The sequence below is a fragment of the Vigna angularis genome, chromosome 1, assembly GCF_016808095.1.
Source record: "Vigna angularis cultivar LongXiaoDou No.4 chromosome 1, ASM1680809v1, whole genome shotgun sequence".
Taxonomy (NCBI): Eukaryota; Viridiplantae; Streptophyta; class Magnoliopsida; order Fabales; family Fabaceae; genus Vigna; species Vigna angularis.
Genome location: NC_068970.1, coordinates 4,473,914 through 4,536,911, shown reverse-complemented (window position 1 = coordinate 4,536,911; position 62,998 = coordinate 4,473,914). Strand labels below are relative to the sequence as shown.

Sequence of the window (62,998 nt, the reverse complement as noted above, 5' to 3'; positions counted from 1 at the left end):
TCTCTTCAAAATTCTCAAAACCACATACTCAATGCAAACCATTTTTCATCCAAAATAATACAACATCGCAACTTCCTTAATATTTTTAACACCGACACCAGGCCACACAACAATATTAGTGCAATTGTTTTGCTTTCTTTCCTAGTAAACCAAACCGATGCCATTATTGACCTTCACGTGGATTTGTGATGATTGGTGTGCTGTGTGCTTAGTTTTTAAAATGCCATTATCTCCATTCTATATATTGTACGCTTTGCCTTCCCTCACATGTTGTTGCCAGACATCATTAGATCACCATTTCTTACTTTAATTAGCATGTTTTCCATTACATCAAACATGTAATACAATGTTGTTGCAAGGAGTGGCATCTTCGGTGCTTTACTCAAGTAATGAGAGTTGCAGTGTGCGTAATCATCAGACTGTGATTGCAACCATATGCAGAAAAAGCAATTATCACAAAGGCTTTTCAAAAAACACTGCCATTGTTATACCTTGTCATATTCAAAGCTGCATTATTATTACGATTACTTTCTCGTAGCTGCCAAAACTACAGTAATGTGAATACAGTCATTAGCCACAACTAATTATTACTTATGTATATGTCTTTTGCTCAACTTTCCCTTTTGTTCGATCAAATCTAAATTTAACTCAACCGTTGCATTGGGGTTTTCACTAGAGATTAGTTTTTCATAATTCCTAGGTATTTACGTGATTAACTTTTCACCGTTAGATACAAGACGTTGACTAATTAGGTTGCAATCGTACTTCAATAATAGCATCGTCATGTGTCTCTCTCTCTCTATCCCCTCCTCCATCATGCCTTCACCTTCAACTACAATTACAATTACAACTGTTGCATAAAGTTTTCAAGAATACTATTGAAAAAACAGTGGCCAAGAAACCAACAACTCATAATGAAATATGCATAATTATTGATTCGGATAACCAGATTACTCCACTCTGTGCTACTTACCATTGTTATTGACAGTGATAACACCTCTCTGTCTGTTACAACTTACACCTCATTTATGACACTTTTTTCTGGGCCATGATGAGGTCCTTGTTTTTGCTTTGAAATCCCTTTCAGCTCAATCCTTTCCGTCCATTAATTATAATCTCCATCAAGACATTTAATACTGTTAATTAGCATTCCTGTCTCCTCCTTAACTATGTTTTTGTTATTTATATCTTTTCTACTTCCCTTCCAAAACAGCCTAAATCATTACCAATTATGAGAAACATCATCGATGAACATCAGTTATCCTGGGAACTTTATTCAGTGACAAACCCCTCCATCCACAAACACCGTGTTGTGCCCACATGAAACTATTACATCATTTTACTCATCATAATGAATGCTAAACAAATAAATTTATAACATTTAGTATTACATTCTTAACATATGGTTTAGTAAAACTGAAACTACTATTATAACATATGTTGTTTAAATTACAGTGATAATGATCTATCAGTATAGCTAACACAAGAATGTGTGGACACAGTAAGGTAAACCTACTGCTTTAACATCATCGAGACTGAGAAAGCTTTAATAATTTGAAGCTTTTTTTCAAAGAAAGGTGGTTGGTTTTGTTAGCTAATGCGAAACTTTAGGTGATGTTTCGGTGTCTCTTCCCTAAGAAAAATAAAAGAGTTAGATATGAGAAAGCCAAGTCTCCATCCAAAGGAAAAAAGTGGGACAGAAATGGAAGGATGGGATCTTCAGATAGAACGCCAAGTGGACCCTTTAATGGGCCTAAGATTCGGTCCGGAACCGGGCCCGTTTGAGAACACTAATGTGACGTGATAAATCCACCTGACGTGAACGTTGGCATGGACACCTCATTACATTAACGTGTTTATGGTAATTTTAGTTTAAATTAATATAAATTAAATATGGTGATTCTTAGCCATAGATTGTACGTGTTATTTTTACGAGATTTTGCTAATGAATTAATCGATAATATCAATCACATCTGTCACATCCGTATTTTCAATCATCGACCATGTATTGATACATTAAAATAAATTAATTTAAGTAGACAAATAACTCGAGCGTATTTATTAATAAGCAAGGACGTACCTCATGCTTCGTTGTGCTGTCGCAGGAGCAAAATTATTTATGTTTATATTTAAATTTATTATTTATAATAAAATGTGGATTAGAAATACCGAAAGCACCACATATTTTTATGTTTAGAGATTTCCTTCAATAATGTATATTCTTCTTAAACCAGAAGCAAGATGGAACGAGAGAAAACACTATGGAACACACCAAAATCTATATTTTTAAGTCCACCTTTTGTAAAGAAAAATGATAATTATCGAATAAGAATAATTTCTCTTCATTTCTTGAATTTTTTTTTTCTTAACTTCGATAATTGTTGTGTTGGTCAAATAATGCAACGTGTCTAGCAATTTCCTCCTTTTTTTCACATATCCTTTTCAAGAAAGCCATGGAGAAGAATTTGGAAAGGGGTTCTACAAGGTTCGTCTCTTAACAAGCTTATAAATATAAGTGAAATTAATGCATGATAAACAGACTACTTTGTTAATTAGTGGTAGGTTAACAAAAGGTATATTGAGACGAAGGAGAAAAATCAAGGATAAAAAAACTTATTAATGTTTCATGAGTGGGTCTTTGTATTATTTATTTAGTTAATTTAATAATTCCCACATATGATAATAGACGAAGTGGAAATTTGTTTGGAAAGTAGAAAAAAAAGGAAAGGAATTGGTGGTGAAGAAAGAATTATGAAATGAATGGTTAATGATTGGGAACAAAAGCATGTGGTTTTAGGTTGAGCATTGTCTGATCTGAATATAGAACTACAAGAATAAACGTAGATATAACCTTTTTAAGTGCAACTTCAATAATCAATATCACTCTTTCGATTCACATGCATGCTCTCTCAATCTCGATATCTCTAATGTTGGTTTCGTGTACGACTATCCAACAAATCAATGAATCACACATACAACACATCAAACTTTTATCAGGAATAAGGTTATCACAGTTAAAAATAAATAATATATTGTTTTCTAAGATTTTTAGATAAAAATAATGTTGGAATAAATTCAAATTTGTATTCACTTGTATACAAATAAAATTATATTATTCAAAATTTATTTTATCTTTAATTAATATATGATTTTTTATCATTATTTTAATTATAAAAATTAGTTTAAGAGATTATGAATTTAACGCTCTTGATTCGTCAATAAAAAAAGAAAGACATCATAAGTTTGTGACTCTACCTTACTCCGAATATTACTTATATTACTCTTAAAATATTAGGTGAGTGGAAATTTTGTTATTATATTTAAATTAATTCGAGTAAAACTTAATTTCAAATTATCATAAATAATAGTATTAAGTTTAATCTTCATTTTATCGAAACTAAACGTTATGTATTTAATTTAATTTAAATGTAAGTTTAAACTAGATTAGGAATATAAATCTGATTCGGTTAAATTGATGTAGATTTCAGATACAAGATATTTTTATTGCATTAAAAATTCAACCTTGTCATCCCTTAGATGTTACGGAAATAATTTTTAGATTCGAAAATACATTAATAAAAAAAATAAATAAATTTTTGCTATTGTTTTTGTCTTGTTCCTTAAGAATGTTATATGATTTATTAGACAGAAGCATTAGAATTAATATGATTTAGTGCAGAGATGGTTGCTCTCGAATGTATACTGTTCCCATACGAGAAGGACAATGTAAGCTTGCCACTGTGTAAGATGGCGGTGCCATCAATGGCAGAATGCGACGCAAGGGAAGGTGAAAGGGAAAGTAATTTAGGGTTTTTACTGAGGGGTAAAGGGGGGAGAATTTTAAAATTTAAGGGATGCAACGAAGAAAGAAAAAACCCAACAATAATATTTTTTTTTTATGAAGAAGGTTTGAAGTTTGAGAACATAAAAATGGCTTTATTCGTTACACCTCCTATTTCACGTACCTAACCCCTTTTTCTTTTTTGGTTATTTAAACTTTCGTATAATTTGTTTTCACACTTAAAAAAATAATATACATAATCATTCTAACTGAATTGTGTTGAATATTTTTACATATTAAACAATATTTTAGATGTATGTTTGAATTATTTATATCATTTAATATATTTTAACTCAGTTTAAATTAATAATAATAAATTAAAAAAATTATATTCATTTATTTTTAAAACTTAAAATTAAAATATATCAAAATTTGAAATTCTAATTCTGCGTATATATATATTTAACGACTAAAAATATATATAATTATGTTTTTTTTAATGAAATCCCTTAAACACCCTCCTAATTTTAAAATAAATATCATGCGTTCCTGAAAACAGTGCCTACCTCGTGCATTCTACCTTGAGATTCCCTTAAAAAATGTTTTAAAATTACGCAAAAATGTTTTTTTTCAAATATATTTAACATCACAGCAAATAATTTCTTTTTTTTACACTTTTAGAATATTAATTTTTCTAAAACATTTCGGAAAATAATTTTCAGTGTTAAAAAAAGTTTAAAACTTACGGAAACAATTTTCAGGGATTTTAACTTTTTAAAATGTTTTGGAAATTAATTTTCATAATATTTTACAGAAATTGAATATTCCGAAAAACTAGTTTAAATAGAGGTAGACTTTTAAAACAGGGAGGTGTAAATAATATCTGCCTCCGATAATTCGGATATCTTAAAAGAAAACAGGCCGACCCAGCCCAATAAGCTTTGACAGGGCCACGCAGTGTGAAGCAGTTTACATGGTCTTACTGTCTAACTAGCAAACCCACATATAAAATGGAGTTTTTCATTAAGAAATTATGTTTGGAACAAGCACATGATGTGAAAATATTCCATCAGATGATGTTACATGACGTTTCTGATTTTAATATAAAAACATATTTCTAATAAACATGTTTTACTGTTATTTTCTTATCACACGTCGTTTTTATGTATTGTATTAATAAAGACAACAAAGTTTGAATTTATAATTCCATTAAACTAATGAAAATCTGTATGAATAAGCCAAATTTATGAGTGTATGATACTTTTTTTAAATTAACACTTTAATTCTTGTAATAGTTTTTAGCAAGATAGAGCATGCCATAAAAATTGAATCACTTGTTCATGTTTGGATTTAATTATCTTTAGTATCTGGTTTTAATTTGTAACAGCATTAATAAGTACAACCTTACTTATTGTTCCTAATTAAATAGATTATAGATATTGAAGTTGGTTAAGATTAAGCTTAAACTAATTATTTTGGTTAGGTGAGTTAGGTCCAAATAAATGAGAAGTGTTTCCCATAGTCTCAGTAGTTAAGCAATTTTCTCTAATTGTACTATGTATAAACTTGTTTTCAAAATAACTTATGCTTTTAAGGAAAATGACTTCTACCCAAATTGCTCCTAAATGATGTGACAGATAATTTTTTTACAAGTATTTTAAATTCTAAAAATTAATCTTGATAAAATTAACTTACAGATAAATTGAAAATTATTTTTTTATAAATTGCGGATTTATATGAAAGAGAAAAAAATGTAATTGTAATATTCATTTATTTCTACTGTTTTTGTATTGTTCTACGTGTCGTGCGTGAGATAATAGTTTTAAGGTTTAAAATATAATCAAGAATATAGTAGAAGTATGAAATGCGTTCGTAAAATAAATATCCATGGTTGTATATGAAAAATATATAAGAAAATAATTTTATTAATTTATAGATTTAATTATAAATTAGAATAAGATTTAGAAATTGTGCTAAATTTAATCATATATTTAACAACAATTGGTTCCTGATTAAATAATAATGAAAATTCTTAGAGTACTTGATAAATATTTAAAAGGAATATGGAGTTGATGTTTTGAAGCATTAGTTGTGTGTTTAATTAAAAATAAATAATTACTATTTTTTTCGTGTTTCCGATATAGTAAGTGTTTTATTAAAAAGGTTCTTTAACCATGTATTAGTAATTACAGAAATAGATAGGATAAAATAATTAAAAATATTTCAGATATTTCTTTGTATGGATTGGATGTTACATTTTTTTTTGTTTCGTTTTACTTTCTAACCAAAACCAAACATGCAAAAATTAGTTTCTTTTAATTCTCTTTACTTATTTACTACCCATTATCTATCTATCGAAAATAAAAATTTAGATAACTATGAGAATATTTCCTTAAATTAAATAATATAGACGTTCATTTTAATTTTAAAAAGTTAATTTTAATCTTTCTTCTTTGTTTTTATAAATGATTATAATGAAGTTCACTCAAACATGTTTAATGTTTGAGAAAATATTATATTAAACTAGCTTTAAATTATTTTAAAAATTATTATTTCATATAGCCTTACCATAAACATTAGTTTAGAAACATATTATATGACAAGATAAAATGAGTTTTTGTTTTAAATTATTCTTTAGATAATATCATTTTAAAGTATATAAGTGAGTACGAATATTTTATAAGTCGATTTGGTAAAGTTTAGTTAATTTTAAAGTCCACTATTATCGAATATTTAATCTTATACTTGAGATATACATAAATAGATGTGAAAGAGTATGTTCGAAGTTAAATTTAAACCTCACATCTTCAAAAAAAAATATATATATATATATATATATATATATATATATATATATATATATATATATATATATATAATCATCCATTCAATTAAATACAAATGCTATGGTCCTAATTGGTTTAGTAATACAATATATTAAACATGTGCAAATTAAAATATAACCTAAGAGTTATATTTTTAGAAGTATTATGAAAAAAATTTAAATCAATGAAAAATGAAATTATATTCTAATTGAGTTTGAAAAAGTATTAAAATGAAAAATTAAATAGTTAATTATTCTTTTCTTATAAATAATTATTTATGTAAATATTCACTTATATTGCATATTTTTAATTTTCATTATTATTTTTATCTAATTTCACTATGGAGATGGGAGTAAACATGTCTATGATGTCTTTCTATATTCGTCCTAATATCATCTAGTTCCCATTTAAATTAGTACCTAAAGTTTATTAGAACAAATTTATTTATTTATATATATATATATATATATATATATATATATATATATATTAATCTTTAGTTTTATAATATATTTTTCTTTCACTGTACAATTTTTTCTCATTAGTTTGATTTGTTCTATATTCATGAAATTTACTTACATATTTTAAGTGTTTTTCCTCCATTGTGATATTTATGTTTTTATATCCAAGTGTATTATTAATTAGTTAATCAAATAGTTGTTTATTGTTTTTATTTATTATTTAATTTTAATATGAGAATGTTTGATTCTCGATTTCAAGGGATCAATCGTATAAATTCTTTATTTATTTTAACAAAATATTTTTATCATCCCTCAACAGTTTAACTAGTTTGATTTCTATAAAGTTCTAAAAAAATTATTGGATCTCAAAAGTTGTTTTATATTTTATCACATTCTTAATTATACATTTTTTTTTTCATTAATGTGATTCTGTTCAATAGTGTATAAAATTGTTTCTTAGACACACATTTTTAATATTTTTATTTGTTGTTTATTTTTATCGTGTAGATGTAGATTATTGATAAGTTTTTATATGCTTATTTTTACTTTTTAACTCATCATAAATGTAATTTTTTCAGTCTAATTGTATAAAGAGATTTCATTTACTATACAATATTATTTATTATGAATATTGTTTATCACCTTCTAACATAAATTGAAGTTCAAAAGATAAAATATTTATGAGTTTAATATTTTGTTTTTTTGTACATTTTTGTTTAAATGGTGTAATATAATTTTTATTAGTGTGAAAAAATTCATTATAATTTAGAAAAAGAAAGTAAAAAGACATTTAAAATATTTTTAAACTTGAATATTTTTTTATCTTTTTAAAATTTATTTTTCAATTGTATCAACTTTGTTTCATTAGTATTTATAAAATTGATGAATATTTTGATTGTCATAAAAAATATTATTCAGTACTCTAGTTTAAAATTTATACAATTATAATTCTTTTAAAATATTTGATAGTGAAGAAACATGAATATGTCCTTATAATATCATGCATGTTTTCTTATATAAAAATGATTAATTAATATTGAAAGGAGTGGAAACACACGTAAATATATATTCGTTATTTAGGATGAAAATGTAACAAAAATTTTATACTTAGTGAATATAAATACGAGAATGAAAATGTTTTTTTTCTTTGAGATGGATATAAGATAACGAAAATTGTTTTATTCTGATTATCATTTATCCTTTATTTTTGTTATTTATTTTTTAATAAAAATATATTTGTCATATGTATACATAAATAACTTTCTCATATATTAAGTAAGGATTATGATATATTAACAATTTTTTAACAATAGGATACGTGTCACCACTTTGTTGGTTTGTTTAAATTTATTTTAAAATATTATTTGAAACAGACCAATCACAAATCATCAAATATGCGTTGTAAAAATACTGTCAAAAGAAAAGTTGTTAAAAAAACTTTTTTTCATTAGTAGTTATTTATGATAATACATGTTGCATTTTCATGTTTACCGTGAAACTGCTTAAAATAATAATGTGACATTTGAAGACAAGAATCATCACTTATAACACTTTATCATGATTCAACTAAAGCATCTCTATCATATTCTGTTATTGTTGTGCTAACAACTACTCATATTAACTCGTTGTATAATACCTTACACATGTGTGTAATTTCAAGTATAAAATAATATTACGGTAAGTACTGTATTTCATTTGTCAATATGTTAATGTGAATTGTGATATATTGAGTTAAAAGAGCTTAAGGAAGAGATATTCATATTTTTATACGACTAAAAGAATATGGTTGATAATTGTATTAAAAAATTTGTAATATTTTTTATGGATTTATTAATTCGTCCTTTTTTTATTATTATTAATTTTTAACTTCTATGATATTGTTTTAGCATTGAAGTCCTTGAGTAAAGGATCTTTACAAGGTGAAATATAAAAATAATATAGATAATGATGTAAAAAGTTTAAATATTTAATAAGATGCATTAAATATACATCAATTTAAGATAATGTTATTATTAAGATTTTAGATATTTTTAATTATAATTTATTAATTTGGTATTAAATAGAAGAAAAGTTATTAAATAATAATGTTAGAATTTGTATTATTAGTTGTAAAGATGGAAGTTGAGGGTTGGTTTTCCAGCACAGAGAAAAAAGCAGCATAAAGATTTAGGAGCAAGGAGTTTGTAACAACCTTAAAATTTTAGTGATAAAGTTGTGTGGGTAGTTGCATTTCATGTTGTCTTTCATAGACAATGGGGATGTTTGTTGGTTGCAGTTTAAGGTGGAATTACGAGGCCGCGTTGTTCGTGTGATATGGGAAATAACGGGATTCACTTCACTCATATTCCCGTTTGGCTTACCTGTTCTGACTTCTCTTTTTCAACCTCTCCACCAACCCCTTTCTTCTTATTATTACATTATTATATTATATTCAGTGCATAACAAAAAATAAAGGTTTAATTGCTTCCTTTGTCCCCAGTTTGGTTGAATTGTGTCAAATTCATCCTCATTTTTAAAAAAGTTTCATTGTCGTCCTCACGTGGTGTAAAAGTTTAATTGTCGTCCTCACGTGGTGTAAAAGTGTCAATTGAATCCAAACATAGAAAAAATTTGTGTCAAAGTAGTCATTTTTCCTATATCTCTGTGTCTTCCTTTCATACAATCAAGTACAGATATTCATTTTACCTTATCCAATTTAAGGCTTTTCATAGCTCCAGAGAAGTGACATATGAAAGGAAGACACAGAGATATAGGAAAAATGACTACTTTGACACAAATTTTTTCTATGTTTGGATTCAATTGACACTTTTATACCACGTGAGGACAACAATGGAACTTTTTTAAAAATGAGGATGAATTTGACACAATTCAACCAAACTGGGGACAAAGGAAGCAATTAAACAAAAAATAAACGTAGCAAGTAGTAAATGCTTTTTTACACCCTCCTTTTCTCCTATACACAATCCTTTTTTTTTTCTTTTAACATTTTATTATAATAATTACCGTTATATGTAAGGTATCAAAGCTATTATTTAAATTCTACTTTCCTTGTTTTTTAAAAACCATTATAATTCATTTCTATTGTAAGACCATGAAAAATATTTACTAGTAACAATTTTATTACTAGTAATAATAAATTTTTTTGTGAATGAAAAATATAATAAGTTTATAAAATGTAGAAAGCTAAATAAGAAATTTTGGTAGGTTAAATGGTAGAAATTTGTGGGAATTTCAAGATCATAGGTTCAAACTCTTTTCTACATTTTTCTTTAAAAAAAATAAAAAATTAAAAAAAAAATTAAAATATTGATATTGGATCAAGCACTCAGATTTTAAGACATTATTGAGGGATCCAATATGTCAAGTGGTGATTAAAATATTAATATAATAAATAATATTAAAATAATAAATAATATTAAAAAATTGGTGAATAGTAAAATTTTTGGACTATAAATAGTCATGAGAGGGGAGACTATTCTGCACAAAGAGAGCAATAGTCAAGTGAGAAAGCTTGAGAAATGGAGAAGAAATAGTTAGGAAGAAATTTTTAGTTGCAAGAAGAGTAGAGGTTTTGGAGGGTTTTCGGGGAAACAAATTATGAGCAAGAGATTAAGTCTGGAATAGAGGTAGGGGAGCTAACCTTTCTAAGCTTTTATATTATGATTTAGTATTGTTTTATTACTATTCATGTCTTGAAATTCTGTGTGAATACTGTTAATGAAAAAATAGGTGCTTACTGTATATCTATCTATAGTGAATTTCTGTGCTAATATTATATGTTGTTGTTTTAAATCTGTAAATAAGAAATTTGTTAAAACTGGTTGAGGAACACTTTGGCTAAGGAAAGACTTGGTACTTAAGTTGTCCATTGTGACGCACCTCTCTTTCCTGGAAGTCTACTCGACGAGTTTTTAACTTAAATATTGTTGAACAGATCATGTACTGTTAAATTATTGTGCAATATATCTTGTTGGAATGAAAATTTCTGATGAATTCATGTTATTGTGGTAGATATGGAATTATGAATTATAATTGTGATGGTAGGATAGACGAATCTTAAAAACCGGAGTTGGTACATCCCTGATCATAGAGCAGCCTTGGTCAAATCCAGTAAGTTGTGACTAGTCATATGTACTGGCGTTTATGGTGAGTTTGATTCGTCAAACATTTGATTCTTCTCCGGTGACTATTTATGGTGATATTTTAGTATTGTTAATTTATTGTGATATATTCATTTTGTATGATTTTTGCGATGATTGGATTTTATTATATTGGATTTGAATTTATGCATCTGAACATGATATGAGTATTATGGAGAGATTTTGTAAGGGTATAACGTGAGTTGAGGAATATGAGCATGGTATGAGTCTCGTGGAGAGATTAAGTAATGATATGGTATTTGTGTATATGTTGATGTTGAGGGTCCTGTAGTTGGAGGTTATCCTGATACTCTAATAATCATCCAGTCTCAAGTAGAGAAGGATGAATTATGTGGTGAGAGGGCAGGAGGTCCTGGTCTATGTGCCGATTTTGGACATAGCGTTGAGGACTAACCTTGTGGATGGTATGAAGTATTTTGGAAATGTATTTGGGTGTATGATGGTATTAGGACATAATTATTATATGAGGTTTGTTGAGTGTATCAAAGTAATGGATGAGTATCTATGATACGATTGTTGTATGATGGTATGAGGGGTGTCTGACATAATTATTATATGAGGTTTGTTGAGTGTATCAAAGTAATTATGCATGTTTTATAAATGATTGGTTGCATGTTAGCTCACCCTACTTGTTTGTGTTTGTGTATGTGCGATGATCGTATAATTTGTTATACGGGAGCAAATGGAGGAATGTCGTCTCATTCAGTACCAATGAAGAAAGAGATAGAAGAATAAATTAGAAGAATTCGAGTTATATTTATGAATTTATAGTTGAAATACGAGTTTAAAACACACATATATATATATATATATATATATATATATATATATATATATATATATATATATATATATATATATATATATATATCAACTATGAATTATCAAGTGTCAGATTAAGGGATGTTACCTTAAATGTAATGTTACAATATATCAATTATGAATTATCAAGTGTGAGATTAGGGGATGTTACATCTCTCATTTATTTGTTTTGTTAAAAGATTTAACGTTTTTTTTTTTTCGCATTTCGTAATTTGTTTTCTTAACCTTCGAGAATATATTCTCCAAATTATGAAATGAAAAGGACTGTTTCGGAATATTAAGAAAAAGTATACATTTTCTTTTCTAAGTATTAAAAAAAACTTCATGAAACATGAAAATTTTAAGATAGTTTTTCTAAACAAAATTTTGTTTCAAAAAAACATTTTGAGATGTAAAAGAGAAAATAAAAATTATCTTTTAAAAAGATACTTCCAATTGAATATCTGAAGAGGAAATTAATGAAGTTAACAGACTGAAACTATTTTAATTTATTTCACTACAAAAACATGATTTTAATTGAATATTTATTATTATAAAAAAATTAAAGATTTTTTCGAATAAATTAAAATTATTGAGAAATATATTCTTTTATCGAGGGGCAAAGTCTCCATAACTTTAAAGTATTGAACAATAAAAATATGTTTTGAGTTTAAAAGACAAGGACTCCATGATTTTTAAATCTTAAAAAATAAATAAAAATACTTTAGTTTAACAAAATGCAAAAAAATTAATGTGATTATACACATTTGTTCATGTATAATGTGTAACTACAGTTGAAAGTGATATTGTGAGTCATTTTAGTCTACCAATCTAGCTTCATAAGTCAAACAAATTCATTACACAAACAAAAATAAAATTGATATAATAATTGATCAATTTTACGAGAATGTCAAGTTAAGCATTTAATTGGTCCATTGATAGATATAAGTAAAACTTAAATAAAATTACACATTTTGTATTAACATCGCTCAATCTTTTTGCAATTATATTAAAAATAAAACTCAGCTCCTGTTTATTTTAATATATATATATATATATATATATATATATATATATATATATATATATATATATATATATATATATATATATATATATATATATATATATATATATATATATATATATATATATTAAACTTTAATCTCTTTCGCGCTTTATTCCAAACTCATCAAAACTAATTTTATACCTCTAAGAATTGTTAGTAAAAAAAGTTGAAGTCAGGCTTCTCTTACATTTCCTTTCCTAATTTACTAGTAAGTTAACCTTATATTTAGTATTTAAACATATTTTTTTGAAAAACCTGTTCATACTTTCTGTTAATTTGCATTTTTATTATTATTTTCTCCGCACACGTATTAAAAAGAATGTGGTTAAAAGCTCACATGTCATGAAAAAAATGGTAGTAATTAAGTTAATGGAAACTTACATTTAGTTTTCCGCGGTATATGACACTTTTTTTTAAGGGTTAAATATATTTTTGGTCCCTTAACTTTGAGCGAAAATTGGAATTAGTCATTTTTCAAAACTTTAGCCTAATTTAGTTCTCAAACTTTAGAAATGTGTGAATTTAGTTTTTTTAACTAAATTTTGTTAGGTTTATTTGATGTTTCAAATGGGTTTCATGATAGCATTTAAGTTGTTTATACCGTTTGACATATTTTTGCTTCAATGTTTACTGACAAATGCGTTTGAAACATCAAATAATGTTAACAAAATTTGGTTAAAAGGACTAGATTCACATATTTCTAAAGTTTGAGGACTAAATTAGTCCAAAGTTTTGAGGAGGGACTAATTCTAATTTTCACTAAGTTAAGGGACCAAAAACATATTTAACCCTTTTTTTAAACAAGAGAAATTATTTTCTTATAACGTGACATTTATAATTATTGGTTTTATTTAATAATTAGTATGTTATAAAAAAATTGCTTAAATCTATAATCACTAATTCCAATGACAAGTTGAAGCCTTTAGGAACTAATAAAGTTGAGCTTAATTTCCTGGAAGTTAATAATTAAAAATCAAGTGATTTTTTCAAATATTTAAATCGCACGTGTAACTCGATATGTGTCACGTGTTGAGTCTGTTTATTTTTTGGGAGAAAGAAAGGAAAGGGACAAATGGAGATGTGGAAGCCAACCAGAAAGCATTTATAATTTAATGATATCATTATTGACGAATTAATAGCAACTTGTGAATCATTTTCGCAACATGTGTTTTGTATCTTCTCAACTACAAAAATAAATTATTCTGCGTTTATATAGTTTCTCACCTTTCATATCTTTTTTTCAACTAAATATTAATTAAATTTGACTCTAGGATTGCACGAGGCTTTATGTTGTTGTCAATATTTGGAAACAATTATCATGTATTAAGGTTTTTTTTCACTGTTCTTTAATTTAACTTTAAAGATACATTAATATTAATATATTTAAATTTTATAATATATTTTGTTTCGGTATAATTGTTGGGACCGAGACGCGAACCTGATCAATGACGTCTTCACCTTCTCGCAATGCATTTAGTTATCCTTATATCTTTCACTTGCAGAGGACTCTTGAAAGAGATATCTTTCACTTACACATGACTCTTCAAAGAGAATGGAGTGGGTACCTCCAAAAGTATTCCGACGCTCAAGTTAGAAAAAAGAATGAGAGATCTTTTTGGTTCAATAATCCAATTAATATTTTCTCACTCTTTTCTCAATTATCAAATTCACTATTAATTAATGTATTGTGAGAGCTCAACAGAAACACTCTCTAAATTCAAGAATGATATCCTAATCAAATGAAATCATTGAATACCTATTTTAATTTTGTTAAATACTAATTCATGTCTAATAAAGATTTAGAATTTAATTGTGAATTCGATTTCAATCCAATCAATTAAAATAAATTTAATGTGAAGTTGACTTCAACCTAATTAACTAAAATGAATTTAAAGTGGTTTAAATTAGTATGATAACGATCTTACTTTAAATATTTTTTTTTCGTATCTCTTAATCTAAATCGTGATGCATTTAGTGTCTTTACTCAAATTTTGGTTTATGTGTTGTTTTTTCAGGAAACAAAAAATTAATAAACTAATAAAATATAATGACCCATGAATAAATTAAAAAAAAAGTTATATTTTCATATTTAATATGAAATTAACAAAAAATAAATAACAATAATATCAAACAAACTAGACAATCATAAGTGATGAAGCAAAATAGAAATAAAGAAAATAATAAACTAATATTATTTTATAAAACTATAGTCTGATAAAAAAACATATATTAATATTTATACCTGATCTCGTGCTCATAAAAATAAAAATTATAATTGAAATTGCACGCACTTAAATATAATGTTAATTTTAATTGTAATAAAGGAAAACGAATAGTAAGAATACATATAAACAAAAAAATATCAATTCAATCCTCCAAAATTTTAAACAAATTTTTTAGAGAAAGTAAAATAAGAAACCTATCAAACTTGACTAATTATGCGTCGTTGTGACAAGTAAAATATAAGATTTATGTTTGAATTAAATAAGGTACTTTAATATGAAGTTTAATCATTTCAGAGTTTTTTTTTTCAAATCTTAAATTAGTTTTTTGGTTTTTTCTTTCTTAGATTCTTAATTTTGAAAATTTAGAGCAATAAAATTTCTATCGTTAAATTGATTAAACGATATTAAAAAACATTGACGGAACATGCTAATATAATTTTTTCAAATGATGTGACTAATTAAATAAGTTAATGACATGAAATTTCGTTTTTTTAAATAAAAAATTTATTAAAAATTTTAAGAAAATTTTGCTTTAATCTTAATTAACGTTTTCTACGTTGCATCAATTGATTTTTAAAAAATTTAGTCATGTTGTTCTATTTTATCATTAAGTTATATAGATTAAGGAAGACTGAGGAAGAACCAATAACACCATTATAAGACAACCAATATTAACATCTAAAAATATATATATATCTTTCATAAAAAATGGGATTTCACATAAAGAAATTGGAGATTTTTTATTTTAGAGTGTTGCATTGAGATTTTTCAATTGTTTGGCCATGTTAGAAACTCATGATACACATGTGAAGAACGAAGAACGAAGAACAACCAGTATTAACATCTACAAATCTATATATCTTTTAGTATAACGTAAGATGTTTGAATTTTGCACCAGACTAACATTATCAAACATTGAGCTCTATATCACTATCATCTTTTCTAACTCAGATGTTTTAGTTAAGTACTTTGAATGATTAAGATTGAGAAACGAAGTTGAAGGGAAACGAAGATGGAAGAAGAAAACAACAAATTAAGACTTCAATGAAATTACCATTGACTATAAGACAACTTAAAGAGTATCAAATCTCCTTTAAACCAGCAGAATGCTATATCTATACCTAGAACAACACAAACACGACCAAGATACACCATTTGTGGAGACCTTGTAAAAAATTCAAAGGCTTCATGCAAACCAGTATAACTCACATGCATGAAAAAGAATTAACTTACTTTATTAGAAAAATTGATCGGACAAAAATGAAGAGTTCACCACAAAAATTACTCTAGCGATTTTCGATCTTCAAACAGATAAATATAGAGTGAGAAAACCTAAAAAACGAAAAAACCTTGGTTTAAAAAGAGATTTATAAAAAATAGTATATTTTTAAATAATGAAACTCATTTATAAAACTTTTACTTCTATTTTAAATTTTTAATATTAAAATAATCAAAGTTTCACAATTTTAAACATAATATCACCTGTAAAAATACAATTTTCTAAACTTTTATATAAATACATTGAGATATATTTTCTTTATCTTCAAATATAAAGGATGGATTCAACTTATTCAAAATATCGCACATAAAAGTTGGGGTGCAGGATAACAATAAAATTTCCTTCTATTAGTGGACAAGAATGAATAATTTACCACATAAAATTATTAAGTTTTATTGGAGATATTGAGTTTTCATATTTTTTTTTTTACTTTGATTGATGTAAAAAGTAAATTTGTTTCACAATCCACAACTCTCCACAACTCAGTTGAAGTTACTGTGTAGATATTCTATAGATTCTCTTCTAATTCACAATATGTTTTTTAATTAAGTTATGAGAAATGTCAATATTAATAATGTGTATTGTTGATATTAATAACATTTCATAGAGAAGGGACATTATAAAATAGATTTTCAATTTCATTAATAGATATTTAATTATATTATTAACTAGATTGATTCTATTAAAATTTCAATTTTGAAATAAGTTATTAAATAATTAGAAATTTTGGTTTCAAATATTATTTTGATTTAATGTTTTCTTATGTTTACTGTAGGCAAAAGTGTCAAGTAATATTATAACACAGTATTTACAATATTACTTTATTGCATGATACAATACTGCGTATAAATTAAAATACTATAAAAATACAAAAGATACAATTTAACTAGAAAAATAAATCTTTCTAGTCTCTCAAACCGATTGAATATGTATATTTTTTTAAATTCAAAATAAATAATTTTTCTTTTATATCTTATTGAATTGGGTTTATTTAAATTAATTATATTGTCCTATAATATTTATAGAGATTATGAAACTTATATAAAATTGTGACCACACATTTAAAATAATATATGTGAATTGTTGTTTAATTTATGTATTAAGTATTGATATCTATGATATAACAAATATCTCATTACATTGTTAATTTAAGTAACATAAATTATTAGTGATGAGAAATTGAAATGAGAGTTTTTACATAGTAGGGATGACAAAAAATCTGAAACGGATAGTTACTACCTATTATCCAACGGGTATTTTAATACTCACTTCTAATGAGTTGGGATATTAAATTATCCGTTCCATGGATATTAATTTTTTTTTAAAATTAAAATTTGTAACATCCCAAAAATTCTCCCTTTAAAATTCAGAATTTTAAATATTGTAATAATACAATTACATTAACACCATGTAACCTCAAACTTAAATCTATACATAAGTTTTAAGCTCATAGTTGACTGCAAAGATATCATTGAATCCCTCTAATCTGTTCTTCCAAATCTTCCTTTATCTACACCAGATCATGCGACAATCTTTCCTCTGCTCCCGTATAACAAATACGTTATACGATCATCGCAAAAATATAATTTTCCGGCACAAACAAACAAGTAAGGGTGAGCTAACATGCAACACCGCAATTATAAAACATGCATAAATGCTTTGATATAAACATCATATAAAATTTATGTCAGACATCCTCATATACCATCATACCACAGTTCCTACTCGACACTCATCCGGATGATACGTTGATGAGCGGTCACGGGAGGTTATGCACTTGTGATGACTTCTACTTTTTCTTACAAATACACTTCCAAAATAATTCATACCACTCACAAGGTTAGTCCCCTCACTATGTCCAAAACCGACACATAGACCAGGACCTTCTGCTCCTCTCACCACATAATTCATCCTTCTCTACTTGAGACTGGATGAATTATTAGAGTATCAGGATAACCTCCAACTACGGGACCCTCAACATCAACATACACACTAATAACATAACATCTCAGAATCTCTCCATGAGATTCATACCATACTCATATTCCTCAACTCACATTACACTAATACAAAATCTTCCCATAATAGTCATTTCATGATCAGATGCAAAATTTCATGTCAACATCATAAAATACATTCATCACAGTAATTTTATCATATCTCATGCATTCACATAAATCACATCAGAGTATATATATATATATATATATATATATATATATATATATATATATATATATATATATATATATATATATATATATATCAAACATTGTGCACAATTAATTCAACCCAAACAACAGCAAAGTGAACTTAGAACCCATTACCATTTGTAGACCACTATTTGGTCGAACACCATTCACCAAAACACAACTGCCGAACACTACTATACTAATTGGACGGACACTATGAGATTCAATAGGTCGAACGCTAAACCGAGTACCCACAATTCGGCCGAACGCTACTACCGAACGTCTCACTTGATCAAACTCTAATCAGTCGAACGCTATAATCGAGTACTTAGACCGAACGCTAAACCATCGAACACCACATTACATACTATATTCCAAACAATTATACGCATAATTTCATTCAACTTAGAATCCAACACTAATTGTAAAATACATTTGAACGAGCACTATTCACTGAACACCATTGGACGAACTTAAATTAACAAACACCAGGGCGAACACTGTTTGGACGAACGTAATCAAATCCTACACTATCAGGCCGAACGCTAAAATTGATACTTAGGACGAACGCTATTTCACCGAACACACTATTAGGCCGAACGCTAAGACCGAATAAAATATTGGATCGATCACTGTTTGGACGAACGCTCAGCGATTGAAACCTAAGAACACTAATTCACGGCCGAACGCTCATACTCACAACAATACCAAGTAAGAACGCTCCCCTCACAACCCTACCAAGGCCGAACGTTTAATATCACACTATGGACGAACGCTCACTATAACACTTATGGACGAACGCTCACTATAACACTTATGGACGAACGCTCACTATATCACTTATGGACGAACGCTCACTATAACACTTATGGACGAACGCTCACTATAACACTTATGGACGAACGCTCACTATAACACTTATGGACGAACGCTCACTATAATATTTATGGACGAACGCTCACTATAACACTTATGGACGAACGCTCACTATAACACTTATGGACGAACGCTCACTATATCACTTATGGACGAACGCTCGCTATAATATTTATGGACGAACGCTCACTATATCACTTATGGGCGAACGCTCACTACAACACTTATGGACGAACGCTCACTATAACACTTATGGACGAACGCTCACTATATCACTTATGGACGAACGCTCACTATAATATTTATGGACGAACGCTCACTATATCACTTATGGACGAACGCTCACTATAACACTTATGGACGAACGTCTAAATTACAAACAAGGTCCTAAGCCAAAGCATGATTAAGACTGAACGCTACTACCAAGAACGAACGTTGATTGCCGAACGCTCCAGATTACTATCCAAGAATACCAATTGAGGACGAACGTTTATAACCACTATTACACCAGCACCGAACGCTATTATCACTTATACATGATCAAAATCGAACGCTAATATTACTAGAGCAGGACGAACGTTAACGCTCGCTATCATAGAGTACAAGACCGAACGCTGAAAATTGGTCGAGCACTGTTGGGACGAACGTCCAATTTTGATTCACAAAATTGGACGTACGCGCGTTCTGCAGAAATTCTGCACAAACGCACCAGAGTTCAGAAACCCAGAAAAACCTCCCCCTTCATCTCCTTCCCAATTTTTTTACCCAGATTTACAGCAACCACAACATATCTCAAAAATTAAGGAAATAAATCAAACTCCCCTTACCTCTTGAAGACTTCCTTTGTAAAATTAGTGATTTAACTCCTCCCAGCAGTGCAGATCAAAATCTCCTTGCAACCTCAACAGTTCTTCACTTCTTCTCCTAGATCTTGCTGCAACAACTCCACCCTCACAAGAAGCCCAACCCAGATCCCCCTCTCCGCACCTCTGAAGTGGGTACAGCTTCCCATGGGTGCCCTTTGGACGGCTGGAAACGGGAGAAGGGTTCCCTCCCTCTGCTGCTCTCTTTTCTCTCCCTCTCACATGCCAATAATGAGAGCCCTCTTTTTGCCAGCCTCCCCCGTAAAATGCCCCCTCTCCTTTTCTCCCTTCCCCCAATAATTCACCTCCAATCATGCAAATGGGTGTCCCCACCACTAAGAAAAAGAGGCCCTTACAAATTTAATTAGAAATAAAATTAATTTATATTTTATTAGGTTAAATTTAATTAAAATTAAATTTTAATTTATATTTAATTTACTTTATATTATATTATATATTTATTTTGTAATTTTATTTAAAAAATGTATAAAATATATATTTTTTAATTTTTTGTGGGTATCTGAGGGTTTTAAAATACCCGTAAATATTTTTTCTAAACGGATACCCGTACGGGTAACGAACGGGTTGTGAGTCGGATTTTGGATAACACTATTCGTGTCCGACCCGTTGTCATCCCTATTTTTACGTTTGTAGATATACATGAATTATAATGATAGTCATTATTATTTAGTTTGTTTATAAACTCACATATTGGATTTGATTAAATATTAATTTATACTAAAACATACTTTATGTGAATATTTAGAAAAATATGAATTGATATTTCGCTTGAAGATGTAAATTTATATGTAATCCAGTTGTTGTATGTTAAAATTTGAATGAGCTAAAATGATTGTAGCTTGATTAAAAATACTCTTTTATTGTGTAGTGTTATTATGAATATCGTATAAGTCTTTAATTGAATTATATATAGTATAATTGGTAATTTAAGTTTTAGAATGTCACAGATTTAAATTAATTTTAATAGTTTGTTTTAAATATTAAAAAATAAAATAAACGTGTTTATGATTCAATAAATGGAAATATGTTGTAATTTTATGATATTTTTATTATATTATGTTTCCACTTTTTACTATATTTTTTTTCTGTTTGTTATTTATTATATACTATTAGTAGAATAGTATTCAATATCATAATTTTTTTTATACGATTGTTGTTGTGAGAACCTGAATAATTAAGCACTTAAATCCACACTCTGATCACCATTTATTACACCTTGCCACGTCAAAACCCACTCACTTCCACTCTGCATGCACCTGCCATGTGTCACTGAGGGAACGTTCTAAAAATGTTAGTGGAAAACAAGTGTCATGCAGAGAACGGACGTTCGTCCTGTGTGGGAAGGGAAAACACCCTCTGCATGCGCTGCGCCATCTGTCACGTCAGAAGCTTCTAAAAGCTGTAGTGGAAACCAGGTGGCGGTACGTGAATGCATGGCCGTTTGACGTGGGAGAGAAATGATTTCTCTGAAAAACACTTTCCATCAATTCTGCATTTCACCTTCTTCCTCACGGAACTCTTGCTCTTCTTTCCTCCAACATCTCTCTAAACCTTCTTCATCTTCTCTCTAAGATAACTCACCATCAACACCTCTGTTCTCGTTTCAGAAACCGTAGGATCGTTCACGGTGTCGTGAGCTTTCATTTGAACCGAACACATTAGGATTTTGGTGACTGGTAAGTTCTCGTCCCTGAACGTTCTCCCCTTTTGTTTCTGCGAACCAATTTCTGGTTGCCTGAATGAGTTATAGGTCTTAACTGTATATGATTTTGGTATCTTAGATTAAGTGAAGATTGTGGAGTGATTCTGTGAGTAGAAAGCTGTGAGAGAACGAGTAAAACCCTAGAAACTGGAAGTGCACTGCTAGACCAGGTAAGGGAAGCTTTAGTAATTTAATTTAATACTTGTTTGATGTGTATGAAAGCAATGAAGTGTACTGGATGTCTGAAATGCATGAAATATTTGATGTTTAGTTATACATGAACGAGCATGGTTGCACTGGATGTATGTGATGAATATTGTTTGAATTGTATGCTGAGAATGAAATGTATGATTTGGAATATGATTAAGTTTTTGTATGGTTTGGGATGATAATATGAATTTTGTAATGTATGAGATTTATGGTGGAGAGAGATTTTAAGTTATGAATCGTATGAAAACTGTAAAATTATTGTAAAATGAAAAATCTGGAAAATATCATATTCTCTGCTTGATAAAATACGCTCGTCCTTGTACGGTCATATACCGTTCGGTTTCTCTAAAATTGATTTAGAATGAAATTCTTTCATTTGGAAAGGATTCTGTCTTATAACGAGCGTCCCTATTTGAAATGCTAATTGAGCGTTCGTCTTAAGTAGCGCTCGGTCTTATGTCGAGCGTTCGCCTTAATAGTGTTCAGTCATTAACTGAGCGTTCGTCCAAATGGATTCTCGGTCTTGTATCGAGCGTTCGTCCTAAGTGGCGCTCGGTCTTAGACCGAACGCTCGTCCAAAAGGTGTAAATAATAAGTAGCGCTCGGTCCTATACCGAACGCTCGTTCTTTCCGTACATCTTAACGAGCGAGAAATAGCGTTCGTCCTGATCTTAAATAGCGTTCGTCCTGATCTTAAATAGCGTTCGTCCTGATTTTAAATAGCGTTCGTCCAAATTCTTAGTTGACGTTCAGTCATTGACTGGCGGTATTCCCTTTTGAAATTTAATCACGCTTGGTTTATTTATCTAAAGGAGTTGTATTGTATCTATCCTTTGGATTCAATCTAAAATCTTTATACTTAAATTATTCTAAGTATTATTCCGAACTTCTAGAGTCAATTCCTTTTAATTGAGTCAAGTATTTATAACGTCCGTCAGAGGACTGAGGTTCGTTTCTTTTGTTCAGAAACGATTATTTCTCTGTACTGAAATAACGTTCGTCCTTATTTTGAAAAGGATGAACGTTCGTTAATTTATGGAAGTGGAACACAGAATGAAAATGTGAATAATAGAAATGGTTAAGGTGTGTGAACGTTATTTTAAGTGAAATATTGAAAGTGGATTCATAACGAACGTTCCAAAGAGGAACGTCTATATGATCTGAATGTGATGAGTTGTATAATATGACCATGGTAAAATCGCTGATGGCTGTTCATCCTGATATTCCGTGAGTGCTCGTCCTCACTTAGAGGGGAGTAGGTCATGTGTGGGAATGGCAGGAGGCCCTAGCCCTATTGAGTACTTTGAGGCTGATAGGGTTAACCTCGGTTGGCAGCTGATGAGTGTTCCAGTTACTACACCAACCGAGTGAACGAACGCCTGCGGTTACATAGATTCATACAGTCCGGACGATCGTCATTTATGAGAGTTGGATAATTTATTCTATTCTGATTCATTGATGTATGTCTTGTGTGCTAATTTCTTATGATAAATTGTATGTGACCTGTATGAATTAAATTACCTAAGCTTACCCTTGCAATTCCTTGTGTTGTCTACTGGTTATGTACGTCCGTCTTGTCAATGCAATGATCATCCGTTGTGGATGTGAGCAGATGGAGAGGCGCCACTAGAAGAAATGCTGGAAGAAGAAAATTTGGAAGACGCCAACCTTGTTGAAGCTGAGGTTAAAGCCGAGCCCTAGAGCGCTCGTCCAGTAGTAGCTGTTAGGGTTTCAGGATTGTATTTTGGGACGTTCGGTTATTTAGTTTTGAAAAGCCGTTCGTTCAGAGCTTAGTATGTTGTATATATATTCCGAACCTGGTATCCGTTTAGCATTCGGCTTTTAATAGCTAATTTTAGTTAAGACTGCACTGTTTAACTCTGTAAATGTGATTAGTTCTAATTAATGGTAATTACTATTTATTGGGATGTTACAGTTGTGATGACAAAATGTAATATGTAGAAATGTAATTGTGTTATACAATCAGAAAAAACCATAGAAGTTGAGTTTAGGACATATAACAAGGAACGTGGAAAGTCGAATATGGGAACTATGTGATGCGACATTTAGGTGTAAAGTATTAATGTATAACTAGAAAGCAATTAATTTCCTTCTTGCATATTTTTGGAAGTAAAGTATATTATAAGTAAAAGAATTATACTTGTTTGTGAGTTTTACATGGCAAATGCATGCCCATTTCTTTAAGTTATTTAAATACGACGTAAGGAACTCCAATGAAGGAGACAACAATTTGGTATTATCACTTATTTAAATATGATAAAATAAAAATATTTTAGTAGTTAAGTTAAAAAGTTAATGAATCGGAAAATTTAGCTATTTAAATTTATTTTACACAAATTATTATTTCTTTGAAGTTAAATTTTCTTTATTTTTTTATGTTTTTGGATTTTATTTTAAGATTTAGTTTCAAGAGAAAATAAAAGACAAGTTATTAATTATAATTCATTTAGAATAAGTTCCCTTTTATTTTTTTTAGATGATTTTTAATTAAGTTGTTTGCATGTCTATGTATAAATATTTGCATGTAAAGATTGATGAGTCAAAAATTTATTATAACATTTTTAGTCTCTTAATGTAATCGCGATAATTCATCACAAGTCTAATGTTAGCTTTTTGTTATATGATATTTCAATCTGCATAATTTAAAATAATAATAAAGTTAACATATTTTTTTATCATTGATGAATTAAGGTTATCATAGCATAGCATTCTACGATCAATTATATTTAATAAAAAATAAACATCACGTGTGAGTGACATGATTTCTAATTAAGACGTGGGTGAAAGTTTAATGACGAAGATGTTAAATTGTTTCTCTTGCTAATGATGTGCGTGTTTAGAAACATTATTTGTTCTAGTGTATTGAATTGATTATATTGGCAATAGTTTGGGTGCTTAAACATTAGTTTGAATGTTTAAGCAAAAATACGGTTAATTTTGATATTATTTAATACTTTTTATCATATAAATTAAGATATAAAGTCACAATAAAGCGATAAATTATTGGAGTAAATTTTGCAATACTATTCTACCTACATTTAGTTATTGAAGTCAAATAATATATTTTTATCCGAATCAAATAATATTTTTTGGTGAGACTTATTTAATATTTATCTTTTACAAAATATTTTATGTAATCCCTTATTCTTTAAAATTAATAAACCATAGGTGTAAATGTTGTTTTCATCCAATATATTGTGAAAATAAAGGTATTTATTAATGTATGTGGAAATATAGAATTATTTTATTATGTACGATGTATACATACAAGTAATTGCATGTATTTTGTATAAAGTAATTACATATTAATAGATTTTTATAACGTGCATAAAAAATAGAATAATTACATTGACATTTTTTATGAGTTTTTGAGATTACACACAAATTTATGTTTTTTTTATAAATTATATAATAATTTTTATTAAATTATATAGAGTAATATTTGAAACAATTAGAAAATGAATATAGTGTATAAAAGTGTTGATGTAATATGGTTCACATATTTAAAGGAATATAGAGGGGATAGAAAATGAAAAGTTTGATTGATTTAAATGTGAGTGTAATATATAGTCAAAGAATTATTGGGCGGTGACAGAAGTGCATTAGCAAAGAATGAGACATGCGGAAGTAGGAAATAGTTGAAGAAAAATAATGATAAAATTAATGGAATTTAGAAAATTGAGTTTATTTTGTTTATATTTTATTTCTAAAACGATGTAAGATTCTACGGAAACCCCTCACTAGGGACGGTAAGGACGTGCCTAAGCCTCAAACCCTTCTCTCTGTCCATACAGTTTTTAGGTCATCTATTCCACTCCACCATGCTCCACACATAATAATATTAATTATATCATTAATTAAACTAATATTAATTATTTAAAATAAAAATTATTGAAGATAATTTTAAAAATAAAACCTTTAAATAAAAAAGCAGATTTCGTTTTCGTTTGGCGAAACAACCTAAATAACGCCACTTCATTCCTCTCTCCAGCATATTCCAGAGCAAATACGAATCCAATCACAGCTTAACCAGCACCAATCACAAAGAAGTAAAATATTACGCAATTTTATTTTAAATTCACCAAATATAATAATAACATTATTTTTCTATTACTTAAAATAGATTGAAAACTATCAATTTTGGTAAGATTCCCTTCTCATTTAATAATTCCCTATTCGAAAAATTGAAATTAAAAAAAGAAAAGAAAAAGAAAAAGAATGTTATTATTAGGGTTTATGAAAGTATATTATGGACGGAAGCTCTAAAATTTAAGAAGGTTATTTGAATATAGAGAAGGAAAAATAGTGAGAGGAATAAAGTAAAATAGAAGCACTTAAAAAAAGTGATTATTAATATTTTGATTTGTGAGTGACATTAGAGAGAGAAGGAGTATTAGAGGAGGGAGAGGGCGCATTCGAGCAGAAAGAACTGAGATTGCAGAAACTCAGTATCCCGTTGAAGAGAGAGAGAGAGACGGAAATGCATTTTGTGAACACTGGAGCTTCTCCTCAGTCTCAGTCTCAGTCTCAGTCTCAATCTCAATCTCAATAATAACAATAATATAAACAGTAATAAATCCCTTTGAAATCAAAACGACGCGTCACTTGAGTTTGATGTGTATGCGTGTTTCGTCGTTTCCACTTGCTGCTATTGTTGTTATTGTTGTTGATTAGCCTCACTTGTTCGTTTGTTCGTTCGTTCTTTCGCGACCACACGTAACCGTTGGATTTCGTTGATGGCTTCGACCACCACCTCCTCCCTCTGCACGTGGCTCGTCGCGGCTTGCATGTCAGTCACGTGCGACGCCGACCGCAGCAGAACCCCTAACGCAATGTTCCGCTCCTCCAAGAAGTCCCGCACTTCCCAATTCAACGTTTCCTCTCTTTCTGGATCCGCTCATTCTGGTATTTCATTTTTATTCAAATCTTGCCTTTGGATTTTATCGCGATTTCTCAGATTCTTGATTCTTTCCTCAATCTTTAACGTTGAATCTGACTCTGCTTTCTTCAACTCAACCCTGTGTTGATAATTTTTTTTTATTGTTTGTTTGAGTTTGTGTTTTCGTTTTGGATCTTTGTTTTTGTTTTTTAATTAAGTGGGGCTGTTGGCTTATTTGATTCGGTTTAATTTTCGAAGGGTGTTTGGTACCTGCTTTTGTTGCTTCGTTGGTTGAGGGAAATTATTTTGTTAGGTTAGCACTGGATACTCGCGCGTCACTTCACTAATTTGCCTCTAGTATTTTTCGTACGGGCACGCGTGAAAACCATTCCCCATTTTTCTTTACTTATTGATTAATTAATCAATCTCGCAATTATGGTTTTTATTGTCATTGCAATTTCGTGGAGATTGTTCATCGTGTGTGTTTGTTTGTATGACAAAGTATTACTTTAAATATGACTAGGCAGTTATGGGTTTTTCGTTTTCTTTTTTCTTTTTTCTTTTTCCTGAAATGCCAGTTGCGGTGAAGTGTTCATGTGCCGAAAGTTGAAAGTATCGCCCCATGTATGGGCACCTCTTTGGCTATGTTTTTCTTTGGGCTCTTTTCATGCTTCTGAGTGAAACATTATGACGTGTTTTTAACTAATGCCTTTATAATATTGGTTTTGGTATGTTAAAATACAAGGGGACAAAGATCGAGTCTTTCTTATTATGGTATGAATGGAAAATAAATGAATTTTTGGGACAAACTGCATGGCAAATGGTTTGGTTACTTGTTCTTTTGTATTTTTAACCCTCTCGAGTTTGGACATGTTTATGTCTATGCTGATTCATATAGGGATGGGCTGGTTCAGGATCTCTTTTATTGTTATTCTTATTTAAAAGTTCTAAACAGCGGATGGAAATTTAGGCCTGCTTCTATGTGATGATTTTTAATAACATTTTTATATCACAGTTCCCTTAAAACCTAACGAGTATTTATTCTTTGCTGGTAGTTGTATTTCCTGCCAAACATTCATATGCACCTTTAGGGTTTAAGGTTTCTTGACAATTAGAAGATACATATTTTCAAGTGGTAGACATCTACTTTCTTGAATGGTAGGCATTTACTGGTGATTTTGAACTCCAAAGTTATGGTGATGTAGATAGAAGGGATCCAAATTTTGAACATTAGTTTATGTCTCATGATTCATATGTCATCTTATAATTGTTGAGCGGTGACCTATGCCATTGCAATTGTGAATTTCAAGGTAAAACAATGGCTGTAGCTTTGCAACCTGCCCAAGAGGTCACAACAATAAAAAAACCTCATACGAAGCAAAGGCGAGTAGTTGTGACAGGATTGGGAGTGGTTACACCACTTGGGCATGATCCAGATATCTTCTACAATAATTTGCTCGATGGTGTTAGTGGCATAAGCGAGATTGAAACATTTGATTGTGCAGAATATCCCACAGTAGGTTGCATTTTACTCAAATTGTATTGCTGTTGCTTCCTGTAGATCTTGTTCTCAAATAAAATCTGTTTGCAGAGGATTGCTGGTGAAATCAAATCTTTCTCAACTGATGGCTGGGTAGCACCAAAGCTTTCAAAGAGAATGGATAAATTCATGCTCTATATGCTGACAGCTGGTAAAAAAGCCTTGGTTGATGCTGGAATTACTGAAGACTTAATGGATCAGTTAAATAAAGAAAAGTGTGGAGTTCTGATTGGCTCGGCAATGGGTGGCATGAAGGTTGAGATTCAATACTGGATAATAATTTACTTTTGTAAATTCGATAGTATGATTTTTATGTAGAAGCATCATAGCATCTTTAAGACATTGTGACCCCTGCTGGTGTTGTGCATTAACAGGTTTTCAATGATGCCATTGAAGCTTTACGAATCTCATATAAGAAGATGAATCCTTTTTGCGTACCTTTTGCAACAACAAATATGGGTTCTGCCATGCTTGCTATGGATCTGGTCTGTTTAAAAGATCTTTGGGCGCATTGGCTTGACTTTTTTTTTGTCATAGACTTGCTCTTTTTTACGTCCACATTATCCAAAGCTTTCAAGGAATGATTTCTTTTATGGATTGCAGGGATGGATGGGCCCTAATTATTCTATTTCTACTGCTTGTGCTACAAGTAACTTTTGTATATTGAATGCAGCAAACCATATCATTAGGGGTGAAGCTGTAAGTATTTTGCTATTTGAGATTTCCCATATTTTCCCTTACTTTTTTTTTTCGACAAAAAAAGTTGGTTTAATGATGCTCTCATTATGTCAAAAGGTGTTAACAAATTTAGTAAACATGAAATTTGTCTGCAGGATGTGATGCTCTGTGGTGGCTCAGATGCTGCTATTATACCAATTGGTACTATTTTGTTACACTTTCTTTCATGGCTTGTGTGAAATTGTCTTGCCATGAATGCAATATTAATCCAGCAATATTGGTGCAGGTTTGGGAGGCTTTGTGGCCTGCAGGGCACTCTCACAGAGGAATACCGATCCTACCAAAGCTTCACGCCCTTGGGACATTGTAATACTCTAACTTTACTAAAACTGTTGTAACATTGCAACGGTTCATGAGTTCATCAATGGAACCTTGGATTGCAAAATAAAATAAAATGAAATTGATTGCATTGTGTTTGGCTGCTAAGAAGTACTAAAACTTCTAAACAATAGCTGAGCTGTGCTGAAGCTTTGTCAGAAACAGCATGGACACTTTAATTTTGTTTTTTAGTTTTGTTTTTTTTCTTTTATTTTTAAACTTTTATTACAATGCAATTGAAATATCATAATAATTTGATGGAGTTTAACATTATACTATTGTCTATAATGATTTTTTAATTTGAAAACAACAGCCATCTTTTGTAATTTAATATTTCTAATTTATGTTGATTTTATAGCTGTGTTGTGTCTGATTTTTATTAATTGTCTCATTTATGCTTCCTAGTTCAGCACACGGTTTATTTAAGGGAATCAACTCTTTCAAACATGCAAAAATGATGAGATCAGACAGCCTTTATAACCAATGAGGATTCATTGCCTGTATAGTTTTTACCAGACTACTTTTTTCCAATTATGATATATAGAGAATTGGTTGAATATCCTTTTCTTTTTAATAAAAATGTGTTCTTGGAGTTTGTGTATGAGTGCTTATGCTTTTCTTGTTGCGCACTTTTGTTACTGACCATCCGCATGTGGTTATGATTTCACAGAACCGTGATGGATTTGTCATGGGAGAAGGGGCGGGAGTTTTGCTCTTAGAAGAACTGGAGCATGCTAAGGTAGTACTAATTGGTGATAATAGTTTGACTACAAAACAAGCTATTCTTTGTATTAGGATTTACCTTTTGTTAGGAATGTTCTTTAAACTTGTCAGTACCAATCCTACTACTAATTCTCTATCAATCTTTATTTGACGTGCATATTAATAGAAATTAAACGCATCTATCACCTTTTTGCGTATAATTTTTTTTTTTTTTTACATTGCAGAAAAGAGGTGCAAACATATATGCTGAATTCCTTGGTGGAAGTTTCACCTGTGATGCATATCATGTGACTGAGCCTCGTCCTGATGGTAAAACGTTAAATGCTTAAAGATCTCTGTATTCATGTAATCTTTATGATAAAACTTGCTCACACGTGTTTTCATAAAGAGTTCACACACAACTTAAATTTTTGTAGATGTTTCCCTCTTAGTTGAAATACTCTTGCTTAACTGATGCGAGTTATTTTATGATAATAATAGTATAAAAGCTTGAAGCTCTGTATATGCATATATCCTTAGGCTAGCTTTTATGAATTCATTCTATGTTTTGGCACTTTCACTCGTATGGATGGCCAAACTGCTAATTCTGAAGCATTTCAGTTTGAATTATTTAAAATTAATGCTTTAAATGTGAATATGGTGCTGTTCTGTTTTTTCATGCGTTGCACTAAAAAAAGGAGGGAGTGGAAGTGAAAGTGGAAATGAATATGGTTTGGTGCCCATAGATGCAGTTTACCTTCGTTTCTGCTGCTTGTATTTTTAGTCTGTGAGCTGCATTACTGAAGTTTGTAGATAGTTGATCGAAAGTAACTATCATTTGTCATTTGGTGTCTAATCGCAGTCCGCAGTGACCACTGTATCTAAATTCTTGTAACTCATGTTTTGAAGAAAATAAGTGTATGTATGATTTTCTGTATTAAGATTTATCTTTTATAAACTATGCTATTCATTTCTATTGTTACAAATTCTCAGCACTATTGAAACGGTCATTAATCTGTCTTCGTATCATCTCCAAACTTTGGAATGTAATTACTCACTTTTATCATGACAATTCCAGAATTGTGAAAGATTACATGTATCCTGCCTCATTTTCTTTATGGTTCCGGAGTTAGGTTTAGCTTTTTAGGGTCATGTTGATATACCTTCTAAATAATTATGATTTTTTCTTAGAATAAATGATCCTAGTTGTGTCCCTGCAGATTATTGGAGACTTATGATTGCACTTATGTTTTATTTGTTCGATCTTAAACAGGGGCCGGTGTTATACTTTGCATTGAAAAGGCATTAGCTCAGTCTGGAGTATCAAAAGAGGATGTGAATTACATAAATGCACATGCCACGTCCACACCAGCTGGAGATCTTAAAGAGTACCAAGCTCTAATACATTGTTTTGGTCAAAACCCCGAGGTAAGTTGCGTTTTGGTAATTACTCATGTAGTTCTTATAACTTTTTAATCTAAACTTAAAACTTTAATCTGTTTTAGTCCCGATGATTTTGTACTATAGGGACTAAAATGAATTGGGTAGGGACTACATCATGTAAGTTTCAAGTGAAGGAATGAAAATGTAAAGATTGAGCAAATATACGGACCAAATTAGTAATTAAACATTTCACTTTACATGATATTATTGCTATCGTTCTCATTCTAGCCAATTGAAAGGTAGTAATGATTTCCATTCTTTATTAATGCTGTTATTTATCATAATACAGTTAAAAGTGAATTCTACAAAATCCATGATTGGTCATCTACTAGGGGCAGCTGGCGGTGTGGAAGCTGTAGCCACAGTACAGGTTAAAACTAGTAATCACTAGTGTAGTAGCTCAGTTTTCAACACTAAGTATATTAAAAGCTTTATTTTTCCTCAATGCAGGCAATTAGGACAGGGTGGGTTCATCCCAATATCAACCTAGAAAACCCAGATACAGGAGTGGTATGTGTTACCTATTGCAACAAGCTTTTTGCTTAAAATTGTGTTGTCACATTGTTTATAATACAATTATCTGATTTGGTGAAATGAAAAAAGGATGCCAAAGTGCTTGTTGGGTCAAAGAAAGAGAGACTGGATATCAAGGCAGCCTTATCAAACTCATTTGGTTTTGGGGGTCACAATTCTTCAATCATATTTGCACCCTTCAAGTGAAACAGAATTTATAGGGAAGTACTTTGTCATTTATCATAAGGTAAGGTTTATATCTGAGTTAAAAAGAGGTTATGTTTTTTGGTGCTATGACTATGGTCGACAGTTAAGTTTGTTTTTTGTGTGGTTGCAGTTGGTGAGTACCGAGAGAGTTATTGCATACTAACTGGAGCGTTTGGTTGGGTGAGAAAATATGCGGTGTGGATTACTTGGTTGGAGAGAAAAAATGTTTGTTGGGAAAAGAATGAGAGAGAGTTGATAGATATTATCTATCTGAAGCTCCTGGTTTTAGAGAGAGTGAGTGAGTCACTATCTATCCACTCCTATAAAATCCTATCTTTACCATGCATGGCTACAGTAGGAGTTGACCCACTTTTGATGTAACCGTTTAACAACCATTTTTATGGGATACACTTTCTTTTCTTTCATTCCCATGTACAAACAAATAGACCCAATTTCACTGCCTGGGCATTCGCCAATAACCAATTTCACTCATTTTTTACTACACTTTTTAACCATTTTTTCTATGCTTCACGTAAAAATAATTGTTTTATTGATTCTTTTTTTTTTAATATTGCTCAAGTTAATATTTTATTCAAATATATTTTTAGATTTTGAAAGAAAAATATCAAAGATTAAAAGATTTAATGGTTATAAAGTTCCACAAAAAAAATTATATAAATTATTTTAGACGTTACAAAACTTTCAGAAAGTTCGTCACGCACTCTTTATCGTCTTTCTTTTTACAGTCTTTCGTTGTTTGATTTTATCATTCGTCTGTTATTTAATTTTTATAATTTCAATAATTGAGTTATATAATTCGAACGAAAATATTAAAGATACTATTGTATATATTTTGTAGAAACTGGAAACAAACACCTGTTTCATACAATTCACAACATTGAGTTGACGTGAAGAAGGAAAAGTCAACGTACTGTCCCAAAGCCGTTGAACGGAGTGCAGAGAGCATCACTTGGGGATTTATTAGATTAGGTTAGATTGAAGAAACTATTTCTACAACAAAAACAACCACCACCAAACAAAACAGAGGAAAACAACAGCCAATAAACAAAATCACAAACTAGCAAATCGAGTATTAATAAGATGATGCAAAAACTCAAATGCACTGATTGAGAGAAAAAAAAAAGGGTTTGCAGAAATATCTCCAGAATCTTACTCGTATGAAATGCTCCCATTAGAATAGTTTATTGAAAGAAATTTGATCATCAACAATATTGAAAGTATCTATAAACAACAATAATTTCATCATCAACTTTATATTCTAATTTAAAATACACGAATAGTTTATGCATACCTTAGAATTATTTTTAATGTAAAAACCATATATACAGCATCTTTAGAAATAATAAATAGATGAGTAATTTCTGTAATGAGCAGAGTTTAGGAATAATTGTACTTAATTACAGACAAATTCTCTAACGATTCGTTTCCCCTTTTTTTTAACTCCACAACATCAATAGAATGAGAAGCACGTTTAGTACTACCAGATACAGCAATGACGTATTGGAACCAAAAAGATTAATAGTGTTGTTGTAAAACTTTATTGATTATTTTGACGAAATTTAATTTAATTTTGCAACTGACACTATTTAATCTTTTTATCAAATACCTTTTTCTTAAATTTTTAAATTTTCATTTTCCATTATTTTCTGTAAATTACTAAAATATTAAACTTTACGAAAATAATAATTAGTTCCTTTTCATTAAGTTGTAATTTTAAACCTTACAAAATCATTTAAATTTTATTAAATTCAACTGAACTTGGCTTTCAAAATTTTAAAAGGATTTCTTATATTAAATCTATTATAAGTATTATTGATTTTAGCCAAAAGATAATTTACTAATATTTGTCTTCAAAAACAAAAATACTTCATTCGTTTAAAACAAAAAAGTGGAGGGAATAAAATTGTATGAAATCAGTTTTTCAAAAATTTCTCTAGACATTAATCTTGTTTGCTGTACCACTGGCTCGACGATCAATCCATAAAAAATATAATACTAAACTATAAAGAACACTAAATATATCAAACCACCTCAAAAGGTAAATTTTAAATTACACGGATAGGGTAAATTGTAAATTACTTCGACACTTTTGTAACAACAACGAAAAGCATAAACAGAATGTTATCGATGGCAAAATGTAGGTAGAAGAGATGCATGGATGCTGAAAGGAAAGTAGGATGGATCATAAATTTTAACTTAATTTGGAATGTTAATATCGAGCAATGGTAACCTGACTTGTCGCAAAAAATATAACATTTTTTTTTGTCAATTCAAAAGATAAAAATATTATTTTTATGGATAATTCCACACTCAGCAAAACAATTTAAGAGCACTACAATTTGTATCACAGAAAACAGCAACCCCAAAGCCTGCTTCTCTTTCTCATAAAATAAAGAATGAAAACAAAACAACATTCTTTTTAAGTTTAACTGATATACAGCACAGGGAGCTTCAAAATTGGCATAATGCGAATGCATTACGATAATCTCAACCTACGCTCATGCGGCCTTTTTATTTCCTTTGTTGCCTTTGTTTTGAGTCCTTTTTCGCTTCATATTCTGTAGGGACAGTGCACTGGAGGCACTTTTTCCTTCAAGTTTCTTGGTCATCTTTACAACACTAGCCATACCTTTTCTTGCGGCAGCCCGCTGCTGTGGCCGCCGACTCATCATTTTCCGATCAAGTGGCCAATATGCATACGGTTCAAGTTTGTCCTTTTTCTTAACATCTCCACCTGCCTTTTTACTACCATATTCCTTCCCTGTGTAGGCCCAGCCAGAATCTGATGTTTTTCTCCGTTTCTGGCCTTTAGTTCCAGATTTTGCAGTCAGGTGACTATCAGGCTCACTCCTAGAATCAAAATCATCATCCTCACGTTTTTTCTTCCTCCGTTCCCCTTCCTCACGGATAATCAGCCGTCCTTCTGAATCTACCTCCATCTCATCATCTAACCTAGACTTTCTTTTTAGATGCTCTGACGTTTTAAGAGCTGATCTTGTTTTCTGCCGATCAAGCAAATCGAGTGGCTCATCATCAGATTCGTCTGACAAGTGCTCCGGCAAATTCTTCCTCAGCCTGACATTGGACCTAGATACAGATGACTCAGTCATAATTGATTTTCAGATAGAAAGCTTCTGGCTAAGGCTAGGTTCTATATTACTTATCTTCAGATGGTTAAGAGCGGAGATGGCAAAAAAAAATTCAGTATACGGGAAAAATCTACATTGAATACTTATCGGGTACTATAAGAGATACAATAAGTAGAGAAATTAAATTTTCAAACTTATACTGTGCAGTTCAACTTACTTAAATTTCTTTTCCAGAAAAACTAAATTTATTTGTACTGATATTTTATATGCAATTTTATTTGGATTATACTTTAAGGTTAAATTTTTATTCGAGTTTATACACGAGAAGAATGAAAAAGTTAAAAGTTACAGCTTACCTAAATGAAGATGCTGATGATTTCGGATGTAAGGAAGCTTTGCCACCTCTAGAAATCAAGTGTTCTGCTTCGCTATTGCCACTATCCCCATCAAAATCTGAAAAAATCTTTGTATGATTCCACATGCTTTGCCTGAAAAGTAAATAAATTATTGGTTTTATGCAACGATTATAGACATGTCTTGCAATTCAAACATTGCACGAAATTCACAACAATAAAATGATCAGGGTTTCAAGAGTTAAAGATGTTAAAATCAGAAGACTAATCATGCAACTCAACTTCAACTAAAACCCAACTATTAGAAAAACTCATTTAACAGGTAGTTTTTTGAGAGGTGCCAAAAGTATGTCCTTTTAAAATGATTGTGCATCCGAGGATTGCTGGTGGATCAATCTTAAAATCTTTAGAATCCAAATTTAATTTATGGATACAAAAAATACAAGTTTACGTGAGTTAGATACATAAAGACCTTAGTTATGAATTCTACACTAGCATTTCTTTTTCCATTGGTTTTTCTCACTGTTCTCAGATCATCGACACTGTTCTGCCCTTTTGTTTTCTTACAGCAGATGTTATCACCGACACTATGGCTGTCATAAATTTGGGTATTTTTTATTTTGAAAATTTATATATGTACTGCATAAATTACACACTTTATATCTAAACTTCAGTATAGTGGCCCATTTAGGGTGAACTGCACCACTATTTGGGATTAAGTAACCCCAAAAAGATCTAAATGTGTGTGTGTGTAAGATGCTAGAGAACAAAGAAGAAAGGGATTGGATATTGAGTGTGGGATTTTAACTGTTGTCTTCTTTCTAATAATGGATATATATATATATGGTTGTTACCTGGATGTAGTTGCTTTTGAAAAGTGAGATTTAGTTTCTTCAGATTTAACACTTCGATTTCTCTCTTTCCGCTCCTTGATCTGTTAAAAAAAGGATTCAAATTTCTGGGAAACTTCTATCATAAATTATTGCCAGAATGACATTCAACCGACCTTGCGTATATTGGAGAGAAGTTTTATATGCTCTTCAGGCATGACAGCTTTCACAGCCTCCAGCCCACACTTCGAGACAAGCATTCCCAAAAGAAGTTTAACCTGAAAACGATGGGAATATCACAGTTTACAATATGAACAATAGTAGTTTCAATTGTGAAACTGCGGTCATCCAAAAAAAAGTATCCAGAAAAAATCAAGTGAGACGCAAAACCACCTTTGCCTTGAAATGATTTTTTGAGTTGTCTTGCCACTTCAATAGACCTTCCACCATGCTTTTCAAGTGTGTTTGCAACCCTTCAGCTTGTGATTTGGCTACTAATACCTTTAAAAAACCAAGATTGGCCTACAGAATGATGTGACCAAGCACATTTAATTAGTGGTTCTAGAAAATAATATAGGCAGCAATGCATTTAACTTACTAAATAGACAACGAAACAAACCTTGATTATCTCTCTATTATTACTCCGCAACAGAGCAAGTGTGCCAGGGAGCAATTTCAAAGCAGTTAAAACAAGGTCAGAGAACTCATAAGCCAAACGGGCTAAACCTTTGGCTGCGGCACTTATCATATGCGGAGTTTCACCAGCAAAGTGTCCAGCAACCTAAGCTCACAAAAGCATAAAATCAAATTACTCGATGTGGGCAAAACATATAGATGGTACAGTATTGAATAATTAAGTTCAAATATTCTAAAATCAAGCCAAATTGGTTTACATCAGTTAATCAATGAAGATAAAAAACAACTTTAAATTGGATATTTACCATCTGAAAAAAATTATTCAAGTTTTCTCTGTTTCCACCTCTCTCCTCATCCCCAAAGGCATGGGCAATTTCAACAAGAATCTCATAAGCCCTGTTCCTGGTTTTTTTGTTCGCCTGCAAGGGTACTCTTTAAAATTTAGTAACAAACCTCAAGAAGAAAAGCTACGAAGCTACAGCAAGTAAAAGTAGTGCCCATGCCGAGCATCTTGTGATTCTTCGTCCACATATAATGCACACAACAGTTCAAATCATACAAAATCAGCCATGACGAATAGTAAGCATTGTATTGTATGAGTATGTATATAAATGGTCAAGACCACAAAAGATATACTAAAGATGTACAGACAAAAAGCAATAGGTTAAATACGTACAATACATACAATAGATAAACAAAACAAACACAAGTAGAAATTAAAGTTTGAATTTTAAACGCTATAAGCAATGAAAACAGTGGCTTTAGGGACTTTTTACATTTAAGAAAGGAACCACATAATAGACAAAATTTATCGGAACATTATGCAACAGCCCGTCAACATTGAATTGGAGCACATTACATAAATATATAACCCATAGTAATAAAATAGTATATGCAAATAAAACAAACGCCAACCATATGTGAAAGCGTTACAAATCCTAAGACATTTGAAAAAATCCTTCCAGAATGATTCTGATCTGAACTACTATTACCCCAAGCTATTTATACATGACCTGAAATATGTTGCGCTATAATACATAAACGCAAATGCATTACGTGATACCAGTTGCTAGAGACTAATAGTAGATCCCATGATGAAATCCAACACTGCTTTGCATAAACTTCAACTTATCTTTTCCTATCCCCACACCCACATGGTAGGTTGTATACAGAAGCCCCAGACTCCACCAAACAAAAACATAAAAAAATGCTGTTTTAGGAGCCTTAAAATTGGTCAGCTAAAACGCAAAAAATAATTAGACAATCAAAAAGCAGCAGCCATGTTACATGTCTTATAAAGGAAACATGAACACCAACACTACAAGGTTTTGCTGCAAGTCCCCAGTTGACTCTTCATATCGAATCTTATTCCATCCAAACATATAATAGTTTCCAGCATTGAAACTAAAACTGTACTTCTAAAAACCTTCCACAATTAATATAACAATACCTCTTTAAGAGCAAGTATAATTTCAGTAAGGAAAATGTCTCGCCAGTGCTCCAGGTTATCCTACAGGCAGTACAAAGTTTCAGATTATTTCTACTTATACAAGAGTACATGTCAATAGTCTACCAAAAACATAGAAGCAACAGTCCTGCATGGAATACCTTTGACTTCGAGACATGAACAACCAAGAAATAAAGGCAATCAAGTCTATGTCGTTTGGCAGAAAAATGACATGGAAGAATTTCAACCATAGTTCCAAGCAGCTCCTCAAACTTTAATGAAACAAAACTATCTGAGCTCTGTCAAGAATTATCAAAAGAGAAAACTGTAAGCAGAAATATTTACCAACATGACACTAGCTCTACAGTAAAATCATCAACTTCTAAAATTAATTTGTGGGGCTCCAAGAAACTCTATAGTAATGACATCGTTGATGATCCCTTAAAGATAAAGATAAAGAATTAAGCCGAATTAATAGAACACAATCAACTATAGATCCTGACAATATGCATATACAGGGCAACAACGGTTATGGAAGAGCATTTTAGCAAGGAAGTAGTACCAAGAATACTGAAACGAAAAACATTACATTAAAATGGAATTAATTTGAAACTTCTAAGTTCACTGGAAAATAAAATAAAATGAAGGAAAAAAAATACCTTAAGAATGATTGAAAGTACTTTGTATGCCTTCTTCTGCATGACACCTTCAACATCCTGCAAATAATAATCAATATAATCATCCTTTCCTGTTAGAAAAAGGTGATTGGAAAATTCCTTACAGTGCTTTATATCACAGTCATACCTGAAATGCTGGCTTTATTGCTTCAAATAATAGAGCAATATCTTCAGCATCTAAACCAGGCAACAGTGAAACTGCTAAATCAAGAAGCTGTGCCCTGGGATAAAAAATATATATGAAATAAATGCAGAAACTCAATAAATAAAATAATTTAAGTAAAATAGACATGTGACAGAAAAAATAAAGTTTACAACTTCGTAAATAATCACAAGGCAAGGTGGAAGAAATAGATGATTATAAGCACCTTAAAATTGATGGAGACAAATTGTTTGATGCATCATCAATCTGCATAGAATGAGAATTTGTGGAGCTTCCTACTTTTCTGGCTTTCTGAGTGATTTTATAAAGCTTCACCATTTTTTCCTTGAACAAATTCCTTACGTCTGCTTTATCTGCTATAGAAGAAACATCACCAATTGTACACTGTACATGAAAGCAAGATCAACACTATTAACTTCTTGTACACGTTTAAATGTAAAAAGAAGAGAATCAATTCAAACAGTATACCACGGAAAATTCTTCTTTCTCATAACTTACCTATATATGTGTGTGAATGACAATATTCTACGTACTATTTTACCAGAGGGGAATATTTTACTGGAAATATTGCCCCGTACATCAAAGACAACACTTGGAATTCAAGGTAGCTATCTTTCAATTTAAAAAGGTCCAACAAATGGAAATGGAAGCCCACACAATAAAATATTGAAAGAATACACTAAATTCTAACAATCACAATCACTCTTCTTAATATAGTAAACTACATAAATTACCCAAGGTTTTAGTAAATTACACAAACTCCCCGTGCTTGCATTACATTTACAGAAACCTCCCGTTACATAAGAGAACGAAGTGCACGTTTTCAAACAACAAATAAAGGTGACTGTACAAGTAGAATAAACAAGGAGTTTGTGTAATATCACAAAAATTTAGGAGAGGCTAGTGTAATTAACATCTGTGAGCCCTAGTTGTCTCAAGATTCTTCAGCTAATCTATCTATGCAATATCAACCTACAACAAGTAAAATAACAAGCTTTGTTATTATTTTATTAGGTATTCAATTTTTTACAACTGGCTCGTGCAAGAATTGTTTTATCTCCAATAAATTGACAACTGAAGAGCTGAAACTTGAAAATGCACTTCTACAGCCTTTTGTTTTTGCCATTGAGAACTAACTATTAGTATAACTTAATGAGTTCTACAAGACTTTGTGATCACTATTCAGTTGCCAGTCAAAGATGAATATAAATAAAAGGAGTACACATGTCCCCCCCCCCCCCCCCACACACACACATATACTTAAACCATGAGTTAACCTTAGTGCCAGTCACATGAAAGAATTCATACAATAATCCAGATACAGAACAGTGTCTAAATCAAAAACAGCTTATGACATAATTTCTTTGACAACTATCTACATAAACTGTCTGCATCTTTTCTACTCCAACATACTGATTGACACAGGACAATAAGTGTCTCAACCAATTTATAGATAATAAGTAAATCTAATCTAATGAACATTACATAACAAAATCGGTATCAAATATGGAGTTATAATGAAGCTTAAAACATATCTTGTGAATAATAAAGGATTAATATCAATTACATAACTAGGAAATAAAAATCATGGAAGAAAAACGAAAATAGAGACCACCAACATATACAGAACAAAAAACTCTAACTATATGTTGTGTTAGGCAAGATTTGCATTCTATTCAACTATAGTAAATTGCAGAACCATTCCTAATTATTTAAATTTGAGTACCTGCAAACAACCACCATCATCTTTCGTAGATTTAAGGAATACTTCTGATAAATCTTTTAACCAGTTCTTTGCAGATGATTTCAGTACATATAAATTGTCTGTTGCAACCTGTTGTGAATAATGAACTTGTTCTTTGGCCATATCCTCACCAATATAACCCTTGTGTTCTAAATCCAAAATATTGTTTTGCTGAATCAGAAGTCGCAAGCTAGTGCATATTATTCCACGAATATCAGGTTCTTCTTTCATCTTACTACGCAAATGTTTCTCTAGATTCATGAAACTTTTAGCAGTGTCTGAAGGATAATTGCAAAATGAAGGCAGCAAAGACCACAACGAGTATGCAATTGCATCTGCATTCCTTGATGACACCCTCAATCCTTGCTTCTCAAGCTGCATGCATAAATAAGTTAACACTGTGATTTAATATAACACTGCACCTTTTTTAGAAAAAACAAATATACCTTTTGAGCCTTCTCCCTCATACGCTTGATCATTACCACAAATTCTTCAGTAAAATAATGTAAAGGTGCACCAACAATATAATGTTTTAGAATTGGAAAAAGCCAGACATTTGCATCAGATAAATCTTCAGCTTCCAAATTCAGAGGTACAAAGGACAACAGAGTTGCAGGTCCCATTGCTACTAGAGCTGCTCCAAAGCATTCGTGCAGCTGCAATCATAAAATGTAAAAATATCAGGAACATCATAGACAGAAAAAATAAAAAAGAACAGACAAGTTCCACATCCCCAAAATAATAATATTGATTAAGGAACCAAGAAAAAGTAATACACTAAACTTCTTCAAAAATAATTGAACATAAAAAAACTCAATTGTACAGCTTGGAGCAACTACACTCTGTTACCAGTTAAACACATGCATCATGCATCAACAACACTAAATGTCCCAGTAGATTACATTTAGCAAGGGATGAACACAGATTTGTCACCTAGAACACCAGGTTCACAATCACTACCTAATTGCTTTTGAATCTCCAAAATCATCATAATATAATTCAAAATACATGCAACATTGTAAGCTCTGTATAAACATGGCTAAGAAAAAAAATGATAACGAAGACGAGACCTGTTTCCTAAATGGAAAATCTTCATCTGGAAGCTTCTGCACTTCTTCCATGTTCTTTAGTATCCCTCTCATAAAATAAGGCGACTGGTTTCCTGTATTGAACATAAACTCATATGTTAGCATCAAGCCATCCATACCAAGATTTCTTTATCGGATAATATTAAAAAATTCATGAAATGAGACCAAATCAAGTTTTACACAATTTAACTAAACTGCAAAAAAATAATGCATGTCACCAATGGCCAACAAAAGATTAATAGTTAAAAAATCAAATACATAGCGTAGCTATGAAAAAGATATCTATAATCAATTATTGTTTATATGAAAAAAAATTGCTTGTATATGTTATGTGACAACAGATTATAAGATAGTCTATTTCAATAAACAAAATGTCTAATAAATTACATTTTTCATAGTTAAGTTAAAAATAAAAAGGTATCAAACTATTTGTCATAATTTGTTTTGTATTATAAATCATAAATAATTTAAGGTTAGAAATAAAATAGAAAAACAAGAAAATCACCTAAGCTTCAAGATTTTGCATGAAATAAAATAGATTTTTCCTTTAGTTCCCCAAAATAATATCATTCAAATACGCACCTAGTTTCTGAAACATAGCTGAAACAACTTGGAATACTCTATCCCAGACTGCAGTGTAGTGATAATCAAACAAGCTCTCAACAGTTGCACAAATTCTTTCAATGATGGTTGGTGCTGATCTCCTTGATTCTTTGTTTTCACTCAAACTGATCTGTTCCACTCCCTGTTTAATCAAGCTTTCATCAATACAAGAACATATCATGCTCTTGAGTGCATCAGTGGCTGCATATACAGCCTCTTCATGTTCAGATGCCAAAATATCTGCATTTTTCAGAAGGAGTATACCACTTTCATAATTGCCTTCTGACAACATCTACAAAATCCAAAAGCACAGCAGAATTCACATCTTACCTTTAAGGGTATTAAAGACAGTGGGAAGCTTGACAACACATATTTGTCGGTTAAGAGAATAAACTTTATTCATTCCAGCATCAAGCAAGCGAGCAGTAAATGTTAATCTGTCTCCAGACATTTTATTTGATTCCGTAGAACGGGCCAATGTGTTTAACAACTCAAGTAGCGCTTCAGGGGAAACTTCTGACAATGGATAGTGACAGAGAAAACTCAGACCATCTGTAATGCGCCTTGTGACTAGGGGTTGATGCAGATCCAAGAGATATTTGAAGTAATTAAGAATGCTGGTCTTAGATTTCCGTGACAAAAAAGGAAGACAATCTTTCAAGGCATCAAGAATATACAGAATCTGCTGAGCTTCCTTAGTTCCTTCACCAGTACTTGCATTTGCTCCACCAACAAGCAATATAAACCTTTCAAGTAGGCCTGTGACTCCCTCGCTTGCAGACGCCAATAGTGAAGAATTTTGAAAGTTTAACAAGACATCACGGTGACACAAATGTGATTGCTTTCTGACCTGTGCATAGATATAGTTAGCACACAGATTCAAGCATATTTCACAATACAGCAAACATTGCACTTCCTTAGTCAACACCCAAAGAAGTCATATAGAAAACAAATCAAAAGTAATGTGACCATCCTTCAAAATATCAAATTACGTGTTCTGATTGTATTGGATTTATACTCCAGAAAATGATTGATTCATCTAGGAGGTAAGTTTTTTCCACTAACAGGCCTTGTGTTCTCTACTTCATAACATGCTTTAGGTCCTCCCTTTTTATTTTGCAATTTTAAATATTTCTTGTTATGGCTATTAGGTGCAAGCAATGAGTAAACCAAGCAGGTATTTAATGGTTAGTGCTTCCTTATGGGGAAAAATTAAACAGATTCATGCTCTCTCTCTCTCTATAAACCAGGCAGTCAAGTCAGAGCAACAAAAACAATAGCAAGAATCCAAGCAATCAAATTTTGCTACCTAGAGCAAATTTGACTGTTATAATAATAGTTATAGTTATAAATAACAAATGAACTCATAGTGCCTGCTGACAAAGGCCATTTGTTGTTGATTACATAATGTACTGTTATAAACACTCAAATTTGTACCAAAAAAATTTGGTTTACAAAGCTTTGGGCTCTCCATCAATTATCTTAAAAGGGTATTATGTAGGAAATTTAGGATCTACTATACTTTGTTAGGAGACCCGTCATAAATAGAAAATTCCAAATCATAAACCACCATAAACTACTAATACTTTTCTATGTTCTTTTCTTCGTGTGGCTGCAAGTTTGCAAATCACCCAGGTCCTATAGCAAGTGACTTAACTTTAACAAGGAAAATACGAAGCCAAAATTATTCCACCTCAGACCATTATAACAGTTATCAGAACCTACTCTTCCTCTGTCATCACTGAATAGCCCTCAATCACCAGAGCCATCTCACTAGAAATGACTTGTTTTCCTTATGTTTTTGAAACTTCTTGAAAAGAATGTCATGACAGCGAATATCACTTACAAGGATGAGCAAAGACAGCTATTCCTGAGCTTGAATTAACTAGAATGATAATGTGTTGGAGAGTGATCAGTTACATTAAACTCTAACCTTAGCTCATTTTGGAAAAACATACTGCTGCTTTTGCTCTGGAAAGATTTTACTAATAATTTTCACCCATCAAACAGAACATGTAAAGAAAGTAATTGTATGCTAATTAAAAATAATTTCAGAAGCAAATGATCGCACAAACATTTATCTTATTAGCAAATTTTTAAGATTATTTTATAATTCCAAAAAACTTAACAGGAATGCCTATAACATACTCCAGAGTCAGGTTCTAAAAAATGAATAAGTACCTTTGGTCTTGCATCCGTAAGGAATCCTAACAAGACATTGAATAAGGGAGACACGTCAGACCAGTCCACGCTTTCCTTAGCAATCAACAAATGTGAGAGGCACTTCAATCCGGAAACAATAGCGCTCTCCGATGCGGACGGAGATCGGAGAACTCGCAGAAGGCTCTCCGACAATGGCTGTTCCTGCAGACTCTCCTTCTTCAACAGGACGCGGGGGACTCGGGGGATGGCAAGTGAGAGAACGGTGAGAAGCGCGTCGATGATATGGCTGGAGGGATTGGATTCAGACGTGAATTTGTCAAGGGAAAGACGTGCAGCACAGAAGTAGGCAAACGGAGAGGAGGGTTTGTTGTTGTCTTTGAGCTCCTGCGACATGGCGCCGATGACAGCGCAGAGGCGCTGGTGGCTTTCCTCCGATGAGTTGCCAAAACGAGAGATGATTGAATTGCACAAATCATCGTCGCCTTCGTCTGTGCAAAATGCAGGTTCCTCCATTTCAAGGCCTTCCATGGTCGATTAGGTGATAAAACCCTAGCAAGCTAGCTCCCAAGGTTTATTATCAGTGTAAGCACCGAGACAATAAGAAAATACCTAAACTGATTCATAGTATTGTTAATAACTCTAATTGTTACGGGGCAAATATTGGGCCTATAGGCCCAGTCCACTGCATGGATTCACTGTTAAATATTATTATTAACATTCCCTTAAAACATATTACTGTAAACACATATTATGACCATTTTATTGTTATCATAATAAAAAATATTATAATTATTAAAATATAAGATCGTATTTTTAATTAAATAGTTAATTAAATTTAAAATAAATAATTATGAAATACAAAATAATAAAATAAATTGTATTAATTAAAATATAATTAATGGTTAAATACGTACAGTAAATTTGATTATAAAGTAAGTATAAAACACAATTTTAATTTTTATATTGTTTTTTCAAACTTGTATTATGTTCAGTTGTTTCTTAGGAACTCTTTATTTTTATTAATTTTACCAAAAATTATAATGATTTTAACTCATTTTTTATTCCAAGTATTATTTACCAGTATTTTTGGAAAACATTAAGGAGAGTTAATGCATTTGAGATTTTAGACATAATTTTTAGTATAGTTGTCAAAACAGGTAATCTGGCCCGGTGTACCATGAGTTGGTCACTTAGTGAGTCAACCAAACTCGGCTCACTTATTAATAAGTTGAAAAAATTTGAACCCAGTCTGACTCACCACAGGTCGGTCGGTTAAACAGGTTGACTCAGATGTTCATTTAATTATAAGTTTTTTTAAAATAAAAAAATTATAATTTTTTTTTAATTCAAATCTAAATAAATGTCACACTAAAATATGTTAAACTCGAAAGACAATTCAAAATAAATAAAAAGTATCATACAATAAAAAACATCTACAAAAGGCAAACAAATAAGTTTTTAATACTCGAAAGACAATTCAAAATAAATAAAAAGTATCATACAATAAAAAACATGTACAAAAGACAAACAAATAAGTTTTTAATATTGATAATTTTTGTATCACTTGTCTATTTATAATATTAGAGTATTGAATAGATAAATCTACAATATTTTTCTCTCTTAGAAACATTTTTTTTATCACCATCTACAATATAATAAAAAAATGCTAACTAATAATATTGAAAGATAAAATAATAAATAATTAAATTAAATTAAATTAAATTATGTGGGTTGGTGCCAACCCAGCTCACCACGTGTTCAACCCGGTTAGTCGGGTTCTAAGTGAGCTGGGTTGAAAACTAGCCCACATAAAAAAGTTACACTTTTTTCAAATCTAACCCGACTCAAATCCGCGGTAAGTTGGGTTGGCTTGCGGGTTACAATCCATTTTGACAACACTAAGTTTTAGAAAAAATAAGTTTCTCACGCGATGGGTGAATTGGTGGAAGGCTTCCCTCGTGCTTTCATAGCATTTCAACTTAATTTCTTCATTTTTGTATCTTCTTCCTATTTCGTTCATGTGTAACTACATTTTTTTTTGTCAGGATTAGACATTATCTTTGTTGTGTTTTAACATTAGTATTTTACTTTTATGCTTTTTTGTGTATACCACTCATAACCATAATTTTTTTAGCACTTTGTTTGTGATTGAAAAATACTTTCATTGTTTTGACTTTAGTTAAAACCCCGATGAATCATGTGTCACATAATTAGTTATGATTTTATTCGACATCTTTTAATCATTGAGCTTGAAGCAAGTTATTTTGTTGAGTCACACAAGAAATTTTCACTTGAAAAAATAGGATTTTAGATAAATTTGAAGGTTGACTTAATGTTGAAAGCTAAATATTTGATTTGATATGTTCAATTATGTCTAATCTCAATATTTTGATTCTTTTGCACAAACTCAACTTGATAATTCACTTTTTTGTTATATAAATTTAACTTATTTTTTGTATTTTAGTATATTAATTACTTATCAAAATTTCATAGTCAACTTTATATTAAAAGTGTATATAGTTAAATTAGTCTATATAGTACAAAATTGTATACTTTACTAGGATTGCTAAATTTATTGAAAAAAAAAGGATACTTAAACTTTTTATTTTATTATTAATGTAAGGGAAAAGTTGCAAACGTATCAAACTATAGACATTTTTAACACAATTTTGTTACATTCTTGAAACTAAAATCATATATTATCACTTGATTTAAGCACACTTAAAAAAACAAGAATAAAAGGGTTGAGTGGTGGCGGTGATACTAACATAGAAGCTCCTCTAGGACGTCAATGGAGGTCCAACAACAATTGTTTTTCGATGTTTCGAATGGAGAGAAGCATAAACGAGACATACAACAATGATGAACGAGGAACACAACAATGATATTGAAACGAAGTACGAGAAAAAAAAATGAACAAAAAAGATTAAAAAAAAGCACACACTTTCGATAAAAACTGATACTACACAATAGTATCGTGTTTTTATTTTTAAAGTTTAATTCAAATTTGATACTTCATCTATTATCCATCCATCCCATATTATACTGCTTTAAATATTTACGAAATTATCATCATATTTTTTATTATATTATTTTGTTAATAAGTTACGTTATATCTCGTGGTTATATATCCACGTTTTGCATAATAGTGTATATTCATCATAATTATTTTTAGTTGGACCCATATTAGTCAACAAGGTTACTCTTGAATTCTGACTTGTGCCATTCACATGACAAGCCAATTTAAATATTCTACAATGCATCGCTAGTCAGCACTTAAGGATTATAGTAACACTTTCACATGTGCCACATTTATTAAGAGATGTGTATAGATCGCATCGCATCCATATAACACAAGTCACGTGATTAAACTTTCATAGATTTGCATGAAAGTACAAGTATGCATTATCTACTGAGAAAAGTTGCGGGTTAAATAATTTATTAGCTTAAGACGATCTAATTATTTACTATTTCAAAATATGTTTAGAGAAGGAAATTTATATTTATGTATACTAAATCGTAAAGAAATTATAAATACCATTTTAACTCTATTTGGTTTGTCGAATTTAATTAAGAAAGTATTTAAATCAACAATTCTTTCACATGTAATTTTTTATGTTTTCCTTAACCTGTTTTGGATAAGCTTTTATTTTTGACTATTTTTTGTAGTAAACTAAAATTTTATACTAGCTATTTTTCCTGTAATATGTTTTATTTTCTTCAATTTATATAAGTTATAGTAGATTTAATAATTGAAATGTGCTAAATGAAAGTTGGAAGCTTGAGCAGGTTAGAAGAAAGAAGCGAAAATAAAATAATAATAATAAGGTAAGAAGTATAGAAAATAAAAATTATTACATATTTTACATTAATAAGAAAACTGAGTCAAGACATGTTATATTAGTAACAGTATAATTCACACATTCATTACTTAGCAAAAAACCAACACCAAAGCTTATACTGCAAACAGATCCTTATACTTATACCGGTGCTTGCGTGTTTGAAAAGAAAAAAACGCTTAAACGTGGTTTCTACCTTCTAACATCTTTCCAAACACACTCTTCAGATATTCACACCTAAGAACCGTGATGAAGGGACATGATCAGTTCCCGGAATTGGCGCGAGGCTTCCCCGTGACGCTATCAGTGAGGCGGCTGATGAGGTAAAGCGCGTTGCTGGTGAACATGGAAACGTCGGTGACTCTTTGCTTGAGCTCCAACTTGATATTCCCGGCGGCGGCGGCGGCGACAGCGTTAAAGCCGGAGATGCAAGTGTCGCCGTTGGTGAGGGCGGCGCTGGTCCAGGTCTGCACGTTGCTCATCTGCCACTGGAAGGTTTCGTCGCGGAGGTGCTGCAACTCGTTCAGCGTCTTGCTCAATTCTCTCACCGAGTCGGATATCTGCTTCACGCAGTCACTCACCGCAACTCGCTGCCTCAGTTCGAAACCCTGCGATGCAGCCTTTAGCGCCCAAAGGTAGGCGGAGAGACCGCGCGTACGGGCCAGACTAGCTCTGACGGCGGCCTGGGCAAGGTCGAGGGGCTTGGCGGCGGTGTTGGAAAGGTTGGAGAGGGTTTGCACGCATAGAGCGGGGTACCTGGCCTGCGCGCATGATGTACGAAGTGGATCTGGTGGTGGCCTTGCCGCGGCGGCGCGTGGTGGAGACAACAAGAGAAGGAAGAGCGTGAAGGCGACAGTGGAAATTGGTTGCGTTTGCATGTTTGTTATATATGGAAAAGAAAACAAACAGAAGAAGGGGTGGGAGAATGCGAGTGTTAAGGGGTTCTGTAGAAGATGGGTGGCACATTGTGTAAGGAAAACGAAGGTGGTATTTATAGGACAAACTCTAATGATGTCGGAGTCAATTGTAAGTCTTGAATTGATGGTTTAATTAATTAATGGCTATTTGGATTCTAAAATATAAACTATTATTGTTAGCACATTCTTTTCGTATATTATATTATGTATATAATTTTTTTTTATAGCGAGCAATTAAGAAAGAAATAATTATAATAATGTTAATAAGTTATGCAGAAATGGTGTCGATAGTCCGAAAAAACAGTCATTTTACACTCTAATATTGATCAGTGCTATTTTCCCAACAAAATTGTCGCCACATAAGAGTTAAATATATCATATAAAATTAAATCAGGATTCAATTGTTATAAAAAATTTATTTTGGATAGAAGATGAAAAAAACTTCTCAATTATTTGCAACCGCGATCAATATCTAGGTTTTCGTGAGTGGTAAATTTCCTTTTGTTTACGTAAACCATCTTAAGTTTGACCTCAGGCGACAGTCAGATAATAATGTTTAATTAGTATCAAAATAAGATAAAAATAAAAACATAACACATAGGGTATGAAAAAAAATTATTAGATCCAAGTAGGGACTTATTTAAGAAAAATGAAATGTCGAGACACCCTTCAACTTGTGTAGTTTTTTTAACAGGGGGCATGCGTGACTAACATTTAATTATAAATATATGTGGGATAAAGTATTGCTTCCTTGGATGAAGCATTTAAAAAACAACTTAAAGAGAGTGTCACGTGGATGCTATATTATTTGAATATAATTTTAAATCAATGCCGACAAATTATTAATTTTTATTTATGAAATATACTGAAAATAATTTTAAATGTTGTTATAATATATTTCTTGTTTTCTCAGTTATAAAAATAAAAAATAAATAAAATTTTGATATTTTAAATTGATTAAACTTACTCAATTTTTTTTATATGAATTCGATAGTATTTAGTTTATGTACAACGTTATCTTTTGTTGCTTCCATTGTTTTTTTTTTCCGCCTAACAAAAACAAAAGGAGGTCAACGATTTTGAGTCTCACGAAATAAATGCAGCGTGCCAGCTAAAAGACAGTCCTGATGCCAAGTGGTAGATGGTCAACAGAGATTTAGTACATTCTAAAAAAATTATTGAGATTAATATTATGTTATTTCCTTACATTCCTTAAATACAGGAAGATTTGTTATATATGCTAAAAACACACTTTCTTCCACGTGTTTACTTCAAGTCATTGGTAAGAGTGTTCATCGAAGAAAGAGTATTTATTTTTATTTTAGTATAACTTTGAATAATTAAATTAAATAAATGTAAAACTAAAATCGTTGAAATTATTTTTGAGTCTTTGACGTATGAATAAAGTAAGATAGCTAATGCCTATCCTTACCATTGAATATAAAATTTTCAGACAATAATGTTAACAACGTAGTTGTTAAATTTACGATAATGCCCTATCCAGAATATTTATAAATTTTAGTTTTTTGCACATTTAACTTGTAATTTACAAGGCATACATGATTATTTATATATTATTATAGTTATGGATTATCTGTTTCTGATTATTGATTCTGTGATTATTTATTTTAATATTATCATTATATTAAAATGGGATGTAAAAACATTTAATGTGTATTTATACCTAGCAACACTAATTTCTACTTGTTTTTTCTATATATATTTAGCGTTCCCAGTGTTTAGTATTTTAAATAGAGACATTTTCATTTTGTTTTTATTAAATGATTGAGATTAATATTAAGAGTGTTCGAATTATAACTATTTAAGTTAAACTTTAACAGTAAAGATAGTAATATAGATAGTAATATACGATCACGATGTCCATAATACACTGTCCTATCAATTTGATAAGAAAAATGTAGATATATTAGACATTTTAATCATAGCAATTACATTTCCAATAGTATAATTAAAAATATAACTCATATTGAAGAATTTAATTGTTTAATTTTATTAAACTAAATACAAAATAAGTTAATCACACCCCTATTAATAAGCCATAACAATAGATTTATTTAATATACTCCTAATCAGATGTCAATATGTAAAAATAAGGATTAAGGATTCTATTCACATAAGGATACAATTTGTTAAGTATATTTTTGTGACAAGTGTGTACTTTTATAATAATACTATGTGACAAGTGCAGAATTTAAAAAAAAAAAAGGTTGTCTGTAAGATTGTGTTCATCAACTTTGGAGAAGTAACTTATTTAGTTTCGTCAACCATGCACTATTAACTCCATTATGTAGTTTATAGTCTTCCAAATTAAACAATTTACAACCTTCAAATGGGTGTTTAATTATAGTTGAACAATGTACCAGAATAGTCCAATTAAAGTATGGTTGATAAGTTTTTTATTATTTAAAAAATACTTTAAAGGTCAAATTCTAAATAAATAAGTCTCATTTCTTTTTACAATAACTAAACTTATTTGAAAAAATTATTTTGTTTATAAATAGAAATGTTAACATAAATAAATAATTTTTAAAAAATATTTTTAAAATCATCAAAAGTTTTTCTTTTAATTTACAAAATGTATTAGAAAATGAACAAAATAAAAAAGAATCTCCTTGGACAAGGATTAATACAATTTAATTGTCATGTTAAAAATTCAATTTTTATATTTAAATAAAATATAAATTAAATATTATACACGTGGCAGTAAGGATTCCGATAAAAGTGCAACACAAATTAACGATTTTGTTATAAAGATATTAAGTTATATAAGAATACAATTAAATCATAGTATATAAATATATAATTTTTTCTATAGTTAGTTTATATGCTTGGCTAATAATGTCTAAATAGCTTTGTAAAATAACATGAGAATTTGTCTATCAAATATTATTTTGAACTAATAATATTATCTACTTTCATATTAAAAGATTCGTTTTTTTAGAAAAATGTGTTAGACAAAATTTACATTGATTAAAAATATAATCAAATCATACTACAAATAAATGTACACATCGTTAATTACAAATTGAATTTATTTTATTTTATTTTTCAATAGATTTATTGGGATAAATGAAACATGAGATGAAGATAAATTAAGCAAATCAATTGTGGGGATATACTTTATACTGTTTGCATCATCAAACTGCATGCATTTCTTATCATGATACTTAAGGTCAATTTTAGAGTATTTTTTTAATTGTAATTTCTGATAACTCTTAGGTGAAGTAGAAGTGACTCTTGCAGATTTTTGTGCATATAATATATATAATTGAAGTTCACACAATAGTATTAAAGATTTGGTACTTATTTATATATATATATATATATATATATATATATATATATATATATATATATATATATATATATATATATAGGTAAGAACTTGGTATCTATTTTTTTCTGAAAAATTTAAGATTAAGAATTATCATTCTTATTAAACATGATAATAGAAATTAACAAATTTTAGAGGAGTAATGATGTACTTAATTTGGTCAACTCTTCCATAGTGATAAATAACAATTGGTCAAACTCTAAGATAACCACTAACTCAATCATGTAATAGTTTACCATCTTTCAAACCATGTGTTTGTTATGATAAAATAATTTACAACCTTTCAAAGAACTACTTTTAGTTTAACAATCTACTAGTCCAATTAAAATATGATTCATTAATTTTTTATTATTTAAAAAATATTTTAAAGGTTAATGTAAAAGGTAAAAATATTTTTCTTACAATAATTAAATTTAATTGACAAAAATTTGTTGTTTATGAACACAAATATTAACAAATATATTTTTTTCAAAATCATCAAAAAAAGATTTTTAATTTATAAGATGAATTAAAAAAACAACAAATTAAAACATCTTCTTCGACAATGATTACGATGATTTACTTGTTATATACGTTAAGAATTTCACTTAATTATATTCAAATAAATTTAAATTAAATGTTTTATTGCATAAATATAATGTTAGAGATATTAAGTTATATAAAATATAATCAGTAATAGATAAATATATATAAGTTTTATTTTAGAAGTTAGTTTATGTTTGTCTATTGTATAATAACAAACTTTGTAAAATAATATATGTAATACTAAAGTTTACATAATATTTGATGGTATCGTGTATTATATTATTGAACTATAATACCACGCATCAGTTTTTTTAAGAATATGTGTTGAAAATTTCAGATCATTTAAAGATGTTACCAAAAATTTTAATTGATACATTTGATACAAAGACAAATGAAACATCAACCTATATAAGAATGGTACTAACAAATCAAGAGTTTTTTTTTAATTGTCAATAAGTAATTGAAGTCAATACAATACAACAGTATTAAAAAAATTGACATTTTTTTATATGTAAACATAACCACATGTCATAAATTTGTCAAAGAATAAATTTTGTTTTAATAGTCATATTGTTTTAGAGAATTTGCCACATCACCCAAATTTATAATTATTTTCTAATTATTATCTACATCAATAATAAAAAAATACCAAAATCCTCATATGAGACTCTAATTATTATTATATACATCAATAATAGAAGATAACAAAATCACATTTTATCATTCAAACATTTATTTTCGGGAAAAGAGTGAAAATAATCCAATGTTTAAATCTTAAATTCAAGAAAAGAAAAGAAAAAAAAAAGTGGCATTTAAAGTAAAAAAGTGTTTTCTAATATGATAACAACATGTTCTTAATCAGTAGAAAAATAAAATAAAATTGGTGAAAAAACTTTTTATAATATATGAACTCTTAAATAACTTGAACTAAAAGGCACACAAATGAGTATTTGCATTAAACCACACCACTCACCAATAATAATATTTGATTGTGGTGAGAGGTAATGGAAGAACCCACATATTCTACCACATAAAAGTCAAAGTACAATGTTAGAGTTGCTGTTCACTCTTACTACATTTGTTTTTTCAATTTTATTTAACAATGTATTTTTTTTTCTCACACATCCATATATAATACCATACAAGATGAGTATAATTTTCACAATGCAAATTAGTTTTACGATATTAAAAATTAACATTAATTTAAATTATTAGAAATTTCCCCAAGATCTTCATTTTTAGACATTGTCCACAATACAAGAAATATCTTTAACAATTTATTTGGGTAACTTAACCATATCCTATATCACTATAAACAAAATACTACCTATAATCTATTTTGGGCCTAAGTGAGTTGGGCCTAAGAGCAAGAGTGAGTTAGGCCTACCATTCATACTACAAACTATACCTATATCACAACATTGATAGGAAATAAGAAGAAAAAAACATTATAGTGATCAATTATCTATCCTTTTATTTTTGAGAATGACTATTTTTTTAACTAAAATTAAATTATACACATATATATATATATATATATATATATATATAAAAGAAAAAAACTTGATATGAAAATTATTTTATAAATTAAGTCATGTAATAAATAATCCGAACTTATAGAAAGTTAGATTAGTTTAATTTGATTGTGCTTTCCTGAAACTACTTTTAAAAAGATTATCTACAAAATCTTATACAGTTAAGATAAAATAAAGCAATGTTAAGAGTAAAAAACCCGTGTTATTTAACTTTATTTTAATTTTTATTTCTATTTAAAAATATAAAAATATACCTTGCGGAACAAATCACAATTTCGTTCCACTGTCAGATGAATGAGCGACTGTGGTATGTGTGATTGGACAAACGAGTTTTTATAAATAAAAAAAAAATTATAAATTTTTATAACATTATTTTATATATAAATTATTTATAAGTTATAAACCAAACAAAATATGGAGAAGGATGTATGAAATACACTGATTCAATCTTTACAACCACTCTTTCCATTTGAGGTGTCTGGTGACATCGATGTCAAAAACAAAATATGTGTTGTCTTAAATTACACTCAATCAATCTAGTTTCATGTAACAGAAAATAACTATTGAAAAGGCGTACATATAAAAGTACACAATCGGTGGAATTTGTCGTTTACGTGTGTATTTGTACGTCCAACATTCTCCAACCTCTTTTTTCTTAATAATTTTGTTTCATGGTCTGTGTGAGAGAGACTGGTCCCAAAACCATCACCTCACAAACTCACTAACTAAAATAATATTAACTGTATAACTATTATTATAGGTAGAACCTATTAAATATATATTTTATTAAAAGTTATATATATAGTTTAATTCTTCTAAAAATTAATTATTTTCTGTGATCACATCACTTTAAAGTCAATAAATTGTTGAGGATTGATAATAAAAGTGAAATATAATTTTAGATTATTTTTCTTTGCAACAAAAGTTTAAAGTTAGTTTAGTGATCTTATCTAACAAGTCAGTAAAAATATGAAATTTGAATTTTAACTACAATTAAAAATGATTAATTAATGCTTATATATATACATATATATGTATATATGTGTATATATATATATATATATTATGTTACTGTATTTATATAAATCAATTACTGTTAATAAAGTTTTACATTTAAAAAATAATAGTTTATTATGTTGCTCTATTTTATTTTAAAATATAAATAAATATTTGTGATCATCTCACTTGTTTATAGATATATTCTTTATATATTTTCACGCTAAAAATGATATAATAGTATTTGATGATTAAATTAAAAGATGCTAAAAAAAATTAAAAGATACTAAAAAAAATGTGATGTAAGTGTTTCCGACCATGTTTAGATAAGCTTTTCTCATCAAAATTCATGAGAGAAAAAATAAAATTGAATTAGGATTAGTCTATTAACATATTAAAATTAGTCTATAAACAAATGAGAGAAGATTTCCAATTACCGGTTTGCAACACTTATTATTTCATTTGTTTAGTTACTTAGTTTGCTTATTATATTTGCTTCATCGTATTTACAAATATGATTTCAAGTTGGATTTTTAAAATAAATCATTTAAAAGATTTACATATTTATAAATATAATTTTTTAAAATAAAATTGATTTTTATTATAATATTATATATTTAAAAAAATCATAATTTTTGGGAAATTTTTATCATCTGGATAAATCCGAGTGAAACCTTTTTTAGGGTTTTGATTTTATCATTGTATAAATAACTAAGATAACAAAACTTCTGAATAGTTTAAGGGCAATTATTGTATGTGTTTGGTATATTACTCAATTCTGGAATCCTATTACCAACCACAGCAACTTTACATAGTTACCACTTCAATCTTTCACATACTTCTAACACTCATTAATAAGCAAACCCATTGGTTGTCAGTGAATGAGAATTTACACTGTTTTTTGCTGAGCTATTTCCAAGATGAATAAACAAATTATAATTAACATAGAACAAAAATACATATACGTACATGTAAATTAACCAACGTTGGTATTTCCTCTAAATAAAAATTAATAGTGAGTTTATTGTATACATCTTAAAAAGAGTAAATAGAGAACTTAACTTTTATTTTTATTTGGAAAATTAATTGATTTACGTGGTTGATAGATGGAGTAGAGGAACTTATATTTTTATTTATCCCTTTTTCAGTTTTTATAAAATCGATAAAATTACATTTTCAATACTTTTTCCCTTTATTTCTTACGTACTTATACCTTACAAAATAATTAAACATTAAAATAATTTTGTAATTGTTTTTTTTATATTATTAAATCCTAGTATTTCAAGATCAATTCAATACTTTATATATACATCAGAAATAAATTAGTCCTTTTGGCTGTAACTTCATCAAAACATAACACGTCCTTGGTAGTTCTTGTATGGGGATCAAACAAAGGATCCATGAAACAAACTAACTCTGATATAAACATAGGATGGATGAAACATAGGGAAAGTAAACTTGCTTTTTAACATTTGTGTTTTAAATAACCATACATAGTCATAATTCTCCAAACCACTACACTACTATCATATATACATACTGAATTATACTGGTAATAATAATAATTATAATTCAGCAGCACCACACATGCATCTAAACTAATATCTAATATTCTATGCTGATGTTATTACCGGAGAAGAACACAGTGTTTGCTGTCTCTTCTGCTACCAAAACTGAACCCACCATCCCAAAACCGCACAACGCCGCCGTTAAGCGCCGCTAAATTTTGACACGTGTACCACCCTTTCTCGTTTTCTCCCATTCTCATCCTTAACAATCTTTCCCAGTTCTCCCACCATTCTCCTCCTCCGTCAATCTCCTCCCACTCCTCCGTCACCGTCTCCTCGTTCTCGCGTTGTCTCTCACCCTCGTAGTACAAGCTAAACTTCCCCTTCCTCACTCCGTCGACGTCGACGTCAGGCCCATTACCAACCACAGTTGGACTCCGAACACACGCTGGAACCGTGACAGCAACCGGGTCGGACTCATCCAGAATGGGGTGATCGGGCGGTGGGAGAAATTCTGACTTGGTTGGTGGGATCCTCCAGAAAGTAACGGCTAGCCAGGTCCAGAAATTGTTGATGAGAGTGATGAAACCGAATGTTAGATAGTTGAAGGCTTGAGCCTCCAGAGGAGAAACAACCTTGCTCATGGTGTGTGTGTGTGTGTGAGAGAGAGAGAGAGAGAGAGGTTGAAATGAACACGAATGAGAAATGTGGTGAAGATTGATTATTATATGACGTAAATGGTTGGAGAATGGGATCTTACATAAGATGCTCCGAATCGACACCTAAGATGCTTCTTCAATTATGGTACAGTACATCCCATCACATATCCCAAAAATATCAAACTATTAGCAATAAAATAATGACACCTTGGACTTTCGCTGAGGTATGTGTAAGTCTAACATTTCATGCTATGTTTTTACTGGGCGAACATTTCAAGGTACAATAACATCATATTTACTCTCTTTTTCTTCTTCTCAAAATTCAATTAATAATATTAAATTTATCTACTCAATTTTTCCGGTACTCTAACATTTTCCAAGAAAGCATATTTTCGTGTTAATTTATAAACGGAATAATAAAAGCAAGCTTTCCATTTCTTAAAATTAATCTCTTCAATTTTTCTTCTATGAAAATGAACGCCATTTATTATTTGTGAATTAACAAATTAAAAATAATAAAACACTTAAAACAGTGTCTTATAACTAAGGAACAATGTAGTATTTTCAGACAGACTTAAATAAGTTTTGGATTAATCAATTACATTTTTATTATTTTTCAGAATTTTGGTGCTTTATTTTTGTATGACAACTTCCTCATTAGATTAATTGATGTTTGATATATGAGTGGAATTTATTATATATTATATGTATAACAGAGGGACCAAATTCAGGTACATATATCCTAAATCATAGTAAATACTAATTTCTAATTTGTAAAAAAATATTTCACCCATGACGAATTCTTTTAATTGTATATTTAATGACCCTTCCTTTATCATACGAAATAAATATTAGTTTTTATAATAATATATGAAACATCTAATTGGTTTTATGTAGCTATTTAAATTAAATTAATACCTCCTAATAATCAACTACACTAACATGAATTATAATCCATATATAATGTATGAGATAATATTCACATTCAAAACTTTCATAAATCTTATTTTGAAACAAGTTTTTTATAACATATGAAATATATTATGGAATAGGATTTATGGGACAAACATTTTAAGACACGTATAATACTTTCTGAAACGAGTTTTCCATAACACCCGGAAGAGTTTTGTTAAATACATTTTAGAAAGAGCTTTCTAGAATGAAATTTTTTCGTGTTTTCTCTCGGTGTTTCTCCAAAGCGTTTCTCTCTCTTGTTCCTCTGCAAAAATGGCGATGATGTAAGTGACCGTGGCAATAGTGGTGTGGTGCATTGATTGATGAAGAGTAGTTTAGTTTGTTTATATTAGTACAGTGGTGCATTTAGTAATTATGGGGAGTGCCAAAAGCAATACCTTTATGAGTAGCTGTATTCCACCCAATATGCAGCACTAAATTGGGCCATAATTATATTAGCCCAGTGTTGAAAAAAAATCATTGTTGGGTTGTACTGCCAATGATATATGGGTGTTGCTCCCTCCACCACCACCCTATACTTCCTCCACCTCCCCACATTATTTTAAATACAATTATATCCTTAAGTTAAAAAGATTTTTACTTTTACCCTATTTTAAATAATTTGAAACCCTAATTTTACTTTCTCAGCATTCATCCACGGAACTCTCTTTTTCTTTCCCCATTTTCGTTTCACCTCCCCACCTCCCGCACTTCCATTCCTTTTTCTTTCCAGTTTTTTTTTTGTTTGAAAGCTTTCATTGCCGCCGTGGTGTGGAGGAACATCGAGGAACGTCCAGAGCATCAACCAGTGTGAGGAAGTATACATCAACGGAGATCTAACCTAATAAAACAAACTCTAAAATAAAAAACGTTACCTTTAAACGGTGACATCTTCAACGGATGTCAACATCCGTTTAAGGTAAAACGGATGTCGACATCCATTTTTCCTTAAATGGATGTTGACATCCGTTGAAGGATGTCACCTCCATTTAAAGGTTACGTTTTTTATTTTAGGGTTTTATTTCAAGGTTTATTCGAATACGAGGAAGCACTCCACACACTGCACCACTCCACGCACTGCACCACGAGAGGGAGACTACTTGATAATTCTTTCCACCACCACCAACATTTGCAACTTGTAGTATCTCACAACGACGAAAGAAAGAGAGGAAGAAATATAATATTAAAATGAAAGAAAAGTATTTTACTCATATACGAGACTAAAATAGGTTATTAATGAAATAAGTTGTGAATGGATAAAATTAAAAAATAATAACTCTAAAAATAAAATTTTACTAAGGAACAAAATAGTAAAGGGGAGGTGGAGGGAGAAAGGTGTGGTGGTGGAGGAAGCAACACCCATGATATATATAGTGGATATGTTTGAATGGGTGGTGTGGTTAGTCGAGAAAAATTGGAACTTGAGTTGTTGGGCTTTTTATTTGTTTGGGTCAAGAGTAGTAAAGAACCGAAAAGGAAAAAACATACTAAGGAGTGAACTTAGAAAAGATAAGTATATCCTTAGAAAATTTTCTCAAATGTTCTCTCTTGGTGACTATAATACTGGAAGGAAAAGTAGGCTTTGAGCTAATTTTTCTCATCTCATATTTTCCCCTTAGATGACACAGGCATAAGTTGAATCCAAATGCACAATGATTTCATAGTTTTTAACTTATTTTTTATGGTTTGATGAATATGCTTATTTATTTTTACGTCGTGTTTAAATAAGATATTCATATATTTATAAAAATTTGAAATTTATATTTGATTTGTTTGTAATTGATTTTTTTTTTAATTTTGAAATATTTTGTTTAGATAAAATAATTAACCAAATTTAAATTCATCGTATAAATGAATTACTTTAATAAATTATCTCATTATAATGCAATATTAAGTGATATGGTTTTTTTTTTTAAGTTTCCTTTTCTTCTTTTCCTCTTCAAATTATAGTTTTATTGATTAAGGTAAGAAAAAGCTAGTGATACAATGACCTGCATGATTAAATTAATAGGTTAGAAATTTATGATTGATTTAAGATATACATTTTGAATATATGAAATTGCATATGAAAATTTTAAGTGATTTTGGTTTTTTACATATATATATATATATATATATATATATATATATATATATATATATATATATATATATATATATATATATATATATATATATATATATATATATGTATATATATTACTTATAAGCACAAAAAGATAATAAGCTTTTAGTGATTATAGGTTCAAAGTTTACCGAAGAATAGTTATAGTTGTAATTGTTTTGAAAGTTAGTATAAAATAACACGAGTCGTTATTAATATTTTGAATTCAAAGAGAGCTTATTTTAAGATTTCACCTAGGTTTTGGTATTACCTTCTAGTGTAAGAACTTTAATTGGAATTTGTGTTTTTGACTTTTAAATAAGAAGTTAAAATATTGGACGTGGGAGGAAAATGAAATTAATACTTTGACTAAAAATCTCTTTTATCCTATTTCTGTTGAAATATGAAATTTAGTTTTTATTTTCAATTTAGTTATGTTAAATTATTTCAGTTTTGTTTTTTTATATATTAAATTTTTGTAAACAACATTAACATCCTCTTTGTACATATTATATATTAGTTTAGTATATTTAAATTTTAATTTCTAATTTTTTTTCAGGTATCAAGTTTGTGTCATATTATATTATATTGTCTATACTATATAACATCAGTGTTAGGTGTTAATATCAACACCTCGTGTAATCAACAAAATAGTTTCAATTTAAGTGTTTATAATTATAAAATATAATGTAATATGAACAACTTTATTTTTGTTTTTCATGATTACTTCTATGTTGTATTCACCATTCATTTTAACATAACTTAAAACATTTTAACATAACTTAAAACGAATTACCATGTCTTTCCACTATAGATCTTTTGTAACACAGAAAAAATCATGAAGAAAGAATCGAGGATTAAAATATATTTTCAAACTTATTTCCTCAAATTAGCTGAGATTCAAAAATCATTTTATCTCACAAAATCTTGTCTTCTCTCGCTCTCAAATCCATGAATACGAAGGTG

The 62,998-nt window shown here is 29.9% G+C and overlaps 4 protein-coding genes across 4 annotated transcripts; 1 reads left to right on the top strand and 3 right to left on the bottom strand.

Moving 5' to 3' along the window:
* The first annotated feature begins 26,832 nt into the window (after positions 1–26,832).
* Positions 26,833–33,328, top strand: LOC108338276 (3-oxoacyl-[acyl-carrier-protein] synthase II, chloroplastic). The gene is made up of 14 exons (XM_017575057.2): positions 26,833–27,391; positions 28,676–28,881; positions 28,957–29,160; positions 29,280–29,390; positions 29,509–29,604; positions 29,739–29,784; positions 29,870–29,949; positions 30,632–30,700; positions 30,909–30,993; positions 31,937–32,091; positions 32,396–32,476; positions 32,557–32,616; positions 32,710–32,866; positions 32,957–33,328. Exons 1-13 carry the CDS (start codon positions 27,223–27,225, stop codon positions 32,824–32,826), a joined length of 1,479 nt encoding a protein of 492 aa, XP_017430546.1. The 5' UTR covers positions 26,833–27,222; the 3' UTR covers positions 32,827–32,866; positions 32,957–33,328.
* A 1,863-nt stretch (positions 33,329–35,191) lies between these two features.
* LOC108338188 (uncharacterized) lies at positions 35,192–46,245 on the bottom strand. The gene is made up of 18 exons (XM_017574935.2): positions 45,659–46,245; positions 43,808–44,327; positions 43,457–43,717; positions 42,857–42,948; positions 42,233–42,442; positions 41,769–42,161; positions 40,248–40,426; positions 40,007–40,100; positions 39,862–39,918; positions 39,364–39,501; positions 39,206–39,265; positions 38,061–38,174; positions 37,739–37,900; positions 37,513–37,641; positions 37,296–37,397; positions 37,144–37,223; positions 36,293–36,424; positions 35,192–35,934 (listed from the first exon to the last, which is right to left on the bottom strand). The coding sequence occupies exons 1-18, from the start codon at positions 46,166–46,168 to the stop codon at positions 35,346–35,348; spliced, it is 3,822 nt and encodes a 1,273-aa protein (XP_017430424.1). The 5' UTR covers positions 46,169–46,245; the 3' UTR covers positions 35,192–35,345.
* A 3,282-nt stretch (positions 46,246–49,527) lies between these two features.
* On the bottom strand, positions 49,528–50,460 carry LOC108337877 (pectinesterase inhibitor 3). The gene has a single exon (XM_017574475.2). It carries the CDS (start codon positions 50,355–50,357, stop codon positions 49,743–49,745), a length of 615 nt encoding a protein of 204 aa, XP_017429964.1. The 5' UTR covers positions 50,358–50,460; the 3' UTR covers positions 49,528–49,742.
* A 7,795-nt stretch (positions 50,461–58,255) lies between these two features.
* On the bottom strand, positions 58,256–59,016 carry LOC108337700 (uncharacterized). The gene has a single exon (XM_017574275.1). The coding sequence runs from the start codon at positions 58,957–58,959 to the stop codon at positions 58,435–58,437; it is 525 nt and encodes a 174-aa protein (XP_017429764.1). The 5' UTR covers positions 58,960–59,016; the 3' UTR covers positions 58,256–58,434.
* Positions 59,017–62,998: the final 3,982 nt, after the last annotated feature.

What these genes read in the sequence shown, in the direction of transcription:
- LOC108338276 (XM_017575057.2), top strand. Translation starts at nt 27,223, where the DNA reads ATGGCTTCGACCACCACCTCCTCCCTCTGCACGTGGCTCGTCGCGGCT. An exon ending in TGCTGCTATTATACCAATTG is followed by an intron (nt 29,785 to 29,869) that starts GTACTATTTTGT and finishes ATATTGGTGCAG; the next exon opens with GTTTGGGAGGCTTTGTGGCC. An exon ending in AAGAACTGGAGCATGCTAAG is followed by an intron (nt 30,701 to 30,908) that starts GTAGTACTAATT and finishes TTTACATTGCAG; the next exon opens with AAAAGAGGTGCAAACATATA.
- LOC108338188 (XM_017574935.2), bottom strand. Translation starts at nt 46,168, where the DNA reads ATGGAAGGCCTTGAAATGGAGGAACCTGCATTTTGCACAGACGAAGGC. An exon ending in TGTCTTTAATACCCTTAAAG is followed by an intron (nt 43,718 to 43,807) that starts GTAAGATGTGAA and finishes TGAAAAATGCAG; the next exon opens with ATATTTTGGCATCTGAACAT. An exon ending in AAAATCATTTCAAGGCAAAG is followed by an intron (nt 37,398 to 37,512) that starts GTGGTTTTGCGT and finishes CATCGTTTTCAG; the next exon opens with GTTAAACTTCTTTTGGGAAT.
- LOC108337877 (XM_017574475.2), bottom strand. Translation starts at nt 50,357, where the DNA reads ATGCAAACGCAACCAATTTCCACTGTCGCCTTCACGCTCTTCCTTCTC.
- LOC108337700 (XM_017574275.1), bottom strand. Translation starts at nt 58,959, where the DNA reads ATGAGCAAGGTTGTTTCTCCTCTGGAGGCTCAAGCCTTCAACTATCTA.